The sequence below is a fragment of the Balaenoptera borealis genome (assembly GCF_965194805.1).
Source record: "Balaenoptera borealis genome assembly, chromosome: 11".
NCBI classification, from domain to species: Eukaryota; Metazoa; Chordata; class Mammalia; order Artiodactyla; family Balaenopteridae; genus Balaenoptera; species Balaenoptera borealis.
Window position 1 is genome coordinate 1,159,837 of NC_138868.1, and position 72,089 is coordinate 1,231,925.

Here is a 72,089-nt window from a genome sequence, read left to right on the forward strand (position 1 = left end):
GGCTTCTCTCTCGTTGTGGCATGTGGGCTCCAGAGTGCGTGGTCTCCATAGTTGTGGTGCATGGGCTCAGTAGTTGTGGCACGCAGACTTAGTTGCCCCGTGGCATGTGGGATCTTAGTTCCCCGACCAGGAATCGAACCTGTGTCCCCTGCATTGGCAGGCAGATTCTCAACCACTGCTCCACCAGGGAAGTCCCTTAGTCATTATTTCTAAAATGCTTTTTCTTCGGTCTCTAATTTTCCCTTGAGTGCTGTCACCTCATTTCTCAAGTGTTCTATTTCTGATTTACGTCGTCCATCCATGTCTTGTGTCCTTTCTTTCCACTGTTCATGAGCAGGCTGCATTTCTGTCTGTTTTATGGCCTCTCTGCTCTGTGTCCCTTGCCTGTCAGGACTTGCTGAGGGCCCTTGCTCCCATTCTCCGCTGGAGTGAGGAAAACCCTTGTGGTTTCACGTGCTCAGTGCTGTGCTTTTCTGATGAATACCTGTTGGTTGTTTTGATGGTTTCCTGTCTTTGGGTCTGTCAGCTGTCCCTTTGTTTCTCCTGCATGGCTACTGATACCGTGAGGACCTGTGGCTCTTGGAATTTTGTACTTTGGGGTTCACCTCACTGTGTTATAAATTTCAGCTATGAATTTTTGTTTTTCCTGTCTAGTTGCTTTGTCTGTTTTTTTACGTAGGGATGTAGGAATATACAAAAACTATGTGTCCACTACTGATGGCACCTTTCTAGAATTCCCCTATTTGAATTCTATTTTTCCCCAAATTTGAATTCTTGACCAAAATATGTTAAACAGCATTTTCTTTAAACATCATCAGATAAACAACGACCATGTTCCCTAGTGAGATGAGACCTCTGGCATTCTTTTATTCCCTCCCCTCACCTCCTCAATGTAGTTGAAAATTCTAAGATTTTATTTCTAGATTATTTTTCTCCCTCACGTCATCTCCCCTTTATCTCAGAATTCCTTTCTTCGAAATTACATTAGATTTCTCCCCCTAATTATCAACAGTTATTTAGATTTTGCTGCATGTTTTACTGGAATTCATTGCTCACCAATGTTTCTGGCTATTGTATTTTCCTCTCACTTTTCATTCAGTGTTCATTTCATTGGAGAACTTTCTTGAGTAACTCATGTCCCCTCTTCCCCAGAAATGATGTAATTTCTAAAACCTTGAACATGTAAACTGTTCTGAGAATGGCATGTCAACACAAAACAATTTTACTTTCTTCAGATTTTCCCCCAAATGTGCCACACTGAACTTGTCTTTCCTGTGGGGAGATGGGTCTCTTGTGGCGCTGTCAGTAGTGCTATAACTTTCTGGTCACTCTTCAGTTTAAATTCTAAAATTTTAATTTTGTATTTGAATCAAAGGTGGACTGTGCAGTCAAAGGCTCTGCCACTGAGACAATAGTGTGGAGGCTCCTCTAAAAACTAAAACTAGAACTACCACACGACCCAGCAATTCCTCTACTGGACATATATCTGAAAGAAGCAAAAACACTAATTCAAAAAGATGCACCCACCCCAATGTTTACAGCAGCGTTATTGTTATTTTTAAATTATTTTTATTGAATGTAATTGACATATGACATTGCGTAAGTTTACTGTGTACAATTGTGTTTGTTTTTTTAAAATACTTATTTAATTATTTGGCTGCGCCGGGTCTTGGTTGCGGCACATGGGATCTTTAGTTGAGGCATGGGGGTCTTTTAGTTGTGGCATGCGGGATCTTTAGTTGTGGCATGGGAACTCTTAGTTACAGCATATGGGATCCAGTTCCCCAACCAGGGATTGAACCTGGGCCCCCTGCATTGGGAGCTCAGAGTCTTAGCCACTGGACCACCAGGGAAGTCCCCCACAGCAACATTATTTACACTTGCCAAGGTATGGAGACAACCCGCGTCCATCAACAGATAGATGGATAAAGAAGATATGGTGTATATATACAATGGAATGTTAGTTATAAAAAAGAACAAAATTTTGCCATTTGCGGCAACATGGATGGACTTGGAGGGCATTATGCTCAGTGAAATAAGTCAGAGAAAGACAAATACCATATGACATCACTTATATGTGGAATCTAAAAAATATAACAAACTAGTAACTAAAACAAAAAAGGCAGACTCACAGATATAGAGAACAAACTAGTGGTTACCAGTGGGGAGAGGGAGGGGGGAGAGGCAAGATAAGGGTAGGAGAAAAAAAGGGGTTATTAAGGGATTATGTGAAATCATCTGTGTGAAACTTTTTTTCTTTTTCTTTTTTTAAAAATTAAAGTAAATTAAATATTATATTTTATACAATTTTAAAGGTTACTTTCCATATACAGTTATTACAAAATATTGACTATATTCCCCACGTTGTACAGTACATCCTTGAACCCATCTTGCAACCAATAGTTTGTACCTCCCACTCCTGCACCCCTATATTGCCCCCTCTCCCCAGGATGGGAGTAGTATTCCATTGTGTATACTGGCTTTTTCTTTTTTCTTTTTTTAATTTTTAAAAATTTTTTATTTATTATTCATTTATTATGTTTTTATTTTTGGCTGTGTTGGGTCCCCGCCTCTGCGCGAGGGCCTTCTCCAGCTGCGGCGAGTGGGGGCCACTCTTCATCACGGTGCGCGGGCCCCCCACCATCGCGGCCTCTCTTGTTGCAGAGCACAGGCTCCAGACGCTCAGGCTCAGCAGCCGTGGCTCACGGGCCCAGCAGCTCCGCGGCATGTGGGATCCTCCCAGACCAGGGCCCGAACCCGTGTCCCCTGCACCGGCAGGCAGACTCTCAACCACTGCGCCACCAGGGAAGCCCCCTGGCTTTTTCTTATGGAAAAACTCGAACGAACTTTTTGGCCAGCCCAATATATCATCTTCTTTGTCCATTCATCTGTTGATGGACACTTAGGTTGCTTCCATACCTTGGCAATTGTCAATAATGCTGCTATGAATATTGGGGTGCTATGTATCTATTTGAATTAGTGTTTTTGTATCTTTCAGATTATATGCCAAGTGTAGAATTGCTGGATCTTATGGTAGCTCTATTTTTAGTTTTTTGAGGAACCTCTATACTGTTTTCCATAGTGTCTGCACCAATTTACATTCCCACCAACAGTGTACAAGGCTTCCCTTTTCTCCACATCCTCACCAGCATCTGTTATTTGTGTTCTTTCTGATGATAGCCGTTCTGACAGGTGTGAGATGATATCTCATTGTGGTTTTTATTTGCATTTCCCTAATGATTAGTGATGTTGAGCATCTTTTCATGTGCCTGTTGGCCATCTGCATTTCCTCTTCGGAAAAATGTCTATTCAGTTCTTCTGTCCATTTTTCAATTGCGTTGTTTGTTTTTTTGATGTTGAGTTGTGTGAGCTGTTTATATATGTTGGATATATATGTTATATATGTTGGATATGTTTATATATTTTGGAACCCCTTATCAGTCATATCATTTGCAAATATTTTCTCTCATTCAGTAGGTTGCCTTTTCATTTTGTCAATGGTTTCCTTTGCTGTGCAAAAGCTTTTAAGTTTAATTAGATCCCATTTGTTTATTTTTGCTTTTATTTCCTTTACTTTGGGGGATGGATCCAAAAAATATTGCTGCGATTTATGTCAGAGTGTTCTGCCCATGTTTTCCTCTAGGAGTTCTATAGTATCAAGTCTCATGTAGGTCTTTAATCCATTTTGAGTTTATTTTTGTATATGATGTTAAAGAATGGTCTAATTTCATTCTTCTACATGTAGCTGTCCAGTTTTCCTAGACCACTTATTGAAGAGACTGTCTTTTCTCCATTGTATATCTTTGCCTCCTTTGTCATAGATTAATTGACCATAGGTGCGTGGGTTTATTTCTGGACTCTCTATCCTGTTCCGTTGACCTATGCGTGAAACTTTTGAAAATTGTAAAGCACTGTATAGAATTTAAAGAATCTTTCATTCAATAAAAAAAAAAAAGGTGGACTGTGGCTTGATGGGCAGGGGATCCTGGTGTTTTACATCTGCCCTCCTGAATGTGGCTGGCTCTGGGGTCCTTCCAAGGACCACCATTCCTGTACTGGGACCTGGGAGGAGAGGGAGGCAGGACGCCAGGCATCTCTTACTCAACTGGGTGCACACACCAAGTCCCTGCTCTGATGGCTGTCAGCACTCACGACCGTCTGCCCATCGGGACCTCCTGTGCGGGCACCCACTGCCACCCCCCTGGGGCCGAGCCTCTCGTCCTGGAAGCAGAGAGGGTGAGGATATTTGGTGGCCTCTGGAAAGACAGAAGCCAGTGGACGGTTTGTGAACACGCTGGGCATTCTGGCCTGGATCTCCCAGCACAGTTGACGGATCCAAAGCACATTTACGAGGAAGATGCTAATCATCACCACACATGAAAGAGGCTGCAAGGAAGGAGTCAAACCAAGTACACAGTTGGCGTAAGAGGCAGGAGAAGTTTTATTCAAGGGAAAGTCGGTTGTTATTTTTATAAACAGATGAAGTTGGAGGCAGAGGAAGGAAGGAAGCGCTTGTAGGGAGAGGAGGGTTCCAGGGAAAGAGGACGCGGCCCAGTGGGACACAGGGTCCTTGGCCATCACTCCGAACACGGACCTGGCCTTGCAGATCTCAGCTGGCCCAGGAAGAGCAGAAACTGACACACACATGAGTCAGAAAGGCCAATCGTGGTGGTCAGCGGCACCTATTCTAAGGAGATGCATCTCCAGTGACTAGAAAATACACGTCTCCTGAGTGAGGAGGGTGAAGACAGGTCCCAGAGGGAGAGCTGAGCCATGGAGCGAGATACGTACACGAGTGAGAAGTAGAAGGTTGTGGGTGTATCAGGGAGGGTGTGTGCAAAGGAGCTGATTCAGGGAAACCACAAGAATACGGGTTTCACCAAACAGTGAGACACCCAACGTCTGGGTTCCGAGCTTTAGATCTTGCACTGGAAGGAAATGGGGACACAGCAGCTGGACTGGGAGCCCCCACACGAGCCACAGCCCCCTTTGCTGGAGCAGGAAGAGGCTGGCACACAGCAGCGCACGGGCTTGCAGCGGCAGACGGGCACACAGCAGCTGGAGCCACAGCAGCCCATGGTTCCGGTGGGTGGAGGGTGGAGTAGGTCAGAGGAGCAGGTGGGGAGAGCAGGCAGGTGCTCAGGTGTGGAGCCTCCTGGGCCAGGAGCCTCTATATACCTGCCAGGGCAGGTGCTGGGTGCATGGTCACTTCCTTGTGACTGTTGATGCTATTTTTCTAAGCCCTGTTTTCCCCTTTGCTCTTGCCTTCCTCCTGGCTCAGGTGAGCATCCACTTTCTTTGTCTCCTGTCTGTCCTCTTCCCCTTTGTTTTGGCCCCTATAATTAGGACCTCGGCTCTAGGCTGCCAGGGCTCCCCTAGGAGCCCCAGGGCACTGGTCACCTGGTCTCTCTGCTGACCTCAGGTGACCTACGAACAACATGGTCCGCCCAGGGGCTCTTACCTTTGCTGTGCTCGCTTCTCCCTGACAGTGTTAATCTTACATGGGTGGAGTTTAAAGGTCATGCATGGTCTTTACTGGAAACAATAAAAGCTAGAGAAGAAAACAGATTGCCCATAATCCTGTCACCTGAAGATGACTTTTTGGTTGATTTCTAGGCATGAATAAGTATGTCAGTATTTTTGCCTCACTTTACCCGAGACTTTGTCAGCTTTCTGAGGGTACCCTTTCCTTTAATATCCAAATAAGAATGGTCTAGTTCCCATCATGGTATTTAGAAGAAAATCCCTTCCCCTCCTTGAGTATTTCTGAACCTCACAGGTGCCTCTGGTTCCTGTTCTTTCCTTTCTCCACTCAGACCATTCCCTCCTGAGGGTACTTCTTTCAGCTGCTGGTCTGTCTCCCTCCTCAGCCTTGCTCCGTGAGAGAAAGAAGGTTCCTCTCTAAACACCAAGGCGCGGGCTTCCCTGGTGGCACAGTGATTGAGAATCCGCCTGCCAATTCAGGGGACATGGGTTCGAACCCTGGTCCGGGAAGGTCCACATGCCGTGGAGCAACTGAGCCCGCACACCGCAACTACTGAGCCCGTGTGCCGCAACTGCTGAGCCTGTGTGCCGCAACTACTGAACCCACATGCCTAGAGCCGTGCTCCGCAACAAGAGAAGCCACCACAATGAGAAGCCTGCGCACTGCAATGAAGAGTAGCCTCCGCTCGCTGCAACTAGAGAAAGCCTGTGCACAGCAACGAAGACCCAATGCAGCCATAAATCAATCAATAAATAAAAATTAAAAAAAAAAAAGCTTTAAGCACCAAGTTGTTGCTGATACAAGGCTACTTTGTTGAAGGGATGGTTCTAAGCCCTGAAGAGGGCATAAGAGGATTACTTCACTGAAAAGGAAGACTTAAGCCTGAGTCCCAGACATCACTGCTCCTGAATCCTCTCGGGCACCGGCTCCTGCTGGCCACCTTCCTCCTTGGGCCGCCAACCCGGCTGCCCTTGGCTGGACATCTTCCCTTTTGCATGAGAATTCCCCTCCTTTCCTTCCCTTTTCTTTCAGTCTCTATCTCTGATTCTGGCCCTGACAAGGGATCCTGCGAATTACATGATGATCTTGGTAGAGATGCACCTTTCTCCTCATGAAGTTAGCCTTTTACTTGATTACACAGTGAAGTTCACTAACCAGTCTGCAGTACCCGTGTTTGGTTGTGCCCTTACCTCAGGGCTTCCTAGTAAATGGTCAGGTGGTGACCTCTACATCCATCTGGTTTGACTAGATTTCCTGATATGGAACCATCCTTGCATGCCTGGAATAAGCCCAGGTTGGTCACAGTGTGTGTTTTATTTTGATACACTGTTGGATCCTGTTGATTAATATTTTAAAAGTTTGCATCTCTCGTCAGAAGTAAAATTTGGAGGGGATTCTAGGAAGATGGCAGCTTGAGTTGTAGTACCTTTCCTCGACTGCCAACTTTGATTCCAACCCATGTGAGGGTTGGCGGGGAGGGAGCTCATGCATGGGGTTGCAGATTAAGTTTCAGGCTTTCCTTGAAACTCGGCTTAATGAGAACTTGGGAAAGAGTCATAGACCCTGGCCTGGGGAAGGATTGGGATGTAGTGGGTCTGGAGAAGGACTTGGACCACAGAGAACCACAGAGTAGAGTGGGAGTCAAGTCAAGTGTCCTCACTCTTTGTCCCCAAGGAGGTAAGAAAAAGGAGGGATGGGTCCTCTCGACTCCTGGAAGAGCAGTGGACACATTGGGGAGCAGAGAGGATTCCACCTGACGGCCTGACGGCGTCTGACCCTTGCCTTGTGCTGCATGATGGTCCACGGGGCCAGAGCCCAGGTTGCCTCCCCCATCTTGGGAGGGTGCAGCCAGCACAGATGCCCTAGCAGGTGGAGTGGGCACCACGGGGCAGCAAGAGGTCTTACATCACACTTAAGGGGCGACAGAGTTGGAGGAATGAGGAGATTGGGCACCAGCTCCTACTAGAATGGAGTTTCTGGTGGAGTTGAATGACAAGTAAACAAAACAAAATGAAGAGTAGCTTAGGTGAGTCAGATGTGCTCACATACACACACAGATTTAAAAACATTTAATACGCTTTATTTCTTTGGAACAGTTTTAGGTTTACAGAAGAAATGGAGTGAAAAGTACAGAGGATTCCCATATACACCCTTTACCCACCCAATTTCCCATAGTTTTAGCATTTTGCATTAGTGTGGTACATTTGTTACAATTGGTGAGCCAATACTGATGTATTATCATTTAACCAAAGTCCATAGTTTATCTTTTAAATTTATTTTTTATTTTTTTATGTATTCAAAAAAATCAATTTATTTTTGGCTGCGTTGGGTCTCAGTGGAGGCACGAGGGCTCAGTAGTTGTGGCGCGCAGGCTTTGGTGCCCTGCGGCATGTGGGATCTTAGTTCCCCGACCAGGGATTGAACCCGCGTCCCCTGCATTGGAAACGCAGAGTCTTACCCACTGGACCACCAGGGAAGTCCCCATATTTTACTTTAGAGTTCACTCTTTGTGTTGTACACTCTGTGGGTTTTGAGAAAAGTGTAACGACACGTATCCATCATTATGGTATCATATCGAATAATAGTTTCACTGCCCTAAATATTCCCTGTGCTTCATTTATTCATCTCACCTCCTTACTGCCTCGCCCCCCGCCCGCAAAACCCTGATCTTTTTACTGTCTCCACAGCTTTGTCTTTTCCAGAACGTCATGTGGTTGGTATCATACAGTCCGTCAACTTTTCAGATCGGCTTCTTTCACTTAGTGGCATGCTTTTAAGGCTCCTCTCTGTCTTTTCATGGCTCGATAGTTCATTTCTTTCTTTCTTTTCTAAAACATGTTTATTGGAGTATACTTGATTTACAATGTTGTGTTAGTTTCAGGTGTACAGCGAAGTGAATCAGTTATACATATACATATATCCACTCTTTTTTAAAGATTCTTTCCCCATATAGGCCATTACAGAGTAGTGAGTAGAGTTCCCTGTGCTACGCAGTAGGTCCTTATTAGTTATTTGATCATTTCTTTTTAGCACTGAATAACATTTCATTGTCTGGATGGACCACAGTTTATATTTATCCACTCACCTACTGAAGGGTATCTTGGTGGCTTCCAATTTTTGGTCATTATAAATAATGCTGCTATGAACAACCATGTGCAGGTTTTTGTGTAGACAAACATTTTCCACTCCTTTGGGTAAATACCAAGGAATGTGATTGCTGAATAGTATGGTAAGAGCATGTTTAGTTTTGTGAGAAACTGCCAAACTGTCTTCCAAAGGGGCTGCACTATTTTGCATTCCCACCAGGGTGTATAGAGAGATATCTCATTGTCATTTAAATTTGCAAATCCTGAACGCGCTATGACCTGGGGCATCTTTTCATGTGATTATTTATCATCTGAACACCCTCTTTGGTGATGTGTACTTTCAGATCTTTCCCCCACTTTTAAATTGAGTTGTTTGTTTTCTATTCTTGAGTTTTAAGAATTCTTTGTATATTTTGTTATTTATTTATTTATTGGCTGCGTTGGGTCTTCGTTGCTGCGCAAGGGCTTTCTCTAGTTGCAGTGAGCAAGGGCTCCTCTTCGTTGCGGTGCGCGGGCTTCTCATTGCGGGGGCTTCTCTTGTTACGGAGCACGGGCTCTAGGTGCGTGGGCTTCAGTAGTTGTGGAACGTGGGCTCAGTAGTTGTGGCACACAGGCTTAGTTGCTCCGCGGCATGTGGGATCTTCCCAGATCAGGGATCGAAACTTTGTCCCCTGCATTGGCGGGGGGATTAATTTTTTTTTTTAACATCTTTATTGGAGTATAATTGCTTTATAATGGTGTGTTAGTTTCTGCTTTATAACTAAGTGAATCAGCCATACATATACATATATCCCCATATCTCTTCCCTCTTGCGTCTCCCTCCCTCCCACCCTCCCTATCCCACCCCTCTAGGTGGTCACAAAGCACCGAGCTGATCTCCCTGTGCTATGCAGCTGCTTCCCACTAGCTATCTATTTTATATTTGGTAGTGTATATATGTCTATGCCACTCTCTCACGCTGGGACAAAGTGAGAGAGTGGCAGGCAGATTCTTAACCACTGTGCTAGCAGGGAAGTCCCTCTTTGTATATTTTGGATACCAGTCCTGTATCTGAGATGTGTTTTGGAAAGGTTTTTAATTTTTCCCCCAGGCTGTGGCTTGTCTTTTCATTCTCTTAATAGTGTTTTTGCAGAGCAGACGTTTTTAATTTTAACAAAGTGCGGCTTAGTTTTTTACAGATCATGTTTCTGATGTTTTGTCTAAGAAGTCCTCACTCAACCCAAGGTCACCAGATTTTCTCCCCTTATCTTTTAGGAGTTTTATAGTTTTGTGGTTTATATTTAGGTCTATGATCCATTTTGAGTTAATTTTTGGGAAAGGTATAAGTTCTATGTCTATATCCATTTTCTTTTCTGCTGTGAACATTTGTGTACAAGCTTTTGTGTGGACATATGTTTTCATTTCTCTTAGTTATAAACCCAGGAGAAGAATTCCTGGGCCATATGATGACCTGATGTTTAGCTTTTCAAGGAACAGCCGGATTGTTCTGAACCAGTTACATTCCCAGCAACAGTGTATGGAGGGTCCAATTCTTCCACATCGTTACCACACTGACCTTCTTTATTATGGCCATCCCGTGGGTGTGCAGTAGTATCTCATTCTGGCTTTGATTTAAATTTCCCTGATGACTAACGATGTTGCAAATCTTTTCATGTGCTTGTTGGCCATTTCTATATCTTCTTCAGAGAAATATCTATGAAGATCATTTGCCCACTTAAAAAAAAATTAATTATTTATTTTTGGCTGCATTGGGTTTTTGTTGCCGCACGCAGGCTTTCTCTAGTTGTGGTGAGCGGGGGGCTACTCTTAGTAGCAGTGCGCGGGCTTCTCATTGCGGTGACTTCTCTTGTTGCTGAGCATGGGCTCTAGGTGTACAGGCTCAGTAGTTGTGGCACATGGGCTTAGTTGCTCTGCAGCCTGTGGGATCTTCCCGGACCAGGGCTCAAACCCATGTCCCCTGCATTGGCAGGCGGATTCTCAACCGCTGCACCACCAGGCAAGTCCTGCCCACTTTTTATTTGGGTTATCTTTCTTTTTATTTTTGAGTTGTAAGAGTTCTTTATATATTCTGGTTACTAGACCCTTCTCATATATGTGATCTGTAAATATTTTTCTCATTCTGCAGGTTGTCTTTTCACATTTTTGGTCGTGTCCTTTGATGCACAAAATTTTTACATTTCAATGAAGTAAAGTTTATCTATTCTTTTCTTCTGTTGCTTGTGTTTTGATGTCATAGCTAAGAAACCATTGCCAAATTCAAGGTCACAAAGATTTACCCCCATGTCTTCTAAGAGTTTTATAGTTTTGACCTCTTAATTGTAGGCCTTTGATCTCTTTTGAGTTAGGTATTGTATATGGTGTAAAGTAAGGCTCTAACTCATTCCTTTGCATATGGAGGTCCAGTTTTCTCAGCACCATTTGAAAAAAAAATTATTTATTGTATTTATTTATTTTCCTTATTTTTTTGGCTCCATCAGGTCTTAGTTGTGGCACAAGGGATCTTTGTTATGGTGCACGGTCTTTTCGTTGCAGTGCTTGGGCTTCTCTCTAGTTGTGGCATGCGGGTTTTCTCTCTCTAGTTGTGGCATGCGGGCTGCAGAGAATGTGGGCTCTGTAGTTTGCGGCACGTGGGCTCTCTCATTGAGGCATGCGAGCTCAGTAGTTGTGGCGTGCGGGCTTAGTTGCCTCGCAGCATGTGGGGTCTTAGTTTCCCGACCAGGGATCGAACCCGAGTCCCCAGCATTGGAAGGTGGATTCTTTACCACTGGACCACCAGGGAAGTCCCTCTCAGCACCATTTGTTGAAGAGACTGTCCTTTCCTCACTGATCTTGGCACCCTTGTCAGTAGTCATTGGCCATATATTGGGTTGGCCAAAAAGTTCCTTTGGTTTATAAGTAAAAGTAAAAGACACATTTTTCATTTTCACCCAGAACTTTATTGAACAACATATTCACCATTTTGTTCTACTACCTTCTGCCATTTTTCAGGCAACTTCATAATTCCATCTTCCCAAAACTTTTCATCTTTTTGAGCAAAGAACTGTTCCAGGTGCCTTTTACAGTCTTCCAGGGAAAGGAAATTTTTCCATTAAGAGAATTTTGTAAAGACTGAAATAAATGGAAATCCGAAGGTGCAATGTCTGGTGAATATGGAGGATGAATCAGAACTTCCCAGCCACGCTGTAACATTTTTTGCCTTGTCATCAAAGAAACATGTGGTCTTGCATTATCCTGATGGAAGATTATGCGTTTTCTGTTGACTAATTCTGGACACTTTTCGTTGAGTGCTGCTTTCAGTTGGTCTAATTGGGAGCAGTACTTGTTGGAATTAATCGTTTGGTTTTCCAGAAGGAGCTCATAATAGAGAACTCCCTTCCAATCCCACCATATTTACAACATCACCTTCTTTGGATGAAGACCGGCCTTTAGTGTGGTTGTTGGTGGTTCATTTCGCTTGCCCCACGATCTCTTCCATGCCACATTATCGTACAGTATCCACTTTTTATCGCCCGTCACAATTTGTTTTATAAACAAAATGTTTTCACTACATTTAGGTAGAGAATCGCATGTGGAAATACAGTCAAGAAGGTTTTTTTTGCCTCACTTATGTGGAACCCAAACATCAAAGTGATGAACATAACCAAGCTGGTGCAAATGATTTTCAGTGATTAATTTGGATATTTTGAGTATGTTGGCTATCTCCCTCGTGGTATAATGTTGATTTTCTAAATTAATGTCTCGATTTGATCGCTCTCAACTTCAACTGGTCCACCTGACCGTGGAACATCGTCCAGCAAGAAATCTCCAGCACGAAACTTCGCAAACCACTCTTGACACGTTCGATCAGTCACAGCACCTTCTCCATACACTGCACAAATCTTTTTTTGCATTTCAGTTGTGGTTTTACCTTTCTTGAAATAATAAAACATAATATGCTGAAAATGTTGATATTTATCTTCAATCATCAATATTAAAATGGCTACACAATAATTCACCAAATTTGAAGTTTTAAAAAAATGAACGCTGAGGGACTTCCCTGGTTGCACAGTGGTTAAGACTCTGCCTGCCAATGCAGGTGACACGGGTTCGAGTCCTGGTCCGGGAAGATCGCACATGCTGTGGAGCGACTAAGCCCGTGCGCCACAACTACTGAGCCTGCACCCTAGAGCCCACGAACCACAACTACTGAAGCCTGCACGCCTAGAGCCCCTGCTCTGCAACAAGAGAAGCCACTGCAATGAGAAGCCCGTGCACCACAACGAAGAGTAGCCCCCACTCGCCATAACTAGAGAAAGCCCGAACGCAGCAATGAAGATCCAACACAGCCAAAAATAAATAAATAAATAAATAAAAGTAATAAAATAAAAGGAGAGAGGGAAAAGATAAAATGAAAGTATTAAAAAAAATGAACGCTGATATGACAGCTGTCACAATACCATCTAACAAAATTGTCTCAAATGAAGTTAAAGATAACTAAGTGCTACTAGAGCCATCTTATGGAAAAAAACCGAACGAAACTTTGGCCAACCCAATATATGAGGATTTATTTCTGGGCTTTCTTTCGATTCTGTTCCATTGGTCTATGTGTCTGTCCTTATGCCAGTACCACACTGTCTTGACTAAAATAGCTTTGTAGTAAGTTTTGAAATCAGCAAATGTGAGTCCTCCAACTTTGTTCTTCTTTTTAAAGATTGTTTTGGCTGTTCTGGATCCCTTAAGTTCCCATATGAACTTTAAAATCAGCTTGTCAGTTTCTTCAAAGAAGCCAGCTGGGATTCTGATAGAGGTTTCATTGAATCTGTAGAATAATTTGGGAAGTATTGCCATCTTAATAATATCAAGTCTTTGTGTTTGTCAGCTCGAGCTGCCATAACAAAATACCATAGACTCGGTGACTTAAACAACAGAAATTTGTTTTCTCACAGTTCTGGAGGCCAGAGTCCAAGATCAAGGTGCCAGCTGATTCAGTTTCTGGTGAGAGCTCTCCCCATGGGCTGCAGATGGCTGTCTCTCACTGTGTTCCCCACAAAGCCTTTCCTTAGCATGTGCATGACTGGGGGTGGGGGGAGAGAGAGAGACAGAGGGAGAGGGAGGGGGAGGGGGAGGGAGGGGGGGAGAGAGGGCTCTCTGCTGTCTCTTTTCATAGGGACAGTAATCCTATAGGATCAAGGCCCACCCTTGTGACCTCAGTTAACCTTAAGTACTTCCTCAGAGGCCCCACTTCCAAATACAGCCATACTGAGGGTTAGGGCTTCAACGTATGACTGTCGGGGGCACATAAACATAACAAAACGTGTGCTGTCTTTCAATGTATTTAGATCTTCTTTAATTTCTTTCCATGATGTTTCGTCATTTTCAGAGTGCTTGTTCCTTTGTTAAATTTACGCTGAAGTAATTTACTCTTTGTGGAACTGTGGAATTGCGTGCTCAATTTCAGATTGTTCATTGTGAGTGAATCGACATACAGTCAAGGTTTGTAGGTAGATCTTGTATCCTGAAAACTTGCTGGGGTCTTTTATCGGTTCTAAGATCTGTAGCACATTAACAGCTCTTAAAAATTCACCAGTAGAATACAAACAACCGGGTAGAAAATAGGCGATTCACTGAAGAGAAGATAGAAATGTTCAATAAAAATATGAAAAGTAGATCAAATTCCCTGGTAGTCAGATAAAAGCAAATTAAAGTAAGAATGAGATATTTTATATCTACCACTCTGGTAAAAATTAACGAGAATGATAGCACCTATTGCTGGTGAAACTGGGGAAAAGGGTACGCTTATACATTTTTCCTGGGAATATAAATTGTTACAGCTTACTTTTTTGAAAGCATCAATTAATACAATTAGGTAATATCAACACAATTAGCCTTGAAATTGTTAAAAATAAAAGCAAATATAAACACACACATATATATTTTATATTTATGTTAGCATTGGCAAAAAAAGTACCACCAAATTGGAAACCAATAATAATTCCCTGTACGAAGATTAGATTAAGCCATACCAGTTGAATGGGAGACATTTCCCTGAGGCACTGGTTAGTGATAAATGTAGATGCAGAGAAATGAGCATAATAGGATCCTGGTTTTGTTACAAACAATACAAAATATCTCATGTGTGTTTTGGGTATGTCCCTGAGGTGGGGGTAGCATGGTGGTTGGGTGGGATGGGGGAATGGTAGGAGGCAGGCCAAGAAGAGGACAATATAGAAGTGAGTCCCATGTGTGTTACGTGCTCCTGCTATGTGAAAGGTATGCATGTATAGGCATACAAACCACGAAAGAGTCAGACCTACATCTACCTCCTAGGACGGATATCCACGATACATGTTTTGGTAGAAAAAATCAAGTTGCTTACAAAGAAACGTGAAGAGTATAATTCTATTCTATTCCGTTAAGATGTTATGGAAAAACCCGAACGAACTTTTGGCCAACCCAATAACTGGTATATGCAGAGGGTAGTTAAAATGCACCCATCAGCAGTGCTTGATGTGAGAGCTTGTGTGCTTTTCTGTGAATATCCACAGGGTATTTTCCTATTTCAAAGTGGACATACCAGTAAATCAAGAAACCCACTACATTATTTGAGAGGCTTTTGCATCAGGGGTACAGTTAATATCTTATTAGGCCCAAGAGAGTGGTTCCCAGGGTTCTGAATTTCATGGATCTATAAAATTTTACAAGACGGTGCTAAGGACCGGCTTACTGTTGACAACTTTTAACTTTGCTGACAAGGACGTGGAAAAGCACCCACCACTGACATCAGTGTCAGGTAGGGAGATTTTAGCATTGATCATGAGCAAAGGTAGAATCTCAGTGTCAAGTTTAGCTCTTTGCATTGAACCTTTTTTAACTTCATGAAAAACAAACTTTTCCTCATTATTCTGTGCGTGGGGAGAGTTTTGTCATGAACTGGAACCCGTCTGCCTCTGGCCTTGGGAAGCATCGCTGCTGTAGACTGAGGTGGAGCAGGACCGCCATCTTCATTTGCGTCCCTGAGTGCCTAGTGGTCTTCCGCGTGGCATCTGGGTTCGGCATCGCGATGCTGTGGCCCCGGGCTGCACGCTCGTCCTTCCAGCCTTCCCTCCCATTTCCACGGCACCTTCTAAGCCCCTGGCATCACCCGCTGGCTGCTCACATGTTTCCTGTCTGCCTCTCTCGACTGGACGGTCAGGACCTGGAGAGCAGGTCCTTTATGCTGTTTGCTGCTGTTTCCTGAGTCAGAACAGGGCCTGGTATCCAGCAGGTGTTGAATAAGAGCTCGTGGAGTCAGTGAAGGTTTGCAGCCTTTTCTGAGAACCTGAGATGCTTCTCTCCTGAGAGACCATGGGTCCCAATGTCTAGAATGTCTTCCTTTAGGAATTATTTAGAAGATGTGGATCATTTTATCATTTATATGTTATTTTATTTTATTTTTTTAATAGATCTTTATTGGAGTATAATTGCTTTACAATGTTGTGTTAGTTTCTGCTGTAAAACAAAGTGAATCAGCTATACATATACATATACCCCCATATCTCCTCCCTCTTGCGTCTCCCTCCCACCCTCCCTATCCCACCCCTCTAGGTGGTCACAAAGCAACAAGCTGATCTCCCTGTGCTATGCAGCTGCTTCCCACTAGCTATCTATTTTACATTTGGTAGTGTATATATGTCCATGCCACTCTCTCACTTCGTCCCAGCTTACCCTTCCCCCTCCCGGTGTCCTCAAGTCCATTCTCTATGTCTGCGTCTTTACTCCTGTCCTGCCCCTAGGTTCTTCAGAACCATTTTTTGTTTTTAGATTCCTAGCATACAGTATTTATTTTTCTCTCTCTGACTTACTTCACTCTGTATGACAGACTCTAGGACCATCCACCTCACTACAAATAATGCAATTTCATTTCTTTTTATGGCTGAGTAATATTCCATTGTATATATGTGCCACATCTTTATCCATTCATCTGTCAATGGACACTTAGGTTTGTTCCGTGTCCTGGCTATTGTAAATAGAGCTGCAATGAACATTGTGGTACATGACTCTTTTTGAATTATGGTTTTCTCAGGGTATATGCCCAGTAGTGGGATTGCTGGGTCATATGGTAGTTCTATTTTTAGTTTTTTGAGGAACCTCCATACTGTTCTCCATAGTGGCTGTATCAACTTATACTCCCACCAACAGTGCAAGAGGGTTCCCTTTTCTCCACACCCTCTCTAGCATTTATTGTTTCTAGATTTTTTGATGATGCCCATTCTGACCGGTGTGAGGTGATACATTATTGTAGTTTTGATTTGCATTTCTCAAATGATTAGTGTTGTTGAGCATCCTTTCATGTGTTTGTTGGCAATCTGTATATCTTCTTTGGAGAAATGTCTATTTAGGTCTTCTGCCCATTTTTGGATTGGGTTGTTTGTTTCTTTGATATTGAGCTGCATGAGCTGCTTTTATATTTTGGAGGTTAATCCTTTGTCAGTTGCTTCATTTGCAAATATTTTCTCCCATTCTGAGGGTTGTCTTTTCGTCTTGTTTACGGTTTCCTTTGCTGTGCAAAAGCTTTTAAGTTTCATTAGGTCCCATTTGTTTATTTTTGTTTTTATTTCCATTTCTCTAGGAGGTGAGTCAAAAAGGATCTTGCTGTGATTTATGTCATGAAATGTTCTGCCTATGTTTTCCTCTAAGAGTTTGATAGTGTCTGGCCTTACATTTAGGTCTTTAATCTATTTTGAGTTTATTTTTGTGTATGGTGTTAGGGAGTGTTCTAATTTCATTCTTTTACATGTACCTGTCCAGTTTTCCCAGCACCACTTATTGAAGAGGCTGTCTTTTCTCCATTGTATGTTCTTGCCTCCTTTATCAAAGATAAGGTGACCATATGTGCATGGGTTTATCTCTGGGCTTTCTATCCTGTTCCATTGATCTATATTTCTGTTTTTGTGCCAGTATCATACTGTCTTGATTACTGTAGCTTTGTGGTAGAGTCTGAAGTCAGGGAGCCTGATTCCTCCAGCTCCGTTTTTCTTTCTCAAGATTGCTTTGGCTATTCGGGGTCTTTTGTGTTTCCATACAAATTGTGAAATTTTTTGTTCTAGTTCTGTGAAAAATGCCATTGGTAGTTTGATAGGGATTGCATTGAATCTGTAGATTGCTTTGGGTAGTATAGTCATTTTCACAATATTGATTCTTCCAATCTAAGAACATGGTATATTTCTCCATCTGTTTATGTCATCTTTGATTTCTTTAATCAGTGTTTTATAGTTTTCTGAGTACAAGTCTTTCGCTCCTTAGCCAGGTTTATTCCTAGGTATTTTATTCTTTTTGTTGCAATGGTAAATGGGAATGTTTGCTTAATTTCTCTTTCTGATTTTTTGTTGTTGGTGTATAGGAATGCCAGAAATTTCTGTGCATTAATTTTGTATCCTGCAACTTTACCCAATTCATTGAATAGTTCTAGTAGTTTTCTGGTGTCATCTTTAGGATTCTCTATGAATAGTATCATGTCATCGGCAAACAGTGACAGTTTTACTTCTTCTTTTCCAATTTGTATTCCTTTTATTTCTTTTTCTTCTCTGATTGCCATGGCTAGGACTTCCAAAACTATGTTGAATAAGAGTGGTGAGAGTGGATATCCTTGTCTTGTTCCTGATCTTAGTGGAAATGCTTTCAGTTTTTCACCATTGAGAATGATGTTTGCTGTGGGTTTGTCATATATGGCCTTTATTATGTTGCAGTAGGTTCCCTCTATGCCCATTTTCTGGAGAGTTTTTATCATAAATGGGTGTTGAATTTTGTCAAAAGTTTTTTCTGCATCTATTGAGATGATCATATGGTTTTTATTCCTTAATTTGTTAATGTGGTGTATCACATTGATTGATTTGCATATATTGAAGAATCCTTGCATCCCTGGGATAAATCCCACTAGATCATGGTGTATGATTCTTTTAATGTGCTATTGGATTCTGTTTACTAGTATTTTGTTCAGTATTTTTGCATCTATGTTCATCAGTGATATTGTTCTATAATTTTCTTTTTTGTGATATCTTTTTCTGGTTTTGGTATCAGGGTGATGGTGGCTTCATAGAATGAATTTGGGAGTGTTTCTCCCTCTGCAATTTTTTGGAAGAGTTTGAGAAGGATCGGTGTTAGCTCTTCTCTGAATGTTTGATAGAATTCGCCTGTGAAGCCATCTGGTCCTGGACTTTTGTTTGTTGGAAGATTTTTAATTACAGTTTCAATTTCATTACTTGTGATAGGTCTGTTTATATTTTCTAATTCTTCCTGGTTCAGTCTTGGAAAATTGTACCTTTCCAATAATTTATCCATATCTTCGTGGTTGTCCATTTTATTGGCATATAGTTGTTTGTAGTAGTCTTTTATAATCCTTTGTATTTCTGCAGTGTCAGTTGTGATTTCTCCTTTTTCATTTCTAATTTTATTGATTTGCATCTCTCCCTTTTTTTCTTGATGAGTCTGGCTAAGGGTTTATCAATTTTGTTTATCTTCTCAAAGAACCACCTTTTAGTTTTATTGATCTTTGCTGTTGTTTTCTTCATTTCTATTTAATTTATTTCTGCTATGATCTTTATGATTTCTTTCCTTCTACTGACTTTGAGTTTTCTTTGTTCTTCTTTCTCTAGTTGTTTTAAGTGTAGGGTTAGATTGTTTATTTGAGATTTTTCTTGTTTCTTGAGGTGAGATTGAATTGCTATAAACTTCCCTCTTAGAACTGCTTTTGCTGCATCCCATAGGTTTTGGGTCATTGTGTTTTCATTGTCATTTGTTTCTATGTATTTTTAAATTTCTTCTTTGATTTCTTCAGTGATCTCTTGGTTATTTAGTAGCGCACTGTTTAGCCTCTATGCATTTGTGTTTTTTACAGTTTTTTTTCCCTGTAATTGATTTCCAATCTCATAGTGTTGTGGTCAGAAAAGATGCTTGATACGATTTCAATTTTCTTAAATTTTCTGAGGCTTGATTTGTGACCCAAGATGCCACAAATGACATCTGGAGAATGTTCCGTGTGCACTTGAGAAGAAAGTGTATTCTACCACTTTTGGGTGGAATGTTCTATAAATATCAATTAGATCTATCTGGTGTACTGTGTCATTTAAAGCTTGTGTTTCCTTATTTATTTTCTGTTTGGATTTATCTGTCCATTGGTGTAAGTGGGGTGTTAAAGTCCCCTACTATTATTGTGTTACTGTCGATTTCTCCTTTCATGGTTGTTAGCATTTGCCTTATATATTGAGGTGCTCCTATGCTGGGTGCATAAACATTTATAATTGTTATATCTTCTTCTTGGATTGATCCTTTGATCATTATGTACTGTCCCTCCTTATCTCTTGTAACAGTCTTTATTTTAAAGTCTATTTTATCTGATACGAGTATTGCTACTCCAGCTTTATTTTGATTTCCATTTGCATGGAATATCTTTTTCCATCCCTTCACTTTCAGTCTGTATGTGTCCCTAGGTCTGAAGTGGGTCTCTTGTAGACAGCATGTATATGGGTCTTGTTTTGGTATCCATTCAGCCAGTCTGTGTCTTTTGGTTGGGGCATTTAATCCATTTACATTCAAGGTCATTATTGATATGTATGTTCCTATTACCATTTTCTTAATTGTTTTGGGTTTGTTTTTGTGGGTCTTTTTCTTCTCTTGTGTTTCCTGCCTAGATAAGTTTCTTTAGCATTTGTTGGAAAGCTGGTTTGGTGGTGCTGAATTCTCTTAGCTTTTGCTTGTCTGAAAAGCTTTTGACTTCTCCATCGAATCTGAATGAAATCTTTGCTGGGTAGAGTAATCTTGGTTGTAGGTTTTTCTCTTTCATCACTTTAAGTATATCCTGCCACTCCCTTCTGGCCTGCAGAGTTTCCACTGAAAAATCAGGTGATAACCTTATGGGGATTCCTTTGTATGTTATCTTTTGTTTTCCCTTGCTGCTTTTAATATTTTTTCTTTGAATTTAATTTTTGTTAGTTTGATTAATATGTGTCTTGGTGTGTTTTTCCTAGGGTTTATCCTGTATGAGACTCTCTGTGCTTCCTGGACTTGGGTGACTATTTCCTTTCCCATGTTAGGGAAGTTTTCAACTATAATCTCTTCAAATATTTTCTCAGACCCTTTCTTTTTCTCTTCTTCTTCTGAGACCCCTATAATTCGAATGTTGGTGCGTTTAGTGTTGTCCCAGAGGTCTCTGAGATTGTCTCCAATTCTTTTCATTCTTTTTTCTTTATTCTGCTCCTCGGCAGTTATTTCCACCATTCTGTCTTCCAGCTCACTTATTCGTTCTTCTGCCTCAGTTATTCTGTTATTGATTCCTTCTAGTGTATTTTTCATTTCAGTTATTGTGTTGTTCATCTCTGTTTGTTTGTTCTTTAGTTCTTCTAGATCCTTGTTAAACATTTCTTGTATTTTCTCAATCCGTGCCTCCATTCTATTTCTGAGATTCTAGATCATCTTTACTATCATTACTTTGAATTCTTTTTCAGGTAGATTGCCTATTTCCTCTTCATTTCTTTGGTCTTGTAGGTTTTTACCTTGCTCCTTCATCTGTGACATATTTTTTTGCCATCTCATTTTTTTATGTGTGGGATTGTGTTCCTCTCTTACTGGTTGTTTGGCCTGAGGCTTCCAACACTGGAGTTTGTAGGCTATTGGGTAGAGCTGGGTCTTTGTGCTGAGACGAGGAACTCTGTGAGAACTCACTCCAATGAATAGTCCCTGGGGTCTGAGGTTCTCTGTTTGTCCAGTGGTTTGGACTCAGAGCTCCCACCGCAGGAGCTTTGGCCTGACCCCGGGCTCATGAACCAAGATCCCGCAAGCCACGTGGGGTGGCAAAAAAAAAAAAGAAAGAACAATAACAAAGTAAAAAATAAAATTAGAGTAGGAAACTAACAGATATGTTAGAAAGAATATAAAAATAAAAATACAGATGAATCAACAACCAGAAGGTATGTCAGTACCACAGTAGTAAAAAAGAGGAGGAGGGAAAAGAAAAAAAAGAAAAATCGGGGCGAAAAGGCCTTGGCTGTGGAGGGCAGGGCCTAAGCAAGGGTGAGGTTTGGGTGGTGGGTGGGATCTATGCTCAGGACCCACAGGGCTGGAAAAGGCCCTGGGGACTGTGGGGGGTGGGGCTTAGGCTCAAGGAACAGAAGGGGCCCAGGCATGCCCCCCACCCCTGGTCTCAGAGGGCAGGGACCTCACCTGGGAGCCCAGCAGGCTTCCTGGGCTCGAGTGGGTGGGGCAGATACCCTCCTCTCCTCTCCTGGTCCTCTGGTCTGGGAGGGCCCCTCCTGCCTGCCTCACCTGATCTCCTCGGTCTCACTCCTATGCCCCCAGGACCAGTGAAGCTTGGGGAGGGAGGTGGCCTTGGAGGGCAGGGGACCAGCCTGGGAGCTCAGTGGGCTCCCGAGCCTGAATGGGCCGGGCGATTGCCCTCCACTCCTCTCCCACTCTTCCCAGAGAGTCCCTCCTGCCTGCCTCTCCTGATCTCCCCTGCCTCAGGGGCGCCGATCCTGTCTGGCCTCCACTTCTCCTCCCCCCTAAGTCCCCCTACGTCCTACTGGTTCACTTTTGGGGTTCCTCCCATCTTCCTGGGCGTCAGAGTCCCCCACCAGAGGCTGGCAGGCGCCCTAGTTGTGGGGAGACGCTAACTCTGTGTCTTCCCACACTGCCATCTTGATTCCGCCTCCTGTATGTTATTTTAAACCATGTTTTTGAATCAACATAAGAAACGTGTAGTTTAAAAAGGCAAATGAGATAAGCTCAGATTCTCCTAAGAGACTGGTCCTGACTGTGTCAGAGCAGGAAGGAGCCCCAGCCAAGCAGAGAAACAGAAATATTATGCAAGGTCCCGAGTGCACAGAAGCTGAGAAAAGGCTGTGTCCTGGCAGGTCCTTCCTGAACAACAAAATCGTCCTTTCAGGTGGCAAGGATGCACAGGTGTCTGTGCCCTCCACCTGCCGCCCACCGTGTGGGTGGAAGACTTTCTCACATCACCAAGTCACACTGGCTGTACTTTTAGGTACCTCCTGAGTTCTTGCTTCTATAAATAATGATCTGACTCACAGCCTTATTATGTTTTTTCTGGGGAATAACCAGGAATTGTTCCTTAGGACACATTCTGAGAAAACGTGTCTCTCAAAAAGGCGATGCAAGTTAAACATTTGTAAATATCATGAAACTTCACCAGTTTTCACTCCCGCTGGGTGTTTGCTAGGTTTTGCATCTACAAAGAATGTAAAAAAGAATCACAGTGAGCCCCAGGCTTGTGTTGGAGAATGTGTTTATTTAGGGGCTCTTCAGGGTCTGGAGCAGACCTTGGCAGACAGAGGAGAGTGAGCAGATGTTGGGGGGGGCAAGGCCCAGGGAAGAGGAGAGATGGTTCGGGGGTACCTGGCGGCCCCAGGGCAGGGGGGGCGTTAGCTCCCTCCTGGGGGCCCTGACCCAGCACAGCTCAGGTGTTACAGGTGGAGCAGAAGAGAGGTGACGGGGACAGGGAGATAGGTAGGTCTCTGGCGGTAACAGCACTAACTGATGCTTGGAGTTCAGTGAGGAAAGCGGTGGGTGTTTCTGGCTCAAACCCCGATGAGCAGCAGACACAAGGGAAGAGACAAGGAGGAAGGGCCTTCTGGAGTAAGAGTGGGGGAGGGACTCCAAGATGGGGGCAGAGCACGAGGTGGCCCTTCGGCTCTGTCAGGATCCAGAGTCTCAGGTGATGCCTTTCCTGATAAAGATGGACAAGGCTCTGGGCTCTGAGGATATGGGGTGTCTCACTGGTCATGGCCATGGGAGCTCAGATTGGAGCCACTTGTAGGGGGGTCCGAGGTCAGAGCCTCAGATCTTGTACTGGCAGCAAATGGGGACACAGCAGGTAGACTAGAAGCAGCCACATGAGCCACAGCCCCCCTTGGAGCCCCCACAGGAGCCACAGCCCCCTTTGCCACAGCTGCAGCAGGAACACGCTGGCACACAGCAGCACACAGGCTTGCAGCAGCAGATGGGCACACAGCAGCTAGAGCCACAGCCTCTGGAACAGCCACAGCAGCCCATGGTTCTGGTGAGTTGAGGGTGGAGTAGGTCAGAGGAGCAGGCGGAGAGAGAGGGTGGGTGCTCAGGTGTGGGGCCTTCTGGGCTAGGAATCTTTATATACTTGCCAGGGTCAAGCTGACCACATACTGGCTTCCTACTTCCTGTTTGTGCCATTTCTCCAGGGCACATTGAGTGAGTGTGTGTGTGTGTTTGGTGTGTGTGTGTGATTGTGCACATGCACGATTCTTGTCCCTGGCCTCTCATTGGCTCTGCCCACCATCCTCTTTCTCATGTTTCTAAATTTAACCTCTTGCCATTTTGTTTTGCAGCTATTATTCTTTTTGGTTGTTTTGCAGTTATTAATGGAAAGTAATTTCCAGAATTTTTAGGTTTTCTGGAATTTTCTAGGAATGGGACACTTGCAGTTCTTAGGTGTGTGCTGTTCTCTCTACTGAGCACCAAATGAAGCCCAGACCCTCACTTACCTGAAGGTGCCTTTGATGCCCCGTCTCTCCCCAGGAGTCTCCATCACCATGTAGCTCAGGGTAGAGGGGAGACAGCCCCTGTTTACTCCTGATTCTAGGATCCCCTCTTTTAGGGATTACTTAGGGAATCTTAATTTCTAAATAAACTTTCTGGTTTACTTTATTATTCATCTGCCATCTTAAAGTAATTTTAAAATTGTGATAAAACATACATAGCATATAATCTACCATTTTAACCATTTTTAAGTATACAATTCAGTGGCATTATGTACAGTCATGATGTTGTGTAATCATCACCACCATCCATTTCCAGATTTTTTTCTTCACTCCAAACAGAAACTCTGTCCCCATTAAGCAGTAACTCTCATTCCCTCTCCCACCAGGCCTGGTGGTTTTGGGTCTGATTTCTGTCTCTATGAATTTGCCCACTCTAGACATTTCATAACAATGGAATAATAACAATATTTGTCCTTTTGTGTTTGGCTGATTTCATTAAGCATAATGTGTTCGAGGTTCATCCATGGTGTAGCATATATCAGAACTGCATTGCTTCTTATGGCTGAATAATATTCCATTGTGTGTATAGATCACTTTTTTTTTTTTAACCCATTTATCTGTTGAACACTTGGGTTATTTCCACCTTTTGGCAATTGTGAATATGCTGCCAGAATGAGAGTGTACAAACAAATACCCGTTTGAGTTCCTACTTTCAATTCTTTTGGGTATATACCTAGATGTAGAATTGATGAGTCACACGGTAATTCTGTATTGGTTACCGAACCAAACTTGAGTCCACTTGCCCAACACACAGCAATGCAAATCTACTGACACTGGGTTGTGATGAAGAAAAGTGCAGCGTTTACTTCAGGGCACCAAGCAAGGAGAACGGGCAGCTCATGTTCAAAAGACCTGAACTCCCCCATGGCTTTCAGGGAAGGGTCTTTTTTTAAAAATTAAATAAATAAATAAATAAATAAATTATGTTTGGCCATGGCTTGCAGGATCTTATCTCCCCGACCAGTGTTTGAACCCACACCCTCAGCAGTGAAAACGTGGAGTCCTAACCACTGGACTGCCAGGGAATTCCTGTGGGAAGGGTCTTTAAAGACTCTGTGAGCGAGGGGGTCACAGGGTGGGTGATCAGCTTATGCACAATTCTCTGACTGGTTGATGGTGACGTAACAGGGTGATGTTTCAAGACTCTCAATCATCAACCTTTTGGTTCCAGCTGGTCTGGGGCTTCTGTGCTGGTGGTCAGCATGCAGTTAACTTTTCCCACCTGGTGGGGGTTTCAGTATCTGCAAAACAGCTCAAAGATATGGCTCAGGATATTATCTATAGCCCTTAAGGAAGAACTAAAGTCCTTGACCTTGTTTTATGGCTAAACTCTTATTTTGTCTTGCTTGACTGTTTTCCTTTGTTTCTACATTTTCTCACCTCTCTGATTAAATTAGCTCTTTGGAACATAGGGAAGGCCTAGGAGGCTAAAACTTTTCTACAAACAAGAGGCAGGGGACATGAGATGGGGGGGGGTCTGTACTTGGGAATTGTTGTTATTGATTATTTTGGATTTTCTACACATGTGATCATGTCATCTGTGAGCAAAGACAGTTTTATTTCTTCCTTCCAAGTCTGTATACCTTTTATTTCCTTTTCTTGTCTTATTGCATTAGCTAGCACTTCCAGTATGATGTTGGAAAGCAGTGGTGAGACAGTAGTACATCTTTGCCTTGTTTCTGATCTTAGTGGGAAAGCTTTGAGTTTCTTACCATTAAGTATGATGTTACCCGTAGGTTTTTGTAGATGTTCTTTATCAAGTTGAGGAAGTTTCCCTCTATTTCCAATTTCCTGAGAGGAAATCGTTGGCAATCACCATCAGACAAAGTTAAGTTTGTATATTTCAGATAAAAGCCCATTTCAGATATACAATTTGCAAACATTTTTTCCCAGTCTGTGTTGTCTTTTCACTTTCATAGTGATATTCTTTGAAGCACAAATGTTTTTAATTTTGATGAAGTCCAATTTATCCATTTTTCTTTTGTTGCTTATGCTTTTGGTGCCATATCTAAGAATGCTTTGCCAAATCCAAAGTCATGAATATTTACACCTCTGTTTTCTTCTAAGAGTTCCATAGTTTTAGCACTTAAATTTGGGTCTTGGGTCTATTTTTAGTTAATTTTTGTGTATGGTGTGAAATAAGGGCCCAACTTGATACTTTGGCATGTGGGTATCCAGTTTTCCCAGCACCATTTGTTGAAAGACTCTTCTTTCCCCATTAGATAGATCCTTCCCCACAAGTTTACTTGGCTGATGGTGATCACCAGTGAATGATGCTGGGTCAGTGTTCCTGAGCCCAGAGGGAACTGGGCTCGGTGTTCCTTGCCCCTGGAACACACTGATCCTGTCTGCAGAGCCCTCCCTGACACCTACTGCCCTTTTGGTGATTGGCTGTGCAGTCTTTGTGTTTCCTGCCAGTGTTCTTGGCCTGTGCCACTCTTGTCCCTCCAAAGATTTTTGTAACTTTGAGTTTGTGGAAGACAGGATTGGGTCTCACAAAAGGTTTCAGGCTCCTCATGAAAAGTTTCCCACTCTTCTTTGGTGTTGACAATGCCAGCAGTTCCTGGAGGAGCAGCATATTCGGAAAACTACACTTAGAAGTGAGCTCTTTGCTTAGGGCCAGAGGTGCCTGCTCACCTCATGGTGTTGTATCTGGCAAAACCAGGCAAGTGATTTTTCTCTGACATCCAACATTGGGCTTGATGTGATCTATTTCTTCATATGACTTAAGAACATCTGCATAATTTCTTTTCATTTTTGTGTTTTGCTTTTGATTTGAGGTGGGAAAGTGTACCTACCTTAAAAGTTTACAGCTCATTGAACTTTTGTACCGTGTAACCACCACCCATTTCAGAATAAAGAATGCTCATAGTGTCCCAAATCTGCATATTTTTTAAAAGTTTATTAATTTTTAAAATGAAAAATAAAAAGATTAGGGACTTCCTTCGTAGTCCAGTGGTAAAGAATCCGCCTTCCAATGCAGGGGTCATGGGTTTGACCCCTGGTCGGGGAACTAAGATCCCACATGCCGCGGGGCAACTAAGCCCACGTGCCACAACTACTGACCCCGTGCGCCTCAACTAGAGAGAGAAAACCCGCACACCACAACTAGAGACAAGCCACAACGAAGATCATGCAACTAAGACCCAACACAGCCAAAAAAAAAGATTAAGGAAACTCTACCTCATCCATCTCTTGGGTTGGGCACACATGGTTGTGATCACATGCTTATAACATTTTGTGACTTTTTTTCATTACTTAATAACAAAACCACATCCCCAGGTTATAAAGATCCCACAGGCATTTGTACTGGTTGTCTGCACAACCACCCAAAGAATATATCATAAGTCATATAAACAAGTCTCAGTCATTCAATTTTAGGTGGTTGCTACTTTCATCCTCTTAGAAATAACTTTGTGTTAACTGACCTTGTCCACAAAATTTGTGAGCATCCAGTATCCTTTCCTCTGGATAAATACTGAGAACTCAAGATACAGAATAAAAAGGTGAACATGTACTACATTTTAGTAAATATTGCCAACACACCCTGGTTTCTGCTACCACTGATGGTGCACCAGACATTTAGAAATGTTTCTTCTGAGAAAGGCTGTGAGAAAAGAACCATAGTGAGACAAGGCTTGTTGTTGAGAATTTATTTAGAGACTTCACAAAGTCCAGAATAGAATTTGCTAGACCAAGAATCAGAATGAGCTGGTGTCAGGGAAGAGCGGAGGGGTATTTAGTGGATCTGGGCCCCCAGACTCTGGGCGGTGAGCGCCAGCCCTGAGGTTCTATGAGAATCAGGACCCAGCAGTAAGAGGCCAGGAAGGAGATGGTTAGAACAGCTCTGTGCCCCATTCGGAGCATGATGGGTGGGTTTTCTGTGGCTTAGCCCCCGAAGAGCCTGCAGATGGTAAAGCTCAGTGGGCAGGAGGAAGATTCTTCTGAGTTATGAGTGCGTCAGTGAGTCCGCAGATGGCTCAGAAAGTATGAGGGGGACCCCCTTCTCCATCAGGATCTCTGGGCCTGAAGATTCAGACTGCATCACTCCTGGAGAGGATGGACCGAGAAGTGTGCGCTGGGGGTATGGGATGTGTCACCACTCATGGCCAGGGAGGCTGGATTGGCTGGAACCACCTGAGGTCTGTGGTCGGCATCTCAGATCTTGCACTGGCTGCAAATGGGGACAGAGCAGCTAGACTGGGAGCAGCCACATGAGCCACAGCCCCCCTTGGAGCCCCCACAGGAGCCACAGCCCCCTTTGCTGGAGCAGGAAGAGGCTGGCACACAGCAGTGCACGGGCTTGCAGCAGCAGATGGGCACACAGCAGCTGGAGCCACAGCAGCCCATGTTCCGGTGGGTGGAGGGTGGAGTAGGTCAGAGGAGCAGGTGGGGAGAGCAGGCAGGTGCTCAGGTGTGGAGCCTCCTGGGTTAGGAGCCTCTATATACCTGCCAGTGTTTATACTCAACACATGATGACTTCCTCTTATGTGTTTACTTATTTCAAATGCACAAGTGTTATTCTTAAACTCTTTGCCGTCCCATGAGCTCCCAATAGCTCAAGCTGAGGTCTGCTTCTCTGGTTTCTAAATGCGGCCTCTTCCTCAAGGTATTTCTCTTTGTAAACAGAGCCTCAGCTCCCGGCTCAGGGAGCCCCTGAGATCCGGTCACCCGTGGGCAGTGAGTCACCATCTTTGGCTTTCCAGTTTCTGCTCATTGATAAAAATCCTCTGTCCCCGGCTCTAATGTTTATATTTCTCTACTTCAAAATCAATTGGTGTCATTTCTGTAAATAAAAGTATTGAGCAGAAAAATAAGACTACTTACCTGCATCCAAACTACCAGTCTCAATATTTTGTTGAATTTGAAAAGCAAGATTTGAAGCACTTTGCTTTCAGTGTGTCCTGACTTTTCCTCCTTTTCTCATTTCCTGCCCTCCCTCCTCTTGGCTAACCACCCCCCAAACAGGAATTAGACCCGGTATTCTTTCTCTTCATGGGACCCGGCTTCACAAATTCCTATTACTCCTATGCTTTTTAGTTTATTCAGTCAGTTTTTATAAAAACTCCACAAGTCAAGTGACATAATTCACATTTACCGTCTTTGAAGGCTGTGAAAACAGTTTGAGTGGATCGGCCACCCTTTGGTTAACCATCCTTTCTAATGGACCTTCGTTTCCTAGAAAGTCGATTTTAATTTTTTTATTGAGGTGAAAGTTACATCCAGTGAAACACACATACTTTGAATATGCGATCTCACCAGTTTTGCTCAGCGTGCTCTGATGTAGCCGCCGCCCTGGTCGTGATAGACCGTTTCCGTCATCCAGCGGGTCCACTTTCCCCCGCTTCCAGCCCATCCCCAGCCCCACAGCCTCCCTTTCTTCTGACTGGTTTTTCCTGTTGTTGGAGGCACATAAATGGGACTCTGAAGCATATATTCTGGCTTCTTTCACTCAACATCTTACCCTGTGTATCACTGATGTGTATATATTTAAAATCGCCAAGTAAGTGTTCCAGGTGAAAATGTGCTCCAGTGGGACCCCATTCATTCTCTTGCTCCCAGATATCTGGATTGCTTTCAGCTTTCGGCTGCAATGAATAAAACTTCTACGAACATTCTTCCATTATTATTATTTTATTGAAGTATAACTCATGTGCAGTGTTGTGTTAGTTTCAGGTGTACAGCAAAGTGATTCAATTATATGTGTTTACAGACACACACATATATCTATATAGGAGTCTTTTGTGAACATGTGTCTTGTTTCTTTTGCTTACACATGTAGGAGTGGGCTTGCTGGGGCGTAGGTGGGGGGAGGTTTAACTTTATAAGAAACTGACAGTTTCCGTGGTGCTCACGCCATTTTCATCCTTGCCGGCCATGCCTGAGAGCACCAGTGGCTCCTCGTCTTCCCTAATATTTACAGGTTTAAAAAATCTTCGGCATTCTCGTGGTGTGTAATGATGTCTCATGTTCGCCTTGATTTGTGTTTCTCTGGTGACTAGGGTTGTTCAGCACCATTCCATGTGTTTATTGGCCATTTATATACTTTCTTGGAAAAATGTTCAATTTTGGGGTCCATTTTTATTGTGTTTTTTTTTTTTTTTGCTTTTCTTTTTTTGTGATTAATTTATTGAAATTCTCCATAAATTCCAGCTAAATAAACTGTGTGTGTGTGTATATATCTATATCTAGCTATCTAGCTATCTATTATCTATCATCTATCTATCTAGCTATCTAGTTATATATTATCTATCATCTATCTATCTATCTAATCTATTATCTATCTATTATCTATCTATCATCTATTATCCATTTACCTATTATCTATCTAGCTATCATCTATTTATTATCTTCTATCCATCTATCTATCTCTCATCTATCTCTCATCTATCAACAATCTATCAATCTATCCATCTCTCATCTAACTATCATCTATTATCTATCTATCATCTATCTATCTATTCTATTATCTATTATATCTATCTATCATCTGTCTATGTATCTATCTCTCATCTATTATGTATCTATCTACCTATCTATCATCTATATATCTATCTATCAATTTTCTCCTAGTATTTGGTTTGCTTCATCATTGTCTTGATATCTTAATAGCATCCTTTGACAGGGAAATGTTTTTTACTTTCATGATCCAATTTATCACTTTTATCTTTGAGGGTTAGTGCCTTCTTCTGACCCCTCTGAAAAAATCTAGCTTTCCTTATAGGAGCGTTAGTTTTTGTTTTTACATTTAGTTCTATGATGGATCTCAAACTCAATTTGTGTTTGGTGAGTGTGAGGCAGGAGTTCACTCCCCACACGCTCATCCAATTGCCTCAGCAGCTGGATCTACAGAGATCCGGCAGGCGTGGGGTATAAACTGCATCGCCGGGCAGGTGAGCTGTCTGGGTGGGGAATCATTTTAGAAATGGTCAGCTGGCCAGTGAATACTTTCAGTACCCGATGGCCTTCCTCGCCCCTGGGGTAAGGAGACCCGCAGGATCAAACCTGGACCATCTGGGCGGGGCAGAGGGGTGGACGGGGAGGGAGCACGGGGGCCTGCGTCTCAGCTCTTGAAGGAGTTTCAGAGGTGGGGGAGCCACTCCTGAGATGAGGGGGCAACTAGGGACGGAGCCAGGACGCCGCAGGCTCTGGGTTTTCCTTCTGTGTCACCAGCTCCCGTTGGTCCTGCTGTTGACAGATATTTGGGATCTGACTTTTACCGCCTCATTGCCGTATACATCTGGTCTCTGTCCCTGGTTCCTGGCACAGAGCCCCTGAAACCCTTGGCATTTCCTGAGTGAAGGGAGTGTCTGTCCTTCATTAGCACCTGAGTGTGTGCTAACGAGGTTACTCAGATGGGACCCCTAGAGAGCCTCAGGATGGGGCTAGTCGTCAGGAAGTCTAGTGATCAGAGGGAACTTTCAGGCCCACCCGTTGACCTCTGGGCAGGGGGATGGGGGGAGCTACAGACTAAGCTCTATAAAAACTCTTCAACAGCGAGGGTTAGTGAGTTTCCAGGTTGATGGACACAGGGAGATTCGGGGAGAGTGGGCGCTTGGAGAGGGCATGGAAGCTATGCACCCCTTGCCCTGTGCATCTCTTCCATCTGGCCGTTCCTGAGTTAGACCCTTTTATGAGCGATCAGTAATCTAGTAAGTAACATGTCTCTTTGAACTCTGTGAGCTGCTGTAGCAAATTAATCAACCCCAAGGAGAGGTCTGCTGAACTTCTGCTCTATAACCAACCAGTTAGAAGCACAGGTGACAACCTGGACTTGATATTGGTGTCTGAAGTTGAAAGTGGGCAGTTGGTAGGACTGAGCCCTTAGCCTCTGGGATCTGACACTACCTCCAGATAGACAGTGTCAGAACGAAATTGAGTTAAATTTGTGGGATACCCAGCCGGTGACCCCTGAGAACTAAAGACTTGTTTGGTGGTATTGAAAAAATACACATCGGAGTTTTCCTATTTGTGGGTGCCAACTAAAAATTGTCACTCCCCATCTGATTCTACAAGAATGAAGTCACTGGCCACTGTAGTCGCTGACCTTCAACACCCCCTGAAAGGAGTTCAGGGTGGAGATCAAGAATGAGGCCCTCTGTGCTCTGGGAAAAACTGGCAGAACAGGCCTTCAGAGAGTTAGATATTTTTCAGGAGAAGATCTTATGAGCCCAATTTCTTGCATCTTCTCCTACCTAGAAAAGCACTAAAATCATTAACTGAGACATCTGATCCTCATAACTAGCAGCAAACTTCTGCCAAAATGTGTGCTTGACTGCATGTACCCCCTTCACAAAAATCGCATATATACTGACCTCCCCCCCTACTTCTTTGGAGAGTTCCTCGGAGCTACTGAGAGGCTGTCTCCTGAGCTACAGTCTTCATTTTGCACCAAATAAAACTTAACTCACAACTCTCACCTTGTGCATCTTTCTTCAGTCGACATAGGTGTATGATTGTTCATAGCAGTCTCTTATGATCTGTTTATTTCTGTGATATCTGTTGTAATGGCCCCTCTTTCGTTTCTGATTTTATTTGAGTCTTCTCTGTTTTTTTCTTGGTTAATATCACTAAATATTTGTCAGTTCTGTTTCTTTTCCAAAGCCTAACTCTTGGTCTGGTTGACCTTTTCTGTTGCCTTCTAGCCTCCATTTCATTTATTTCTACTCTGATCTTTGCTATTTTTTTTCCTTTTGCTAACTTTGGGCTTTGTGTGTTCTTCTTTTTCTAGTTCCTTGAGATATAAAGGTTGTTTACTTGAGATCTTTCTTTTTCCTAACATAGGAAAATATATTTTGCTTAATATATTTAGGAGTTTATTGCTATAAGCTTTGTCTCAGGCCATTTGGGCTGCTCTAACAAAATACTGGGTGGCTTATACACAACAGAAATTTATTTCTCACAGTTATGGAGACTGGGACGTCCAAGATCATAGTACTGGAGGATTTGGTGTGGTGGTGGTGAGGGCCCACTTCCTGGTTCATAGGTGACACCTTCTTGCTGTGTCCTCACACGATGAAAGGGGTGAGGGAGTTCTGTGGGCTCTCTTTATGAGAAAACTAATCCCATTCATGAGTGCCCCACTCTCATAACCTAAGCACATTCCAAAGACCCCACTGCCAGATACCATCACACTGGATGCTAGGATTTCAGTAAAGGACCTTGGGGGTTGGGGAGGGTGCAAACATTCAAACCATAGCAATTGCTCTCTTAGAACTGCTTTGCTGCATCCCAGAAGTTTCGCTGTGTTGTGTTTCCATTTTTGTTTGTTTCAAGATATTGTTTGATTTCCCTGTTGATTTTTTCTTTGACCCATTGGTTGTTCAGAAGTGTCTTATTTAATTTCCACATATTTGTGAATTTTTCCATTTTCCTGTTATTGATTGCTAGTTTCATATTGTTGTGGTCAGAATAGGTACTTGATATGATTTCAATCTTAAATTTGTTGAGGCTTTTATTGTGACCCAACATATGATCTACCCTGGAGAATGTTCCACATGCACTTCAGAAAAATGTGTATTCTGCTTCTGTGGATGAAGCGTTCTGTAGATATCTATTAAGTTCATCTGATATAATGTGTAATTCAAGTCCAATGTTTTCTTATTGATTTTCTGTCTGGATGATCTATCCATTGCTGAAAGTGGGGCATAGAATTTCATTAACATTATTGCATTTCTGTCTATTTCTGACTTCAGATTTGTTAATATTTCCTTAATATATTTAGGTGCTCTGATGTTGGGTGCATCTGTATTTACAATTGTTATATCCTCTTGATAAATTCACCCTTTTGCCATTATATAATAACCTTTTTGTCTCTTGTTACAGTTTTTTTTTGTCTTTTCTTTAAAATTAATTCATTTATTTACTTTTGGCTGCATTGGGTCTTGGTTGCTGTGCACGGGCTTTCTCTAGTTGCAGAGAGCAGGGGCTACTCTTCGTTGTGGTGCGTGGGCTTCTCATTGCAGTGGCTTCTCTTGTTGCGGAGCATGGGCTCTAGGCGCACGGGCTCAGTAGTTGTGGCACGTGGGCTTAGTTGCTCCGTGGCATGTGGGATCTTCTCGGACCAGGGCTCGAACCCGTGTCCCCTGCATTGGCAGGAGGATTCTTAACCACTGCACCACCAGGGAAGTCCCTCTTGTTACAGTTTTTGACATAAAATCTATTTTCTCTGATATAAGTATATCTACCCCTACTCATTTGCATGGAGTATCTTTTTCTTTCCCTTCATTTTCAGGTTATGTGTGTCCTTGAATCTGAAATGAGTCCCTGTAGGAAGCATCATATAGTTGAGTCTTTAAAAAAACCACTCAGACACTCTGTGTCTAGGGTTAGAGTGGCAGGGTTGACAGGTAAAATTCAGGATGCCAGTGGAGCCTGGGTATCCCATAGACAAATGCTTTTTAAGAACAAGGATGTCCCACATGTAACATGGGTGTAAATACCGCATCTGTGCTCAGACGGGGACAGACGCTGTGCTGTTCTTCCTGCTGCCACACGATGTCGCCCCAGGACCTCCCAAGAGCTGGACCACAGGATGGGAGGCAGCTCACCCCCAGGCAGAGGCAGCTCTTCCTCCTTGAAGAAGTTACATAGAAAATTTTGTATCCAGGTGCAGGAAACAATGTATTGACCTGTCCAGCGGACCCCTATAACGTCCACTGGGTGGGATCCCTCCCCAGGGTAGGGGAGGACTTATTATTACTTGGGGGGGGTGGTGTTCTTTAGAGTAGGCCTTCATTTGCTTCGGTCCTTTGATTACTGCTCGGTTCACTGAGTCCTGCAGAGTGGGTCTCAGGCCTGAGCAGGCGAGGAGGGGGCTCCTAGGACGTCAGGCTGAGCCATCAGCACAGCAGGGGCCCCTGCCCTCCTCACAGTCACCCATCGATAAACAGCTTCTGAGCTGCACCCAGGAAGACGTGCATTTCTATACTGGACAAACACTCCTATATAGCTACACATTATATGTTAGTTAATTTTCACATCTTTGAAGGTAAAACACATGTGTTTTAAAATCCTTTTCATGCTCCATGTTGGGGACCATGCCTGTAGACTCATTCTTAAGTACTTTCGGTGCATATACCCCTCTTTGAAATTCTAATACGCTTCTCTTCAGATAAGTATACATATATACACATCAACACACAATTTGGCATAGAATTTTAAAGACTCCATATCAGACCTGGTGTCCATCCATGGTCCGCAGGGTCCAGATTGAGAATTTACTAGAAGCAGAGGCACCAAGGAAGAGGGACAGAAAGGTACTTCCCGTTCACGTTTGCTGTGGGTGTCCCATGGGACTTGGTGGGGGGGATCACGTGGGTTTTCACTCCTCTGTCACCTGGAACCAAATAACAATGAGAGCAAAGGTGCGGGGGCAAAATTTGTTTTTAACATGGTAAAATGCTAACTGATTTAGCTGAGCAAGGAAAATTGTAGGCTTGTAGAGAGGCTTACAAGTGAGAATATTCAGAACAGTGATTTGCTTACGGTGAATATCCCATGCAGAAGAACAAGTGTCAGCTACCAGGTTCGCCCCCAGCAAGTCTTCTCCTCTACTAAACTACTGGCCATTGTGAAAACCAGCATTGGTACAACGTAGTGATGGACAGAAGGTTGCCCTTCTCTCCCAGCTAACCTACGCAGCCAATTCCAACAACTCCCAGAAGGCTCTGTGAGGAGCTGAACAAGCAATTCTGGAATGATATGGAAGCATAAAGTCCCAGGGATCACAATGGAGAGAGAGTCAGCCTCCCAGATGTGGAGCCTGGGCCTTGAGAGGCAGGGCTGGGTCAGGGTGGGGCAGGCGAGGAGGCCAGAGACAGTGGGGACGCGGCACCCGAGAGCCTTACAAATCCGGGACAATAATGCTGGCGGGTCATACAGGTGACATTTCTTATGTGTCGGGGACGCTCTAAGTGTCCTTTGGAAGTGCCTCCCTGATGCTCACAACAGATCCCCGAGACGGGTAGTGGCTCCAAGCCCCTTTACGGGTGATGGAATCACGGCCGTCCTAGGCAGGCACTCAGAGCCAGGACCTCACAGGCGGAGGCTCTCAGGGCCCTGCCTCCTGGAGAGGCAAGTGGGGTCACTGCCGGTGTCCACAACCAAGACAGTCAGTGAAGTGGGTACAGGGTTAGGCTGGCAAACTACAGACCAGAGAGAAGATGAACTGGGTTTATACAAAGAAACGTGGGTGAATTTTCACAATATAATATTCGGCAAGTGAAAGGAATGAAATAATATCTGTAGCACAACATGCATGTGAATCTAAAATAAAAACATCAAAAGCCACACTGTGTATTTCCGGGACATACATGCAGGCATGGGTATCTTTGAAGTGCATCAGTGTGGGTTCTTTCTTGGGGAAGAAGGGAAAATCAGGAGGGGGTCCAGTCCCTCCTTAACAGGGAGACAGGATGGGAATAATGCAGACCAAGTAACGGAGAAACAATTTTCAAAAGCAATTTGTGATACCAGCTTTCATGGCTAATCTCCTCGCTCCCTTGGAAGATACAAGAAGAATTAGATTGGGGAGGAAGAAGATTGTGCAGTTTACAGCTTTCCACTCAAGGCATCTGTTGATGGTCTCTGCTGTGATCATCATTTGTAAATTACTCAATATTAATCCCCGTCTTACTGGCTTCCCACCAGCGCCTCTCCTATCACTCTTCTTTGATGTGAGTCAATCCCGATGGAATGGATCTTGTTATTGTTTTGTCAAGGGGCCTGGGGTGCTGTAGTTCTGGACTTCTGTTCTGTTTGGGACTGTTTGCCTATTTTCTTGTACTTGAATGATGTTGTGTCCACATGTACTGTTGTTCTTGGGTCAGACTTTGTTTTCACCAGGTTTTTGAAGATGTTGCTCGTGTACCTTTGGGTTTAGGATGTTTTTGAAGGAGGGCTGGAGTCGGTCAGGTGTCCACACTTTCCCCACCTCATGGCACGGGGACCGGGAATTGCTGTTGTTCAACATTAAAAAAACCTTTGGAATTCTATAGCGTAATCACCCTATGTCTTATTCATGAGCATTTTGTATCCATTTTCCCCTAGGGTACATGTTATACTCTTTGGGGCTAAACTTGCAGATTTTCCTTCAGGTTACAGAGATTCTTACTTTTAATGAATACATTTCAGTTCCCCTTACTGCGGCCTTTACCACTTGTACTATGGCTGGGTCCTTACTGCCCCCCACCTCCACACATCTGTTTACCTCTCTCTGGTGATGTGGTAGCTTTGCCTTTTCACCTACGCTGTGAACCTCTCAAGGCTTTTTTTTTTTTTTTTTAATGTCAACTATTCAGTTTCTAGCCACCTCTGTCCTGCTCCGTGCTTTTCTGTTTCATTGATTCTATCTATAATGATCTCTGATGGTCAAGTTTTTTTTAAGGTCTCCATGTCTCCCTATTCAAACTTTTCTATAGTTTTATCATTTCATCTCTGGGTGTTATTCAAATGATTTTGCCATATTTTAATTTGGTGTATAATTCAACCATCTGTAGGAAATGACTTTTGTCTCCTGGCTTATGTTTTAAATTAGACTGACTTGTCTTTTCCTTCATTAGCCTCTGCACGTCTTTTGGTTTGAGAATTTAATCCACTTACATTTCAAGTAATTATTGATAGGTAGGGACTTACTCTTGTCACCTTGTTAATTGTTTTCTGGCTGTTTTATAGTTGTTGTTTTTTTTCTTCTCTTTCTCCCTTGCTGTCTTTCTTTGTGATTTGATGTTTTCCTGTAGTGGTATGCCTTGATTCATGTCTCTTTCTCTTTTGTGAATCTAGTATAGGTTTTTGATTTCTGCTTACTATGCAGCTTAGATAAAACATCTTATAGTTGTAAGAGCTTATGCATTTTGCGTGTTATTTGTGTTATTATTTGTGTATGATTATGGACTCATAGAGTTAAATGTATTTGATGTGTAACCGTCCAATGGAAAAATTGGTGTTCACATTGTCCCCAGCTTGTTTCCTGGGGGTCTCTTCAAGTCTGATGCCTCAACCTTTGGCATGACCGAGTTGTCTTTGTTACCTTCCTTGCTTTCTGGGATGACAAGATGTTCCAGATTCATCTTGTTCATTTCCAGTCCCATGTCTCCAGAAATCCCAGGTCCCATTAAGACACAAGAAATGGCATTTCACCAGAGCAGTCTCGGTGCTGGAGCACTCATATCTACTGGGTTGGCATTTTCCTAGGTCTTTCAGTGGAATAGAATACCATTTTTCAGAGATAATACACATCATGATTCCATGTTGCTATTTCTAATTCAAATATAGCACAAGAGCCAAATGTAGCCACAGCTCCCACAGCTGGAGCCACAGCCCCTGGTTCTGGTGGGTGGAGGGTGGAGTAGGTCAGAGGAGCAGGTGGGGAGAGCGGGCAGGTGCTCGGGTGTGGAGCCTTCTGGGCTGGGAGCCTTTATATACCTGCCAGGGCCGGGTGAGATGCTGGGCACACGGTCCCTCCTGGTTTCTGTTTGTGCCTCGTCCCCAGGAGATCGCTCTGCCTCGCCTTTTCTAACTCCCTCTGTTTACTGTCCTTTCTGTATGTTGCTGTCAGTTCCGTTTGTGGAATGTTGTTGCCAGTGAAGACGACCGGTCCAGCACGTGGTTCCCTTTTCATGGCGACGGTGCAGAAGCACAGAGAAGGCAGCCACTCACTCAGAGCCTGGCCTTGGGAACTGACGTTGAGCTCGTGGCCTGGATTGTTCCCGTTTGATGTCATATTTGCAGCCGCTTCTCCTGCCTTTAGAGGGGCCTGGACCCTCACCTTCCTTGTCCACGGGGAGCGCCTGGCCAGGGGCTCTTTCTGGCCTTCAGGTTTCTCGTCTGTGTAAGACTCTATGGGAGATTCGGAGTATTGGCTGAAATAATGGATTAAGAATTTTGCCACGTGGTCCATGTAGGAAGGCTGCTGCTGTGATAACAAAGATATTGGTTCTAACCCTTGCAGACGTCTCTACTCAGCCCATCCCCTGGGTGGCAAGGTTGACAGGTAAAATTCAGGATGCCAGTGGAGCCTGGGTTTCCCATAGACAAATGCTTTTTAAGAACAAGGATGTCCCACATGTAACATGGGTGTAAATACTGCATCTGTGCTCAGGCGGGGACAGACGCTGTGCTGTTCTTCCTGCTGCCACACGATGTCGCCCCAGGACCTCCCAAGAGCTGGACCGCAGGATGGGAGGCAGCTCACCCCCAGGCAGAGGCAGCTCTTCCTCCTTGAAGAAGTTACATAGAAAATTTTGTATCCAGGTGCAGGAAACAATGTATTGACCTGTCCAGCGGACCCCTATAACGTCCCTTGGGTGGGGTCCCTCCGTGGGGTCCCTCCCCAGGGTGGGGGAGGACTTATTACTACTTGGGTGGGGGTTCTTTAGAGCAGGCCTTCATTCGCTTCGGTCCTTTGATTACTGCTCGGTTCACTGAGTCCTGCAGAGTGGGTCTCAGGCCTGAGCAGGCGAGGAGGGGGCTCCTAGGACGTCAGGCTGAGCCATCAGCACAGCAGGGGCCCCTGCCCTCCTCACAGTCACCCATCGATAAACAGCTTCTGAGCTGCACCCAGGAAGACGTGCATTTCTATACTGGACAAATGCTCCTGTACAGTCACGTATTGCATGTTAGTTACTTTTCATCTTTGTGAAGGTCAAACGTGTTTTAGAATCCTTTTCCTGTTCCACATCGGGGACCACGCCTGTAGACCCTTTCTTAAGTACTTTCGGTGCATATACCCCTCTTTGAAATTCTAATATGCTTCTCTCCAGACAAGTGTTCATATCTGCACATAAGCTCACATTTTTGCAGAGAAGTATATTTTATTTTATTTTTTAAAATATTTATTTTATTTATTTATTCATCTTATGTATTTATTTATTTGGCTGCATCAGGTCTTAGTTGCAGCATGTGGGATCTTTGGTTGCGGCGTACAGGCTTCTCTCTAGTTGTGGCACGTGGGCTCCAGAGCGCGTGGGCTCTGTATTTTGCGGCACGCTGGCTCTCTGGTTGAGGCACGACACCTCAGTACTTGTGACGTGCGGGCTTAGTTGCCCCGTGGCATGTGGGATCTTAGTTCCCCAAACAGGGATTGAACCCGCGTCCCCTGCATTGGAAGGAAGATTCTTTACCACTGGACCACCAGGGAAGTCCCTGCATAGAAGTTTAAAGACTCCACATCAGACCCGATGTCCATCCATGGTCCGCAGGCTCCAGATTGAGAATTTACTAGAAGCAGAGGCACCAAGGAAAAGGGACAAAAAGGTACTTCCCGTTCACATTTGCTGTGGGCATCCCATGGGACTTGGTCGGGGGAATCACGTGGGTTTTCACTCCTCTATCACCTGGAACCAAATAACAATGAGAGCAAAGGAATATTTTTTTTCAGATCGTAAAATGCTAACTGATTTAACTGAGCAAGGAAAACCGCAAGCTTGTAGAGAGGCTTACAAGTGAGAATATTCAAGACAGTGATTCGCTTGCAGTGAACATCCCACGCAGAAGAAAAAGTGTCAGCTCCCAGGTTCACCCCCAGCAAGTCTTCTCCTCTACTAAACTACTGGCCATTGTGAAAACCAGCATTGGTACAACGTAGTGATGGACAGAAGGTTGCCCTTCTCTCCCAGCTAACCTACGCAGCCAATTCTACCAACTCCCAGAAGGCTCTGTGAGGAGCTGAACAAGCAATTCTGGAATGATATGGAAGCATAAAGTCTCAGGGATCACAATGGAAAGAGAGTCAGCCTCCCAGATGTGGAGCCTGGGCCTTGAGAGGCAGGGCTGGGTCAGGGCGGGGCAGGCGAGGAGGCCAGAGACAGTGGGGACGCGGCACCCGAGAGCCTTACAAATCCGGGACAATAATGCTGGCGGGTCATACAGGTGACATTTCTTATGTGTCGGGGACGCTCTAAGTGTCCTTTGGAAGTGCCTCCCTGATGCTCACAACAGATCCCCGAGACGGGTAGTGGCTCCAAGCCCCTTTACGGGTGATGGAATCATGGCCGTCCTAGGCAGGCACTCAGAGCCAGGACCTCACAGGCGGAGGCTCTCAGGGCCCTGGCTCCTGGAGAGGCAAGTGGGGTCACTGCCGGTGTCCACAACCAAGACAGTCAGTGAGGTGGGTACAGGGTTAGGCTGGCAAACTACAGACCAGAGAGAAGATGAACTGGGTTTATACAAAGAAGCGTGGCTGAATTTTCACAATATAGTATTCAGCAAGTGAAAGGAATTAAATAAAATCTGTAGCACAACATGCATGTGAGTCTAAAATAAAAACATCAAAAGCCACACTGTGTGTTTCCAGGACATACACACAGGCATGGGTACCTTTGAAGTGCATCAGTGTGGGTTCTTTCTTGGGGAAGAAGGGAAAATCAGGAGGGGGTCCAGCCCCTCCTTAACAGGGAGACAGGATGGGAATAATGCAGACCAAGTAAAGGAGAAACAATTTTGAAAAGCAATTTGTGATACCAGCTTTTATGGCTAATCTCCTCGCTCCCTTGGAAGATACAAGAAGAATTAGACTGGGGAGGAAGAAGATTGTGCAGTTTACAGCTTTCCACTCAAGGCATCTGTTGATGGTCTCTGCTGTGATCATCATGTGTAAATTACTCAATATTAATCCCCGTCTTACTGGCTTCCCACCAGCGCCTCTCCTATCACTCTTCTTTGATGTGAGTCAATCCTGATGGGAGGGATCTTGTTATCGTTTTGTCAAGGAGCCCAGGGTGCTGTAGTTCTGGATCTCTGTCCTGTTTTGGACTGTTTGTCTGTTTTCTTTTACTTGAATGATGTTGTGTCCACATGTACTGTTCTTGGGTCAGACTTTGTTTTCACCAGGTTTTTGAAGATATTTCTCATGTATCTTTGGGTTTAGGATGTTTTCAAAGGAGGTCTGAAGTCAGCCAGATGTCCACACCCTCCCGAACCCATGGCATGGGGACCGGGGAATTGTTGTTTTTCAACATTTTGTGAAAGCTTGGAATTCTGCAACGTAGTCATTGTACATCTCAGTCTTGAGCATTTTGTATCCATTTTCCCCTGGAACATGTCATACTCTTCGGGGCTAAACTTGCAGATTTTCCTTCAGGTCATGGCCAGTTTCTTACATTTAAAGAATACATTTCTTGCTGGAGAGGGTATGGAGAAAAGGGAACCCTCTTGCCCTGTTGGTGGGAATGTAAATTGATACAGCCACTGTGGAGAACAGTATGGAGTTTCCTTAAGAAACTAAAAATAGAACTACCATATGACCCAGCAATCCCACTACTGGGCATATACCCTGAGAAAACCATAATTCAAAAAGAGTCATGTACCACAATGTTCATTGCAGCTCTGTTTACAATAGCCAGGACATGGAAGCAATCTAAGTGTCCATCGACAGATGAATGGATAAAGAAGATACATATTGACACATTGACACATATATACAATGGAATATTACTCAGTCATAAAAAGAAACGAAATTGAGTTATTTGTAGTGAGGTGGATGGACCTAGAGTCTGTCATACAGAGTGAAGGAAGTCAGAAAGAGAAAAGTAAATACCATATGCTAACGCATATATATGGAATCTAAAAAAAAAAGGTTATGAAGAACCTAGGGGCAAGACAGGAATAAAGACACAGACGTAGAGAATGGACTTAAGGACACGGGGAGGGGAAAGGGTAAGCTGGGACGAAGTGAGACAGTGGCATGGACTTATATACAATACCAAATGTAAAATAGATAGCTAGTGGGAAGCAGCTGCATAGCACAGGGAGATCAGCTCTGTGCTTTGTGACCACCTAGAGGGGTGGGATAGGGAGGGTGGGAGGGAGACGCAAGAGGGAGGGGATATGGGGATATATGTATACTTATAGCTGATTCACTTTGTTATAAAGCAGAAACTAACACACCATTGTAAAGCAATTATACTCCAATAAAGATGTTAAAAAAAAAAAAGAAAGAATACATTTCAGTTCCTCTTACTGAGGTCTTTACCACTTGTACTAAGGCTGGGTCTTCTCTGCACCCCCCGCCCCCATCTGTTAACCTCTCTCTGGTGATGTAGTAGCTTTGCATTTTCACCTACACTGTGAACCTCTCAAGTCTTTTTTTTTTTTTTTTCAGTGTTGGCTATTCAATTTCTAGTCATCTCTGTCATGCTCTGTGCTTTTCTCTTTCACTGATTTTATCTATAATGATCTCTGATGGTCAGTTTTTGTCTATGGGTCTCCATGTCTCCCTTTTCAAACTTTTCTATAGTTTTATCATTTCTTCTATGAGTCCTATTCAAATGATTCTGCCGTATTTTGATTTGCTGTGTAACTCAACCATTTATAGGAAATGCACTTTTGTTTCCCAGATTATGTTTTTTGTTTGTTTGTTTGTTTTCCTCTGTGTTGGGTCTTCATTGCTGTGCATGGGTTTTCTCTAGTGGCAGCGAGCAGGGGCTACTCTTAGTTGCGGTGCACGGGCTTCTCACTGCGGTGGCTTCTCTTGTTGCGGAGCACGGGCTCTAGGTGCACGGGCTCAGTAGTTGTGGTGCACGGGCTTAGTTGCTCCGCAGCATGTGGGATCTTCCCGGACCAGGGTTTGAACCTGTGTCCCCTGCATTGGCAGGTGGATTCTTAACCACTGCGCCACCAGGGAAGTCCCCGGGGATTATGTTTTAATTTAGATTTATTTATTTGTCTTTTCCTTCTTTTCCTTCCCTCCCTCCCTCCCTCCTTTCTCTCCTTCCCTCTCCTTTTTTCTACAGTTTTTGGGCATAATTATCAGGACGTCTCTTTACCTTTCTCAGGTTTGGGCAGCCCTGTGTACACCCTCTACTTATGTTGAAACAAAATGGGAAATCTCTCGTTTCCTCTGCCCAGCGTCTGCGGGCAAGGCTGCAAGCTCCCACTGGATGGTTGGTTGCCCACTGTCCTGTCCGGTTGGGGTGGCCCTGGGGTACGGCTTGGGGAGGGGAGCTTTGTGAGCTCCCAGACCTGCTTCCACCTCCTAGTTCTTAGGACTTGGTCGCACCTGGTGGGAGGGTGTAAACTGTCGTCCTGGGGCTGCCCAGGCTTCAGATGCAGGGCGTTTTGCGGGGGGCACATGCCGGGCCCGCATACTGGTCCTCTGAATTTCTGCCACCATCCGCCTCTCCACCCCCATTAGTAACGCGAATTAACTGAAATGACACCCCGCCTCACTTCTCCCCAACAGCACCCGGCTTTTACTTCTCATATCCTCATTCTCATGCCATCTAAGTGTGCTGGCCAGTCAAGAAAAAGTGAAAATGGCTTTTAAAAGCATCATAAACTAAACGACCACATAAACAGCAGTGGAAAGCAAACCACGTGGTTTGAGCACAAGGAATTTATGTCCTCCATACAGAAATAACTTTTTTTAAAATTAATTAATTAATTAATTTATTTTTATTTTTGGCTGTGTTGGGTCTTCGTTTCTGGGCGAGAGCTTTCTCCAGTTGCGGCAAGTGGGGGCCACTCTTCATCGCGGTGCGTGGGCCTTTCACCGTCGCGGCCTCTCTTGTTGCGGAGCACAGGCTCCAGACGCGCAGGCTCAGTAATTGTGGCTCACGGGCCCAGGCTGCTCCGCGGCACGTGGGATCTTCCCAGACCAGGACTCGAACCCATGTCCCCTGCATTGGCAGGCAGTTTCTCAACCACTGCACCACCAGGGAAGCCCCAGAAATAACTTTTTAAAGCAACAAAGAGAATTCAAAGACAGTAAAATGTACAGTAAAGAAAGAAAATCACCCTCACTAAAAAGAAATTAAAGCAATAAATGAGATGCCCCTTTCCATCTGTGAAATTCACGGAGATTTTAAAAATAAATGGTAAAACTGTCGTGAGGCTGTCTATATAATAGCCAAGAATCGTGAGCAAACTGATGTCCTGGAGAGGCCGAAAGGCAGAATTAACAAGTGCTCTCAGGTGTGTTAGGATGGGGTAAGAATATAAAATGTCCTTCTCCATTAAGCTTCTTTAATGACATGGATAAAAAGTCAGTAAAAAAGAACTATGTTTCCATGGAGATCACAACTGAAAAGGAAATGTAGCTGTAGAGATGGCAAGATAAGATGGGGAGACATTGATCAAAATGTTACCATTGGGTGCTGGGATTATTGGTTATGTTAACATCTTTCTTATATTTCCTGAGCTTCTTTTTTTTGCACAATCATCCTGTATTTTAAGAGTCATAAGTAATATATGCCACTGCTAGATCTGAGGCTCTGGCCGAGGACCTCAGGTGGCCTGTGCCGGTGCCCAGCCCGCTGTCCCAGGCTCTTTCTCTCCCCCTCCCCATGATTTCACTCAGGGACTTCATCGCCTCTGTGCCCAAGCTTCTGAGACACACCATCAGGATGGAGAGGACCCGGAACCCCTTCTCACCCACTGGGCCCTCCTTCCAGCTCTTTGCCCACCCCTTCCCCAGACCTTCCTGCTCTGCCCCCACCTCATTTACGACCCAAACTGGCCCACAGAGGCCCCTGGAGCCACTCAGACCCTGAGAGCTGCCCCTTCTCAGGATGCCTCAGGGTCTCCGTGTGTCAAGACCTCATTCTGGGTTCACCATCACACAGATGTGAAGACCTGGCAACGGCAGGACAGTCACAGAGTTGCAGCCTCTCCCACGTAACAGAAACGGGGCCAGCTTGCTGAATGAAAGTACTGGCAAAGCAAATCCAACATCGCATTTACACAGTGACACGTCCTGGCAATAAAGGGTGTGTATCAAGAATGTAAGTGTGCTTAATATTGATAAATTTATGAAAATACTACACTGCATGGATAGAAGGGGAAAAACCCATCAACTATGTCCACACTCCTGAAAAGGTGTTGATCAAAGTCACCAATACTTGATATGTAACAATGAAACAGCAATGGGGTAATTCCTTAACACGATATAAACACTTGTGCACATACAATTCATGTGTCTCTGTGAGCACGCACCTCCCCGTGTCTAGAATCTACTCTCAGCATCGTCCCTGGAGGGAGGAAGGCTGTGTGGACGAGCACAGCTTATACCGAGGAGGTCGGGGCTCTGCCATCAGAGCCTGGGGACCGGGTAGGGCTGAGCTGGGGAAGCGGGTGTCCTGCCCGGGCTGGTGGGTCTCCGTCCGATCCCCGGTGTTTCTCCTGCCCCTGGACCCCCTGCCTCCTCGTGAGCCCTCACTCGGGCCCCAGGAGGGCTTCTTGAATCACACAGACCCACAGCTGCCCCTTCTTGAGTCTCCTTCCTGGACTGAGCGATATCAGTAAATTCTGGGAAGAAAGAAGGAATGTAAATTGTTGTCTTGTAGATCGTGTGTGTGTCTCTGGGCTTGTGAAAAAAGCAGGACTTTCTGTTCCCTCGATTTGAAAAGCACTAGATACAGATTCTCTGGTGTTCACACTTTTTTAATAGATATAAGAGACACTTATGAGAATGTAAAGGAGAGCCTGCGACTAAATGCACCTCAGGGTCATCGTGTTTTCAAAGCCCTGGTGAGAGTGTGGGTTCCACCTGTGTTCTCTTCTCTCCCCCGACTTGGAGCATTGCAACGAAGGCCTGGGTGTGAACCCCACGCCCCGCACAGCTGTCAGCAGTGTGGACCACCTGCGTGCCTCATTCTTCTTTCTTCTCACATAAATGCCCACGTTTAGCCTCACCAGGGCCCAGGTAAGCCAGCACCCCCTGCCCTCTTGCTGGGCCTGTCATCTGGCAGACGCCATGTTTCCGTCATCCCACTGCCTCTCTCCTCCTCAGGTTGGAGCCCAGAAAACAGGGAGAGAGGTGGTGGAGTCAGAATTTGTGATGATCACCTTTATTTTCTCGCCAGGTCAAACATGCATTGGGAAAAAAAGAGTTGTAGTGTAATCAAGAAAAAAGAAACACAAATTTCCAACACAGGGAAAGAAAAGGGAGACATCGTTTCAGACCCCACAAACATCAGAAATATTATAAAAGGATTTGACAATGTCTATAAATGGATAAACTCCTTGAAATCTAAATTTATACAGAGTCAATGAAGAAGAAATAGAAAATGTGAATCATTCAATGTCTGCTAAGTAAATTGAATCCATTACTAAAGCCTTCCCACAAAGAAAACCCCAGACCCAGATGGCTTCATCAGTGAATTCCAAAAATAAAAATGAAGAGTACTAATTTTACATACATTTTTCTGGAGATAAACAAAGTGGAAGATTTTTGAACTTTTTATGAGGTTAGCATAACTATGATCCCCCAAACCTTCAAGGCCATTACAAGAAAGAAAAATGTAAAACCAATCTCTGTCATGAACATAGATGCAAAACTATTTAACAAAATACATGTTAATTAAATGTAACAACATTTTAAGAGATAATATATTATGATCAAGTGGAATTGATTCCAGGTTTGCAAGGGTGGTTTAACATTCAAAAACAATCAATATAATTCATTACAAAACAGAAAAAAGAGGAAGATTCATTTGATCATCTCTTTTGATGCAGAAAAATATTTGACAAGATTCCACAGCAATTCCTGAAAACAGGGTTTCTCAGTCTCAGGCTGCTGGCATCTGGGGTAGAGAATTCTTTGTTGTGGGGACTGTCCTGTGCATTGGATGATATTTAGAAGCATCTTTGTCTTCTACCCATGAGAGGCCAGCAGCACCACACACCTTAAGTCATGACAGCCACAAATGTCTCCAGATTTTGCCAAATGTCCTCAGAGGGCAAAATTGCTCCCAGCTGAGAACCACAGCATAATAAAAATTTTAGCAAACTGTGACTAGAAATAAACATTCCTATCTGAGTTTTTAAATCTATAAAACTTACAGCAAACACTAAACTAAATTCTAACGAATATATGCTACTGGATAAAGAAATAAAAGTACGAAAAGAACCTAAATTCTGAAATACTAAACGTTGTACCCTAAAATCATGAACAAAAACTGGTTGCACCCGATCTCTAGGTCAATTCAACACTGACTTGGAGAACCCAGTCAGTTTAATAAGGCAAGAAAAAGAAATAACATTATAAATATTGGAAAGGAGAAAATAAAATTGCTGTAATTCATGAATAATATGAGTTTTGAATGGATGAGTTTCAAAGAAATCTATTATAATCAATCAGTTAATATAGTAAGATAGACGGATACAAGATCAATATAAAAAGTAATCGTGTTTTGCTAACAAGCTACAATAACAAAAGATGAAATTTAGAATATATCATTAACAAGGGAATTTAAGAAAATAATGACCTAGGTATAAAACGAAAGAAAGAACTAATGAAAATTGCAACATATTTTTGAGGGAAGTTAAAGAAGATGTAGGTAAATAAAGCCAAATATTATGTTTGTAGAGTTGAAAAGCCAACATTATAAAGATGTCAGTTCTTCCAAGGCTTATATGTAGAATGAACATCATCCATGTCAAAATCCCAGAGGGCTCACTTTGTTTAAATTGATAAGCTGACTGTAAAATGCATATGGAGGGACTTCCCTAGCGGTCCAGTGGTTAAGACTTCACCTTCCAATGCAGGGGGTGCGGGATCGATCCCTGGTCAGGGAGCTAAGATCCCACATGCCTCGCAGCCAAAAAACCCAAAAACATAGAACAGAAGCAGTATTGTAACAAATTCAATAAAGACTTTTAGAAAAAATGGTCCACATCCAAAAAAAAAAATCTTTAAAAGATAAAAATAAAATGTATATGGAGATTCGAAGGACCAAGAAGAGCCAAGGCAATCTTGAGGAACAAAGCTGGAGGATTTACTTACCAGACATCAAAAGCTGGTGTGAAGGTAGAGTTTAAGAGAAACGGATTGAAGAAAGACGGGGAGGGTGGAGGGGGTGGAGGTGGGGTGGATGACGGAGCAGCACACAGCCCCGTCCACAGGAGCGTCTGTGCTGGTGGCCTTATTCTACACCTGTGCTCTGCCCGATTTGGTGCACGCTAGCCCACCATTGGCTGTTGAGCCTTTGAATAGTAACCAAAGAGACTGAAGAACTGAATTTCTAATTTTGTTTATTTATAATTATTAATAATTTTAAATAGCCACATGTGGCTAATGGGCACTGCCCTGCACAGCACACTTAAGAAGAGTCCAGAAATGGTCCCACGTGTTACACGATAACCTTATTTATAACCAAGGTGATTATAACCAAGGTTGCTTTGGTGCAACATGGAAAGGGTCATTTTTTCGATAAATGGTTTGAGATAAATAGACTATCCGTATAAAGAAACAAAAAATGAGCTTGCCTCTTACCTCACACCATACACAAAAGTCAATTTCAGATACATTGCATTTCTAAATGTGAAAGATTAAAAATAATAACACTTTTATAGGAAACCTAGGAGGACAACTTTACAATGATCCATGTTCTCTTAAAAGGTAAAAATATAATAGTTTGGGATATCTAAAATTTAAGAAATCTGTCATTAAAAGAAACCATTAAGAAAATGAAAAGGCAACCAGAAGGGCTGGAGAAGATGTTGAAAAAGCATATATTTGTCAAAGAACTAGTAGCAGGCTACTATGAATAATTTAAATATAATAATAATAACTTCTGTGAATAATTTAAAAAAGACAAATAATCCAATGGAAAAATGCACAGAAGATTTTAACAGACACCTCACAAAAGGGACAGCCAAATGGCTAATAAACATAGTGAAAGCTGCTCAGATTCTCAGGCAGCAGAAAAATACAAAATTATAGTCACAATATTATACCACTATACACGTGTAAGAACAGCTAAAATGAAAATGACAAAATATTAAATGATGGCCAGGCTGTGAGGTCAGCTGGAACTTTCACACGCTGTTGAAGAAGCAAAACTTGGCTCAATCATTTTCAAAAACTATTTCCTCACGACCCAGCAAATCCCCCTGATTATTTTACACGCAACAGAAGTGAATGGTGATGTTAACCAAAAAGTCAGATGCAAAAATCTTCAAAGGCACTTTATCCCAAACAGCCCAGAACTGGAAACATTTCAAATGTCCATAAACTACAGAGCAGATAAGTAAATTGTGTATTTGTCCAGTGGAACCCTTGGTGACAAGGAAAAGATGAACTGCCACATGTGACAACACAGACCTAAATGTTGAGTGGGTCAGCCTCCAAAGAGTACATCCTTATAAGTCCATCTCTACTTATGCTTGTCCAAAGAAAGGTGCCACTCACCTCTGGTGACACGGGCCAGGATGGTGTTTAGGTCTTAAGGCTTTCTATGGGAGGAGACACGTGGGGGCCTTTTAATCACACTAGCAATTTCAGCAGAAAGATTGAAATTATAAGAAAGAATAAAATTGAAATGCTAGAAGTTGAAAACACAGTAACAGAACTTTATGCCTCCAAAAGGGCTCATCGGGAGACTTGACAGAGCTGAGGAAAGAATCTGAACTTAAAGATAGGGCCAGAGAAATACATAAACTGAAATGCAAAGAGAAAAAAGAGTGAAAAGAAATGAACAGAGCATCCAAAAGCTGTGTGACAAAGGAAAAGTGTCAGAAATGGGAAAAAAAAAGGAAGGCAAAATGTATTTTCCTTATTTTTCATTGTTCTACTAGATCACGGACTGTTGAAAACAGTAATGATCACCATGAGTTGGATGCTTACAGCGCATGTGGATGCATGTGGATGTGGGATGCTGATCACCATGGCAACAGACACAGGAGGGAGGAATTGGGAAAAGGAGGTCTTACCGCATACAGGAAGCAGTGTGATTCTATTTGTTGTGGACTCACATTATTAGAAGTGTGCATTTTTATATACACGGAACCTAGAAAAAATGGTACAGATGAACCGGTTTGCAGGGCAGAAATAGAGACACAGATGTAGAGAACAAACGTATGGACACCAAGGGGGGAAAGTGGCCGGGGGTGGTGGTGGTGGGATAAATTGGGAGATTGGGATTGACATGTATACACTAATATGTATAAAATCATTAACTAATAAGAACCTGCTGTATAAAAAAATAAATAAAATAAAATTCAAAAAAAAAATGAAGTGTGCATTTTTAAGTGAAACTATAAATGTTCACTGTCTCTCAATGGCGTTTTCCCCCAGTGCCCTTCTGTTACCGAGTCCAAGCTCGTACCACTGGCCACACGACAGGCCAGTGAGTTGAGAGACAGGGTCTTGGGGAAGGAATAGTGACTTTATTCGGATGCCAGCAGACCGAGAAGATGGCGGACTAATGTCCTAAAGAACCATCTTAATTTGGGGTAGAATTCGGGCTTCTTTTGTGCGAAGGGAAAAAGGGGAAGCAGGAAGATTTGAGATTAGAGGGTAAAGGCAGATTGCAGACTTCTTGGAGCCACCTGGCCTTCAAGGAAGCATAACATTTCTTTGTTCTTCTGCTTGCTCATGCAGGCTGGATCACAAGGCTCCTGCAAATCTTCAAGTTCTTAGCAGTTATTTTTACTTTACACTCTTATCTCTGCTTATTTGCAAGGTTTCCAGGCTGAAAGCAAACTTATCTACAGCAAGTAATGGCCATAAGTAACCCAGGACCGTGGGATGGGAACTTTCTTCAGGGAACTTAATGGGCTATTTGGGAACAAACAACATTTCTCTACTGTTTAACTCTTGGCGTTCCGGAGGCGAAAGTGATGGACTACGTGGGCCGAAGAATGGGGGGTGGGGGGCGTGATTTCAATGTGCTGTTAGTTCTGCCCTTCCTCTGTCACAAGTCCCCTTAAAAGTTTGCATTTCATAGAATCCACGGAGAGTTTTAAATATTACATATCTACTCATCACATCAAAATGATGCTTTGTAAACTCAGAGCTGACATTAAAATATTAAAATCGGATTGATGTGATGTTGAGGAAAATGGACAATTAGTCATGCCGTAGTACGAGACAGTGGGTGTTTTTCATTAATCACAAAGACTATTGATTTTGAAGCAACATTTCAGTGTTGGCAAATGAGAGCCTGCAATAGTGGTGTGTATTTGTGTGTGTGTAAAGAATGGAAATTCAGTGAGTGTGTTAATGGTGAGATCTCGCTTGTACAAAAGAATCGTCATTTCATATAATTTTCTTTAAGGTAGGGGATGGGTTTCAAGCTGTGTTTTTCTTAATGTTTCTTCTTACCCACTTCCCACCATGAGACCAGAGCAGGGATTTGGAAAGGCAACCAGTTCATCCTCCTTCTGAACCCCCCCAGCAGCCCCCCCAGTGGCCTCGGATCTGCCCAGAGGCTGTAAAGCCCCGAGGAATGTTCCCAGCAGACGCATTTCAGCGGCCATCAGCACTGATCTGTAAAGGCCCAAATACCTTTCGATAAACTGACTTTGGGAACTTCGTATCTTCAAACATTTCTGTCTTTGGTGAAAATATTTCAAATCCAGCTCATCTTAAGAACTAATCTCTCCCACAGCTGCTGCTTGAAGATAAGGCCGGCTGTCCAGAGAGGCGCTGTCTGCGGGCCGTGGAAGAAAGCATTCCCTGGGAACGCAGCGGGGGAGGCTGCGTGCGCGGCCTGGCTGGACAGTGTGCCCTTGGTCTCAGAGAAACAGTCACGTCCGCAGTGGGAGACACAGTTCTGCTAGGAGTGGGTGACGTTTGGGAATCTTTCATTTTTGAGTGTAAAAGCATCACAGATGATCCTCTTTTAGCTTGAGTTTCTGGCTGCCTTTACAATGATAGAAAAACACACATCACTTGAGTTTTCCAATCCCATGTAACGCAGACACATGGAAAATGAGGGTAAACCCACACCTCGTTCAATAACTCAGAGTTCCGGTGATGATCGGGGCCTGAGTTCTTCTGCAACCGTGCTGCGATTATGGGATGTCTGACCGCCCTCAGCAGCCTCCCAGCCGGACCTCACGGGCCTGGTGCAAACAGCCGCCGGCGTCTGCAGGGACCAGCGCTCAGGCTCAGGCACCCCTGCGCCCTCTGGCGGACGAGATTCCCAGGGTGGCAGCTCCTCGTAGACCAAGAACTGGACGGAAGAAAGTTCCTTTTGGGGGGAAACAGCAGCTGCCTCCGTTCAGGGCTGCAGCCAGAGGACCTGGGCAGGGGTGGGATGTGATTTCCCGTGTACCAGATGACACCCATGGTTTACCGTTGTGACCAAACCCACCAGGGCCATGCTTGATGTCCTCAGGAATGCGTGGCTGGCTGTGGGGCCAGCCCTGAGCTGCTCCCCTCACTCCAGGGAGGAACCCTTATCCCACACTTTCCGTCTCATCATCTGTGACCTCGCCAACCTCCCACCATCTGCAGACCCAGGCGGGAAAAGGGATGAAAACGCGTGTCTCCCTGGGCTGGACCCCCTTCTCCTCGGCCGCTCATGACAGTCGTGCCACTAGGGACTAGGGTCTGGGGCTAAAGCTCATTCTGCCTTCAGATTCCCAGGGACAGTGGAGGAATTATCAAGCCAGAGAGCCAAGAAGAAAGCATTGCACATGATACCTTTCAGTAATAATAGGTACAAGACCTCAAGACAGTCTTAACATTTAAAAGATCAGCAGAGCCCCAGGTGGTGACAGAAAGACAGGAAATATAATCGGGGTGAAGCTCTTTTCTAATAAGACGCGCTGGTTTCGAGGTGAGTTTGTCTCCTGCTGTCTGCTCATGCATCACTTGTTTTCTGAGGGAGCAGATCAAAGTATGTGGCTCACTTAGGGCCTCCTAGGTGACACTGGGTCAGGAAAAACGACGCTCTTTCTGCTTTTGCCAGCAGAGAGCTCATAGTTCAGAAAAATCACCCAAGTCACAAAGTTAAAAACTTATGGAGTTACCGTTGGCCCCTGGGTTTGTCTGCAAGGGGTCAGGTGGGGGCATTCGGTGGTGCTCAATAACCGTATGTGGACAGATTGACTGGTGAGTTGCCGACTGATTGAGCCTGTGGATTGAGGAGCATTTCCAAGTCCCGCAGGCCTTCCAGCCTCACCAGACCAGGGACATGAGAGGGGCATGGAACCCCTTACACCCACTCCTGGCTCCGGCCAAGCCTGGCTCTAGTCGGCAGTGGACTTTTTACCGTTGTTTCCTGGGATGCTTGTGTATCAATCAGAGTTCTCCAGAGAAACGCACCAATAGGGTGTGTATATATCCTATTGGGTTTCTCTCTCTGTAAGATGTAGTCTAAGGAATTGGTCCATGCCGTTGGGACGGGGGCACATCTGAACTCCGTGGGCAGGTGGGCAGGCAGGAAACCCAAACAGGCTCCCTGTGTTGCAGTCTTGAGTTTGAAATCTTTCTTTTCTGGGAAACCTCAATCTTTGCACTTAAGGCCTTCAACTGATTGGGTGAGGCTTACCCCATGGCTGGTGATCTGCTTTACTCCAAGTCTTCTGACTTAAATGTTAATCTCATCTAAAAATACCTTCAGGGAAATATCTAGACTGGTGTTTAACTAAGCAGCTGGGCAGCAAGGCCCAGCCGAGTTGACGTGCAAAATTAACCACTGTAATAGGCATACAAGATACTCTTGGGCTTCCCTGGTGGTGCAGTGGTTGAGAGTCTGCCTGCCAATGCAGGGGACACGGGTTCGAGCCCTGGTCTGGGAGGATCCCACATGCCACGGAGCAACTAGGCCTGTGAGCCACAATTGCTGAGCCTGCGCGTCTGGAGCCTGTGCTCCGCAACAAGAGAGGCCGTGATAGTGAGAGGCCCGCGCACCGCGATGAAGAGTGGCCCCCGCTCGCCGCAACTGGAGAAAGCCCTCGCACAGAAACGAAGACCCAGCACAGCCAAAAATAAATAAATTTTAAAAATTAAAAAAAAAGTACTTACAATTGCCTTCACCATAGTTTAATTAGGTTTTCATCAAAGATGAACACTGAGGCACCTCTTAATATTAAAAAAAAAAAAAAAAAAAGATACTCTTGAAATGGCCTGCTCTCTTCTCCTGAAAACTGGAGAGCTGTCTTCATGGTTCCAGGACTTTGACATCGTATGATATCACCTGTGATGAACCAGGTGGCTGCTAGAACTGGTTGGCCCCTCTCACCATAAATGGTCCCACGGTTTCAAAAGTGGGAAGCATTTAGAAGACACAAGAGCAGATCTTTGCGGGCACCCCCCTCCCCTGCGACGTCCCGGACAGACACGCCAAGATCAAGTTCATCCACCCCATGGCAGATGTTCTGGATGAGGCTGATGTGATGATAGGCACCCCTGGCTGCTTTTTCAAGAGAGCTTTTAGGAGCTTTAACTCTTTCCTGTTGAATTCAGTAAGCTCCTGCATTTGGTTGAGTAATTAAAGAAAAAGTCACTCTGTGCCCGAGTCTTGGGCTCTGAGATGCTATTTTCTGACCAAGAAGGGGACTGGTGGAATGTGCAGAGGTGGCCACCAGATGGCACTGTTGCCCGACAGAAAGCATGGTGTGGCCGGCGGGGATGGAGCCCCTTCCAGGAGCCGAGGGAAGGGTAGCGAGCGCCCAGCGCCCACGCAGCAGAGAGGTCTGAGTCCTGGAAGGGCCAACCCCACAGAGAGCTGCGGGGCACCGAGGGCAGCTGCTTTCGGGGAGCTGCCACTTGGCCTTGCCTTTGGGGATAAAACTTTGTTTGGCTCTGCGTCCCTTTAAAGCCCGGGACACCAGAGAAAACTGAACTCTTTTCCTGTGGGTTCATCATTCGCATTCTGTGTGCAAGACAGAAACCGTCCAGCCGGAGCCTCCCTGCCCCAGATTCTGGAGCAGAGCCGCGTGCACTTCGGCTGAGGTTTTTATCCTCCCCAAACACCTGCTGCGGGGAGACCTTCTAGGTGCTCAGGGGACCCCTTTTCCTCGACCCCAGACTCCCCTGAGGTCAGGTGGGGCCTGGTGCTCAGGGAAAGGGAGCGGGCAGGAGTGATGCCCCCTCCGGCCCGGCCCCTTGGCATTCCCCTTTCTCTGCCTCTTTCTCCTATGGGATTGGCGATTAGAGACTCCCCCAGGCCAGGACACGTGAGGAAGGAGCCGGGTCCCTGAGCCTCTGCTGGGAGGGGTCTCTCCCACGAGCTTCGTAACTGCTCCTGATTTGTGCCCTGAACACGCAGATTGTAGCAGGTGCTGTGAGCTCCCACCTGCGCAGTTCTGGGCCACTTCTGGTCACCTGCGGACCCCAGTGTGGGAACCGGGGAGTCTGGTGGGTTAACTCCCTTCCAGGGGTAACCTGAGCCGATGAAGGACACATGAAGGGCAGGAGGAGAGAGGCAGACCCAGGGACGGTCCCAAGGGGCTCCTGCAGCCACGCGCACGGTGTCTGCCTCACGCCCTCACCCCGTGTTCTTCCCGAACCAAGACCTGGTGAGTCCGTGTCTCAGAGTCTGATTTGGAGGAGAAACAGAGGAAGATACCTCCCTTGATTTCAGGCCTCGTCTGACGCACGGCAGAGCTTGGGTTACCCCAACTGACGCGGTGTCCTAGAGAGCATCTGGGACCAGGGCCGGGGAGTGATGCGGTCACTGGTACCGTGGGTCACGCTCTTACCCGATTGGGAGCTCCCTCCGAGGCTGGGTCTGCCTACCCCCCGCCCCCTGGTGGAGTAGGTCTGCTGGGTGGGACCAGGCCCCCGTGGGCATACGGAATCCCCTAGCCACTTGGTGTCGCATGACCAAGGGTTTATTTTCCCATCAAAATACAGGAGAAAGCAAGGATTTTATTTTTTGATTAAAAAGAGAAGAGTTCCTTGCTCCCCTGGGGCTTTCTGGAGCCTCCTGGTGGGCCCTCAATCGGCCCACGGAGTCTGGAGCACACATGACGCCCAGGGCAGAGCTGCTGGACCCCAGGCTGGGCCGCTGGGACCTTTCCCCACCTTGGTCTCACTCAGGGCTGGGCCTCTTGGGTCTCCTGGTAAATGCGTCACAGCCGCAGAGAGAGTACCGCTTGGGTCACACCCAGTGGTCCAGAAGGCCCACGTCACTGTGCACTCTTCTTGGTGACAGTGAGTGTAGGGGACAGCCACCTCCCCTGCACTCGAGAAGCCTGGACATGTCCGGAGGTGTCCCCTCCTGGGCGTCACTGAATCCACCTCCCGCTTTCTGGAAGGCGAGCGTCTCACCGAGGCCCCCAGCTCCGCTGTCTTCTCTCTCTGGCCCCATCAGCAGGGTGTCTTCTGAGTGCGGGTGGCCTGGTACCCTGCCACGTGGTGCCAGCAGGGTCCCCGCAGACCCATGACAGAGCCGGGTTGCCGAGTGTTGGTGGCGTTCACGGAAAGGCACTGGTGCGTCTGCGTGGCTGCAGGCAGACACTGGCCAGATTGCGGCTCCGCGTGGAAGCCGGAGGCCGCGGTGACTTGGTCAGGAAGGGAGGCGGCCCGGACAGTGGCTGCTCCCAGAGTCCTGATCTGATGGAGCTGCTTGTTCTTCTCTGAACCCGAGCTGGGACTGTGCACGGTCAGGACCGGAGGGTTTCACGAATCCGGAGAGTGACCTCGGGGCCTTTCAGTCCCCACCCATGGGCTGCGTCCTGCGGGCTAGTGACCTCGGGGCCCAGCAAGGGCGCTGCCGCCCACGTGCTCCTGGGGAACCCGCTTCAGCCTCCTCTTGCTGGAAGTCCAGTGACCCAGGGGATAATTGCAGGACAGAGGCAAAACCCGTGCCAGGCCTGCCCTGACTTGGGTTTGGGTTGGAATCCCATTGCTCACCTGCTTCCCACACTCTCCAGCTTGGCTCTGAGTGGTGTGTGACCATGGCCTTCGTTGTCCTCATAGATCCAATGTCAACAGGCCCTGAGAGACCAGAGCTGAGTTGTACCCGTGGAAGGCCACGGGGGTCGGGGCAAGGCACCTCCTTTGAGGGGATGCTGGTGGGGTTCTCGCTCAGGAAACTGGCCTCCGATGTGGTCAAGATGCTGAGAAGTTCTGGAAATGAGGGAGGGGAGGGGATGTCCCACTCGCCCGACTTCATCTGCCAGGAGACAGGAAGGCTCGGGCTTCTCCGCTCTGGCAGAGGAAACAAGTGCATCCTGCAAACGGTACCCGTCGGGGCGCCCCCCAGAGGCACTCGGTGCTGCTGGAAAACCTCATGAGATAGCGAATCCTCTCTACATACACCCATGAAGCACCTGATAAAACTCAGCCACCCCTCGTTACAAAACCCCACGTCAAACAAAGATGGAAAGAGAAGGCTTACGTGGGGAAAATACTATTTTTCAAAAGCCAGTGAGGAACAGAACTTTAAAATATGGACCCCAAGCCATTGCCACTAAAGGAAGGTTCAGAGACCCTCCCGTGTCACCCGTGTTACTCGTGGTGGTGCTGGTGGTGCCGGGCGGCAGGGGTAGAAAACAGAAGAAACCTCAGGAGAGAAACGCACTCGGAAAGCTGGGTGGGGGGCAGGTACCGGCAAACCCCTTGTTTGCTGTTGACAAATCACTGGGGAGAGAGCTTGAACTCGCTCCGCCCACTGGGGCTGCTCAGGTCTGAAGGGTCTCCCGGGTGCGGGACTTTGAGTGGGAAACGGGAAGAATCCTGAGCAAACTGGGCTGAGCTGGCTGTGCCCCTGGCTATGACTGGTGGCCCCCTGCTTCCTCCCCGACCCGGGATGAGTGACCCATCTCATTCGTAGTTTTCCTTTGCATTTGTACGACTGTTGCTGGTCCTTTCACGTGTGCTCTGGCCATCAGTGTTTCCTCTTCTGTATGAATTTCTCATTTACATTATCTGTCCATATTTCTACTAGTCTTTTTGTTTTTGTCTTTTGCATTTGAACTGCAAATATCCTTTGTCTCTTCAAGCCCCCTTTGGACCTTAGCTTTAATTGAAACATGTCAGCACAGAGATATTCATAAACAAGGATGTCTACCGTGGCATTATGTGTCATGGAAACTGCAAAACAATACACAACAAATGATCTGGAAATAATATGATTTTCCACCAACAGGGTGATTGTTTAATACATGATGATACAACTCAACTATGGAATATGATGCAACTATTTGTAAAGAATGAGTTAAATCTACAGATGTGACCTTAAAATATTCCTGTTTTAGAAATAAAAAAGATCTCTGTCTCTCTATGTTCACATTAGCACAGAAAGCTGAAAATTTATACCCCAAATGTGCTCATATTGACAATGTGGTATTGGAATTAGAGGGAGTTGGGGGGAAGTTTTCACTTTTAATTTGTTTGCCGCTATATTGTTTGCCTAGTAACAAAAGTCAGATTTTTTTTTTTTATATTTAAAGAAATGTACAAATTAAAGGAAACTTGTAAGGATGCAGAACGACACGCATATTGCGATCCTTTTATTTAAATAAAAACCACTGTTAGGGGAATTAGAGACAAAGTTTTTGACTTCAATTTTTTGAAAAGAGGTGAATTAGCAAAGATAAAAGCATAAAATAAAGAAATAGAAAAGAAGGGAAAAAACCGAGAAAACTCAACAGACCTGGCCTTTGGTCTTTGACAAGATCTTGGCAAATCAGACCAAGAAAGCAAAGAGGCAGTGTTAGCTGGTGGATGCTTGTGTGCGCCTGGCCTGGAGCACAGCCCTGGTCCATCTGGGGAAGACAGTGTTTATACGTGAAGTGGCGGAGAGAACAAGGAAAAATACACAAAACCCCAAACCCATGGCTTCACCTGACATCACCAATGACACAAGCGGCTAAAGTATGGAATAACCAGAAATAAGTTAAACAAAAAAGGTTTAGATCCACATGCCATAAACTATAAAATTGAATTAACTAACTTTATTTAATAATAAAATATGGGGCAGAAAGGAGACACCATCCATCCATCTGTCCTGGGGCACGTGACATTGTGGTGACCCGTCACCCCACACCCCATGCGTGTGTTCATACAGCCCCACGAGAAGACCCGCGCTCAGCCCAGCAGCCCCGGCCTCTGAGGAGGCTTTTAGCTTTTCTTCTAAGGACAGCGGGGAGCCAGTGGGGCTTTGCAGAGGGGGTGAGAGGGGATGGCTTGTGTGTTTTAGAGACCACTGTCGCTGCTCTGTGATGACAGGTTGTCAGACGGACAGAAGAATGGGAGGGACCGGCCCAGTTCTGAGAATAAAGCTTCAGGCACATTACAAATGATGGAGGCTGAGATGGGGCCCGAGGGGGGCTGTCAGCCATGACTTCAAGATGTGCACAAATGGGAAGCACACCTCAGGCTGGAAATGACGGCTCTGTTGATGAATGGGGTGTGGGGTCGGAGGAAGAGCCAGGCCTCAGCACGACGCCCAGGTTTCTTCCAGGGAGCCCTGGCTCTCCCCCAGCGGGGAGGGTGGAGCCCCGGGGCAGCCCTGTGCGGACGGGCAGGTGCCCGCGACCAGCCGTGCGGCGTCCAGCAGGTAGGGGACCACAAAAGCATGTGTGGGAGCACGGCTGTGAGGGAGGGTCACGCCGGGAATTTCTTGCATACAGATGTCAAATAAAGAAGTCGGGGGAGGGAGAGACAGAGAGAAGAAAAGAAGAGGAGGGGAAAGGAGGCCGCTGGGAAGAAGAGATAGCAGAAGCCGCTGCAGGAAGACCAGGCAGGGCTGGGAAGGAGGCTGGAGGTGGGGACCAGGAGCCCTTTGGAAGGAGGGTGGTGAGCTTGAGGTCTGTGGCGGGCACCCGGGAGACAGGACCGCGGTGTGTCACTGGGTTTGTTTGAAAGATGCTGATGGCTGAGCCAGGTGCTGGGTGAGACACAGAGCCCTACCCAGAGCAGACAGGTCAGCCTGCTACTGTCTCCGGATGCAAATAACCACACTCTCCACAGCCAGTACCCTCTGGCTGCAGGCATCGCCCAGGCAGCTGCGGCCTCCCACACAGAGGAGCTGCCACACAGAGGAGCTGCCCCAAGCCAGGCTCCACCCACCCTGGGTCACAGACGGAGGCCTCATGACTCCCAGCACGGCAGGCAGTGTGGACATCAGCACACTTGCATTGGTTCCCTACCACCCTGGGTGCCCAGCAGGGATGGAGGGGAATCATGACCACGGGCCCAGATGACACTTGCACGGCCAGCAATATCGCAGCCAGCAAGCAGTCAATATTGCCACAAGTAGCAAACATTGTAGCAAGCGGCACACCGTGCAGGGAGCCCCCGCCACACACACACACACACACACACACACGTGCAAGCTCAGCCCCCTCCCCTGGGAGCAGCTGCAGGGCGGTCACACTGTGGGCGCCTTCACCCGCTTCGTTGCCTCAGTGGCCGGCTACGGGGAGGGCTCAGCACGGGGTGAGGGTGCTGGTCCGGAGCGCACAGCGAGCCGGGCCGTGGATGCTCGGGGCCTTGCTCACGTCTCTCGCGCACCAACCAAGGCTGCGGGGCCAGGACAGAAACAAGCTGAGTAACAGCATCCGTGCTGCCCTTCGCCGAGCCGCAGGTTCGCTGGGACGCGCTGCCCTGCAGGTGGCAGGAGCGGGCGCTGGGCTGGGGCCTGGAGGCTCATTTCTGCTCCAGGGCAGGGCTGGGCGGGGCTGCAGGGGGCGGGGAGGAGCCGGGCCCCCCTGACAAGGTGGCAGCTTCTCCCGTACAATCCAGGCCACACGACCTCCATCCTGCACATTAATTTTCCGCCTAAAGCCTTCCTCTGGGATAAAGCCCTCCGCCTTGGCACCAATAGCCGTGATCTGACCAAGAGCCGCTGGTAAGAGCCCTTCATTCCCTGCTGTCGGAGTTCTATGACCAGCCCTTCCGTGTGAGCCGAAAGCAAGGGCTCCGTGAACAGCTTCCTTTTCTGTAAAGATGGAGAGGTTTCTGTGTCAGCCAGGACGGGGCGGGGTGGAGGGATGGTAATTACATAATTAAGTCACTACACGGATATGCAGAACCTTAGCTTTGCATGGGCATCAGTGACTAGTAGGTGTTTGTCATCCCCCAATCCACACTTCAGATGAGAAAAGTCACTGAATTTGCCCATCTTATTCTATCCACTGAAGCACTGTTGGTCCTCATTATTCTGGCCACGTCCCTTTGTCATTAAAAAGCCCACAAATACAGGTATCTTTAGATAACCAAATTAAACTGATAGCCAAACAAATTCAGAGTGCGGTCAATCACTCGCTAAATATAATGACAAAGGTTGTTACCATTAATATCTAGAGGATTTAAAAATTGAAGAATACATCAAAACCTACAGAAAATGGGCAAGCTAAGATGTTAGCCACATGTATGAAAAATATTCACCATTTTGTTAAAAAAAAAAAAGAAAAGAAACAACTGGGAAAGGAAAGAGAGGCGCCCTTTCTCTCTCCGAGGGCAGCCTGGGAAGGTGTTATCAGCCTCAGCTTTTGCTGTGAGGCCAACTGACTGCTGAGCCTCATGGCTGCGGAGGGAGGTACGAAAGCACTTCTGGAGGCGGCCTGGCAGAATGTACCACAACCTCAAACTCTCCCTGTGCTTGGAAACAGCAATTTCCCTGCTGCAATTTTATCTGCGGGAGCACCAACAGCCTGATGCATAAAAGTGGCACTGGTTAAAGATTTCCAACATTATAATGGAAGAGGGACAGCCCCACTTCAAGTAATATTAAGCCATTAAAGTCCTGGACGTAAAAAAGATTAATGTCCTGGGAAATACACAGATAGACAGCTCTATTTGCATAATCGCACACATTTGCAAGGAAAAAGTCAGGGCAGATGTAGCAAAAACTGGAGGACTATCCAAAAAGTGCTAAGTCTGCACACGTCTGGGTGGTGAGATTTGGTCAACTTTGATTTATGTTTCATTCTTTTCTATAATAAAAAAATTATTCCAATTTGTCCAAAATCTAGTGTTATTTTTAAAGACAGTGCATTACAGGGAACTCACAGTAACAATGGCCTAAACAAGGTAGGATTTTAAAACTCAATCACAGTTTTAAAGTCTAGATATCCATTGAGGCTCTTTACGAAGAGGCACCAACAGATACTCAGGTGTTCAAGGGCCTTCCGTCTTTCTGCTCCACGCTCCTAGCAGGAGGAATCCATCCTTCATGTCTTAAGATGGCTGCTGGAGCACCCGCCATTGCATCAGCATTCTAAAAAGCAGAAGGGAGCACAGAGGGAAAGACCAAAGAGTGCACTAGCCAGCAGAGTGTGTTCCTTTTGAGAAAGAGAGTTGAACACAGAACTACCATATGACCCGGCCACCCCCCGCTCCACCTCCTAGGTGTAGACCCAAAGAATTGAAAGCAGAGATTCAAATAGATATTTGCACACCCATGTCCACAGCAGCGTTATTCACAATAGCCGAAATGTGGAAACAACCCAATCTCCATCAACAGGTGAGTAGATACACAAAATGTGGTCCATCCATGCAGTGGACTAGTACTCAGCCTTAATTAAGAAGGAAGGACATTCTGACACAGGCTACAAGCATGGATGAACCTTGGGGACATTAGGTTCAGTGAAATAAGCCAGACACAAAAGGGTAAATCCTGTGTGATTCCACTCACGTGAGGTCTCCAGAGTCATCACATCCAGAGAGACAGGAAGCAGGATGGCGTGGCCGGGGCTGGGGGAGGGGAGGGGAGTGAGTGTTACGGGGACAGAGTGTGGGGGGGAAGATGGGAGGTTCTGGAGATGATGGTGTGATGGTAACACAACCATGTGAATGTGCACTTAAAAATGGTTAAGATGCCAAAGTTTACGTTGTATACATTTTAGCACAACTGGAGAGAACAGAGGGAACAAAGGAAAGCAAGAAGGGTAAAGAAGGCTCCTGCCTGCCAGGATGTTTCACAACATGTTACCATCCTTTCTGGGCGTCCGGGATGCGCGCGTGTGGCCACAGCTGGTGTGAGCGAGGCCCGGACACACGCGGCGGCAGCGCAGGGCTCCATCCTGGGGGGAGGGGCTGGGGGCCGGGCAGCCTCGCGTATCCGGAGTGGGGAGCCGGCGGGAAGGCCTCGGGCGAGCAGGTGGGCGAGGAGGCGCCAGGGCTCTGTCTCTGGGGGAAAAGGGGTCCAGAGCCATGTGCTGTCTGCTGTCTCTGCCGGCTGAGGAGCCGGAGTTTCCTGAAAGCAGCGGGAAGCTGATGAGGGTATCAGTCAGGGCGGGGGGGCCGCACCTCTGGATGCCCGGGGGTGCTGCAGGCCCGGGGGAGGCAGGGTGGCCCCGCAAGAGGGGTGGGCAGTGGGATTGAGGTGGGGGCCTTGGTGCCAGAACCCAGAGACGGGGCCGGTCCGGGCTGCCTGACAGCTGCTCTGAGGAGGGGTCTGGGGCCTGGGCGAGGACGAGGTCCAGCGACCGCGGGGTCTCTGAGCTGGCGGCACGGGTTGGCGATGCCCTTCACCTGAACCATCACCCGGGGGATTGGGTCTGTGGGGAGGGCGGGGACTGCGGTCCTGCCACCCGGGGACCGAGGCTGGTGTCCCGAGGGCCGGGGTCCGCAGAGGAGCTGGCGGCGTCCGGTGCATGTGGGGCACTCGGGCGGGGCCGGCACAGCCAGAAGACAGACACCAGGGCGTGGCTGGGGGTGAGAGCAGGGCTGCCGCCCGTGTTCTGGTGGGTGGAGGGGGAGCAGGTCAGGGCGCAGGTGGAGGGGAAGGGGCCAGGGCCGGACCCCTGTGCCGGGCGCCCTCTGACCCCCGCTGCGGCTCTGCCCCTCCAGGACCCCTGTCTGTGACCCCCACCTCCTCCTGTGCTGGTACTGACCCCCCACCGGGGCCCTGGGCTCTGGGGTCTGGGCGCTGGGTCCCTGTGAAGCGGGGCCCCTCAGTGTCCGGGGACAATGACCGACCCCGGTGCCCACCCGCAGCCTCAGCTCCCAGACCACCCCAGAGGGTCTGGCATCCTGCCCCCTGGGCCTGCGTGGATTGGGGGATGGAGAAGCCCCCTGCCCTCCCCCTAAGGCCGTTGCCCAGGCTGAACGCCCATCTGTCTCCCACCCAGGGGTCCCCGGACCCTCCCCATCGGCACTGCCGGCCCAGAGCCCGGCTGACCGCCCGGGTGGCCAGGCCGGGAGCCGACGCATCCCCCCCGTGGGGCCGTCCGGAGGTGGCGTGACTCGCGTGGTGTCACAGATACTCCCACAGGGACCCCGGAGAGACCTGCAGAACGTTACAGCCAAATGAAAGCGAAGCCGAGGGGGAGGCAGATGTGGCCACTGTAAACAGTCTGGTTTCTGAATGTGAACCAGGCTCTGGCCCAGGACTTCAGGTAAACATCTGTGTCAGCGGCCAGCCCCACCTCCGGGGAGGCCCGGGGGTCTGCAGCGCCTGCTCTGGGACACGCCAGAGTGACCGCCGAGACGCTTCGTAATTAGGCGAAATTGGTCTTGCATTCCTTCACTAAATCCCCGAGATCGCTGCAATTTTAGGTCTTCTCAAAAATGAAAACATTTGGTAATTAAATGATACAAGTGAAAAAAAGCATAGAATGTTCTGTCAACTGGAAAATACCAATTAAGGAAGCAGTTCTGCCTTTCCGCCCACCTTGGGCTGAGCTGGGCGCTTCTCTGGCTGTGCGGAGTCTGCTGGGAGAAGGGTCTGGGCCAGGGTCCCTCCCTGGAGACCCCCCACCCCCACCCTGCCCCAGTGGAGGTCGGATGGGCCGGCTGCTGGGAGGGGGCCCGCTGACCGTGGCTCTGGGACAAGGGGATTTGGGGCTGGGAGGCCCCAGTACTGCCTCCAGCTGTGTGGCAGCACCAAGGACAGTGGCCTTGCTGGCAAATGTCAGTGATTAGTTTGTTTCCCTGCTGGCTGGCTGGGTCCCCTGCCCTGTCCTTCACTCTGGGAGGAGGACATCGCCCGATGGTGGTGGGCAGGGGGTTCGTGTGCATTCGGCCCTCACAGTTATTCATGTAAAATGCTCATAGATTTCGGTTTTATTCTATTTTATTTGTTTTCCATTCTTTTTTTAAAATCTTATTTAATGTTACCTGTTTGATACCATAAGGCATTTAAGTGGCTCCAGAAGTTACAGTTTCCTGCTCTCGCTCCTTTCTGGTTTACCTTTCCTGTGGGCTTTGTCTGCAAGAGTAACTAGCTATGTGCGTGTTTTCTCTTCCCTCTTCTTTCTACACACAAGGCTGCACGCAATACATGCTTCTTTTTTTTTTAAAGCTTATTATGTCGTTTTCAAACACACTTTTTATTTGGAAATAATTATAGACGCACAGGAATTTTCAAAAATAAAATCTAGAGTCCCATGGACACCTCACCAGTTCCCCAGTGTCCCTCCCCTTAACTACAGCACACGTGGCCCCAGGACCCGCCATCATTCCGTGTGGTCTGGTTGGAAGGGACAGTGTGACATTACCATCCATCCCCGTAGCCATGCCCTTGACGGTCACAGACCCCACCCCACCCCTAACCCTCGGCTACCACCTGCCTGTCTTCTGTGGCTATAATTTTGTCTCTTTCACAACGATACATATATGGAATCGCACAGTATGTGACCGTTTGAGGTTGGCTTTTTTCCCTTGGGACCATCTATGCTATTGCGTGTGTGAATAGTTTATTTCTTTTATTGATCAGCCGTCTCCCATGGGATCCACAGACTAATGTTTGAAGGATATTTTAGTTTCCAGTTTTCGCTATTACAAATAACACTCTTATGAACAGTCGTATGCACTTGTGTGTGTGTGTGTGTCTGGACATAAGTTTTCTCTTCTCTGGGACGAATGCCCAGGAGTGTGATTGCTAGGTCCTAGGGTAAAGTGTATGCTTAGTTTTCTTAAGAAACCGTCAAACTGTTTTCCAGAGTGGATGCCCCCTTCTACATCCCACAGCTGGGTGTGTGATCTCCAGCCTGTGGGATTGTCAACGTTTTTCATTTCAGCTGTTTTAATAGGTGTGTAGCGGTATCTCATTGTAGCCCTTACTCACATTTCCTTAACCGCTCATTGCCTTGGACATCTCTTCGTGGCTTGTTTGCCATGCGTGTCTCCTCTTCCGTGATATGTCCCTTCATGTCTTTTGTCCATTTTGTTAGTCTCTTTATGGTCGAGGTTTGAGAGTTCTTTATAGATTCTAAATAAGAGTCCTTTGTCAGAGATGTGGTTTGCAAATATTTTCTCCCAGTCTGTAGCTTATCTTTTCACAGGGGCTTTTGAAGGGCAAAAGTTTCAAATTTTGATGATTTTTTAAAAAATTTATGGATCATGCTTTTGATGTTATGTCTAAGAACTCTGCCAAGTCCTGAAGATCTTCCCCAATGTTTGCTTTTAAAAGTTTTAAGTTTTAAATTGTATGTTTAAATCTATGATCCAATCTGAGCTAATTTTTTATAAGGTGGTGTGAGGTTTAGGTCAAGGGTCTTTTTTACCCTCTGGATATCTAATTGCTCCACCCAGCACCGTTTGTTGAAAAGACTATACTTCTTCCACTCAATGGCTTCTGCGTCTCTGTAAACTATCTGGTGCCCACAGTTGTGTGGGGCTGTATATGGACCCCCTTCAGTTCCATTTACCGTGTGTCCATCTTGTCTCCAGCACCACCCTCTTGATCACAGCAGCTTTACAGTAAGTCTTAAAATCCAGTGGTGGGAGTCCTCCAACTTGAGTCTTTAAAAAAATTTTTAAAATTAGCTCTTCTAGTTCTTTTGCCTTCCATATAAATTTTAGAATCTATTTCTACAAAAATCTTTTTTCCTATGTTTTGGTAGGAATTGTGTTAAACCTATATAGATCCATTTAGGAAGATTAAATTAAAATATAAAAGCAATCTATGTAATTAACTACATGAATATACTGAGTGAAGAAAACTACATAGGTGACACCCAAACTGTTCCCAAGCCCCTCTGTGAATCACCTATTCATACCCTCAGCCCATTTTTCTGTTGAGTTCCCGGCCTCTTACTTATTGATTTGTGTAATCAATTTGGACATTAGGGATATTCATATTTTCTTATTATATTCATTAGGAATATTTTCTCTGAATCCTTTTTGGTTGGGATTTTCAGTAGAGAGATGTTTCATTTTGAAAGAGTCGAGGGAATTCCCTGGTGGTCCAGTGCTTAGGATTCCACGCTTCCACTGCAGGGGGCACGGGTTCAGTCCCTGGTCGGGGAACTAGGATCCCACATGCTGTGAGGTGTGGCCAAAAAAAAAAAAAAAAAAAAAAGTCGAATGTCTCAGACATTCCCATTATTTCACTCCACAGTAAGAGCTCTCCTTCCCCAAGATTGTATTAACATTCCCCTGCATGTCCTTTCAGAAACTTCATATTTTTATGTTTCTGTTTAGATTTTGGTTCATCTTTACTTTCATGTCTAAGATTTAATTCTTTTACTCCAGGTGAATTAGCTATTGCTGCCCTTGAGTGGCAGGCTGTCCTTTTCCCTGTTACGTAAAGATGCCACATCGACCTTATCCTGAATCAGGACGGGTGGGCTTGCTGGAGTGCCCTGGTGGGCTTCATTGTTCTGTCTGCCTAATCTTGAGTTGGCACAGCTGCTCTTTCATTACTGGTCCTTTGTAATTTGTTCTAATATCTGTCTGGGAAATCTCTACTCATTCTGCTTCCTTTGTATTTTGCTTTCAAAAAGTTAATAGCTACTTTGTATATATCCTCTTCAATAAGAACTTTAAGGAAACTTGGTAAGATACAAATAGTCCATTCTTTTAAGTGGGATGGAATTAAATTTGTAGATTCACTTTTGGAGAATTGAAGTTATACTGAGTTTTCCCAGTCAAGGAACAGGTTATATTTCTCTTCATTTATTTAGATCTTTTCTTTAGGAGAGTAGGCTCTTAGGACTTTTTTTTTTTTATACTAAATTTTCTTCATTTATTTTAGTTTTTTGCCAAAGAGTTTCCTACAGTATTCTACGATTTCTGAATTAGAAATGGGAAAAGTTATCACATGAGATTTTCTGTACATGGTATACAGGAAACCTGTTGATTTATGGTGTTTTATCTTGTACTGAGATTTTATTTGTTCTAGAGGTTTTGTCTCCTCCTTTTAAATATTTTAAATTGTATTTACTTTTTATTTTGTCATGGTGCTATCATCCAAAACAATGCTAAGTAAAATAGGTAGTAGCTTTTTTCTTCTGATGTTTCACCTTTATATGAAGTTTAGTGTCAATTTCTGATGGATGGATTTTAGAAGTTAAAGACGTTGCTAGCTTGTCAAGTCTTTCCCTTTTTTCTAAAAAAATGAACGCTGAGCTTTAAGCTTTAGGACTTTGAACTTGGTTGAACATATAAGCCTTTGCAGCTTATATCTGAGATACTCATAGATTTTTATCATTTGTGAAGTTTCAGCATTTCATGAATGGATTGTCTGCTAGCCTTATCTTTCTGGCAGAATCCATCCTTGGGTTAGTGCCTGGCACAGAGTAGATGCTCAATAAACACTGTCACTTAAACAAGTGAGTGGAGGGGAAAGAATGTGGAGAAACCCCCTCCTTGGTTCTGGCACGAAGGGCCTGCGGAAATCAGGGGAAGGGGAGGTACCCAGGCCCCACACCAGAGCACAAGGTAGTGACGGCTGCTGGCACGGAAGAGAATCCCAAACTCAGCCCTCCTACTGGCCAGAAGGACCAATCTCTCCCTAAGGTCCTGGCAGAACAAGAGAGCAGCCCATTCTGGACCTACATCCACGTTCTGCTGCCCTGGCCACAGTGGCTGCCTTCAACAGAGTTTTACAAGGTGACAGAAGAGGAAGGTATAGGGAATCGCTGTCGTTTGATAAAGCAGGGGGTTAATGGAACCAGCCTAGGAGACCATCAAGCGATGGAACTACCATGGTTCCTCATGCAACCACAGAGATCACTCCAAGGGGGACCTAAACGTAGGAGCTAAAAGTAAAACTGTTACAAGAAAACACAGGGGAAAATACCTGTAGCCTTGGTCCAGGCATGACTCCTCACATATGACACCAAAAGCATGATCTGTATAAGAAAACACAGATAAATTGGACTTTATCAAAATTAAAATTTTGTTATGCTTCAAAAGACACCATGAAGAAAATAACATTAACCCCTCATACTATCCCCTCATGTTTAAAAGTGTCTGGGGGACTTCCCTGGTGGAGCAGTGGTTAAGAATCCTCCTGCCAATGTGGGGGATACAGGTTTGAGCCCTGGTCCGGGAAGATCCCACATGCCGCGGAGCAGCTAAGCCCGTGCGCCACAACTACTGAGCCTGCGCTCTAGAGCCCGCGTGCCACAACTACTGAGCCCACGTGCCACAACTACTGAAGCCTGTGCGCCTAGAGCCCGTGCTACACAACAAGAGAAGCCACTGCAATGAGAAGCCCGCGCACGGCAGCAAAGAGTAGCCCTCTCTCATCACAACTAGAGAAAGCGCACAGCAACGAAGACCCAACGCAGCCAAAAATTAAAAAAAAAAAGTGTTTGGGGCTGGAGGTGAAATTTCCTGTTGACTATTCTTTCCTTCACGTAAACCACCCCCATTGTCCTCTGGGCCCAGTGCGGCTGGGTGGGCAGTGGTGGGGGGTTAGGGAGGCCGGGGGCTGTGGTGCCCTCTGGTGCACACGCTCCTTCCCCCTGGGAAATTTTAGAATTGCCTCTTTATCGTTCATACTACAATGTACGTATGGGAAGGAGGGCGTTTCTTCTCAAACCCTCTTAATATAAGCGTTTTTAAAAAAGTGTTGCTTTAATTCTGGGGAAAACTCTCTCAATTATTTCTTCAAATATTTCTTTCCCTCCAGAGTTCCTCCTCTCAGTCTCAAATCCCTATTATTTACATGTAGGCCCTTCTGCTTTTGTGGTTCATATCTTTTAGTTTTCCTTTTATATATCCATTAACTTTTTCCTGCTTCTTTTGGGCGAACTCTCCCCACGTGGTGTCTGCCTTGCTTGTTACATGGCAGCTCAGCACCTTGTATTCCTCCAGAGGCACCCAAGGGACACCCCCCCCTGGGAAACACGGGGGCACAACCACTAGAAGAGGGTGGGAGAGAACAACAGTGAGGAGACAGGTCTCTGGGGTCAGGGAAAGGCTGTGGAGATGCCTTGGCGCTTGGTTTTAAACACAGGAGTGACGGAAATTGATAGAAGGCGGGGAGCACTTGGATACAGCAGTCACTGCACGACTTCAGTCCTGGGGTCTGTGGTCAGCAGCTCAGGTCTCACACTGGCAGCAGACGGGCACACAGCAGCTGGACCAGGAGCCGCCACACGAGCCACAGCCCCCTGTGCCACAGCTGGAGCAGGAACAGGCTGTGGGCACACAGCAGCTGGAGCCACAGCAGCCCATGTTCTGGTGGGTGGAGGGTGGAGCAGGTGGGGAGAGAGGGCAGGTGCTCGGGTGTGGAGCCTCCAGGGCCAGGAGCCTCTATATAGCTGCCAGGGCCAGGTGAGATCTGGGCTCATGGTCACCTCCTTGTGTCTATTTGTGCCGTCATCCAGAGAAATTTATTTCAATTTAAAGATAACTCTATCATTCACTCTAATTAGTTCACACTTTGCATGTCTACTTTTTGCATTTTTGTAAAAGTCAACCTGGGAGGTTGTGGGGTTCCTGTCACCTCCATTTCACGGCAGAGGACACAGGTCTGGGGACCCTCTGGCTTGAGGAGCTCAGCCCAGTCTCCTCACTGTTCCCCTTCCACAGCCTCTGCCCCTCCAGGCCCCCAACTGTCAGTGGGAGGGTCTGTGGAAGAGGTGGACCTTGTTCAGGGAAAGGCCAACTTTGACCCTGAAGCCAGAAACACCCACGTGGGGTGAACTGAACGGCTTCTGGGGGCAGAAGACCCAGCAGCTCAGAGCCGTGAGCCTGGGGCGGGAGCTCAGCGGTTGACCCCAGTCCTGGGCTGGGGGCTCCTGGTCCCGCTTGCTGAGTATCCCTGGAGTCGGGAGCACCTGAGAAGCTGAATGAGTCTCGGGTCGCGCTGGCCTCAGACGCAGGGCCATCCGGGCTTGGCACAAGGGAGAGGCTGCAGCACAGGTGGGACCAGGTACCAAACACCAGGGGGCGGAGGCGGGCGGTCACACGAGGGCTGGGAGGGGAAGGACGCGGCGCCCGGCCCTGGATGGGGTCAAGTACCAAGTGCTTCTCTACTCAATCCCCAGAACTAGAGGAGGCCTCAGTGCACAGCCAGTGAATAAATGTGTGAGCCTATCATGTGATAAATTGGGACCCACCATCCTGGCCATTGTTTTAGGATGGTACCCACAACTGTCTCCTGAAACTCTTACCTGGGACATAAACTAAGGAAGCGGCTCTTTGTGAGGCCATGAGATCAGAGCGATGCC

General features: G+C 45.8%; 1 protein-coding gene across 1 annotated transcript; it reads right to left on the minus strand.

The window, feature by feature from the left end:
- Positions 1-4,876: 4,876 nt before the first annotated feature.
- On the minus strand, positions 4,877-28,463 carry LOC309605877 (uncharacterized protein; the record flags this gene model as incomplete). Its single annotated transcript, XM_082342196.1, has 4 exons — positions 4,877-4,992; positions 23,420-23,854; positions 24,057-24,110; positions 28,315-28,463. The coding sequence occupies 4 exons, from the start codon at positions 28,461-28,463 to the stop codon at positions 4,917-4,919; spliced, it is 714 nt and encodes a 237-aa protein (XP_082198322.1). The 3' UTR covers positions 4,877-4,916.
- Positions 28,464-72,089: the final 43,626 nt, after the last annotated feature.